The sequence below is a fragment of the Rhinolophus hipposideros genome (genome assembly GCF_964194185.1).
Source record: "Rhinolophus hipposideros genome assembly, chromosome: 19".
In the NCBI taxonomy this organism is placed as follows: domain Eukaryota; kingdom Metazoa; phylum Chordata; class Mammalia; order Chiroptera; family Rhinolophidae; genus Rhinolophus; species Rhinolophus hipposideros.
In genome coordinates, this window is record NC_138065.1 from 27,751,739 (window position 1) to 27,803,726 (window position 51,988).

Sequence of the window (51,988 nt, forward strand, 5' to 3'; positions counted from 1 at the left end):
GAATAGACTGATTACCACCAGGGAAATTGAATTAGTAATCAACAATCTCCCAACAAACAAAAGCCTTGGACCAGATGGCTTTACAGGTGAATTCTACAAAACGTTCAAAAAAGAATTATCACCTATTCTCAAGCTCTTCCAAAAAATCCAGAAGGAGGGAAGACTCCCAAACACTTTTTTACAAAGCCACTATCACCCTGATCCCAAAATCAGACAAAAACACCACACAAAAAAAGAAAACTACAGGCCGATATCGCTAATGAACATAGATGCAAAAATCCTCAACAAAATATTAGCGAACAGAATTCAGCAATACATAAAAAAGGTCATACACCATGCTCAAGTGGGATTCATCCCTGGTATGCAAGGGTGGTTCAACATCCGCAAATCAATTAATGTGATACACCACATTAACAAAATGAAAAATAAAAATCACATGATCATATCAATAGATGCAGAAAAAGCATTTGATAAAATCCAACAGCCATTTATGATGAAAACCCTTAAGAAAGTGGGAATAGAGGGATCATACCTCAACATAATAAAGGCCATATATGATAAACCCACAGCTAACATCATACTCAATGGGGAAAAGCTAAAACCATTCCCCCTAACATCAGGTCCAAAGCAAGGTTGCCCACTTTCTCCACTTCTAGTCAACATAGTGCTGGAAGTTCTAGCCACAGCAATCAGACAAAGAAATAAAAGGCATCCAAATTGGTAAGGAGGAAGTAAAATTGTCATTACATGCAGATGATATGATACTATATAGAGAGAACCCTAAAGATTCCACCAAGAAACTATTAGAGCTGATAGATAAATTTAGTAAAGTAGCAGGATACAAAATTAATATTCAGAAATCAGTTGCATTTGTATGTACCAATACTAAAACATCAGAAAGAGAAATTAAAAAAAGCAATCCCATTTACAATTGCTCCAAAGACTATAAAATACCTGGGAATAAAATTAACCAAAGAAGTAAAAGATCTATACACAGAAAATTATACGACACTGAAGAAAGAAATGAAAGAAGATACAAATAGATGGACACACATACCATGTTCATGGATAGGAAGAATTAATATAGTTAAAATGTCCATACTGCCTCAGGCAATATACATATTCAACGCAATTCCTATCAAACTACCAACGATGTTTTTCACAGGAATAGAACATATAATCCTAAAATTTATATGGGAGCATAAAAGACCCCAGATAGCCTCAGCAATCTTGAGAAATAAGAACAAAGTGGGAGGTATAATGATACCTGACATCAAATTATACTACAAGGCTACAGTAATCAAAACAGCATGGTACTGGCATAAAAACAGACACATAGATCAAGGGAACAGAATAGAGAAGCCAGAAATAAATCCATGCCTATATGGCCATTTAATCTACTACAATGGAAGCAAGAATGTACGGTGGGGTAATGACAGTCTATTCAATAAATGGTGCTGGGAAACCTGGACAGACACATACAAAAAAAAAATGAAGCTGGACCACCTCCTTACACCATATACAAAAATAAATTCAAAATGGCTTAAAGACTTAAATGTAAGATCTGAAACCATAAAATATCTAGAAGAAAATATAGGAAGAAACTTCACAGACATTACCCGGAGTAAGATTTTTACTGATATATCCAATTGCACGAGAGAAGAGAAAAAGTAAACATGTGGGATTGCATCAAACTAAAAAGTTTTTTTCACAGGAAAGGAAACCATCGATAAAACAAAAAGGGATCCTACTGAATGGGAAAAGATATTTGCCCATGATATATCTGATAAGGGGTTAATATCACAAATTTATTAAAAAAAAAACTCACTCAACTCCAAAAAAACAAACAACCCAATTAAAAAATGGGCAGAGGACATGAAGAGACATTTTTCTAAAAAGGACATACAGATGGCAAACAGACATATGAAGAAATGCTCAACCTCACTAACCATCAGAGAAATGCAAATAAAAACCACAATGAGATACCACCTCACCCCAGTCAAAATGGCTATCATCAATAAATCAACAAACAAGTGCTGGCACGGATGTAGAGAAAAGGGATCGTTTGTGCACTGTTGGTGGGATTGCAGGTTGGTGCAGCCACTATGGAAAACAGTGTGGAGGTGTCTCAAAAATCTGAAAATGGAACTGCCTTATTATCCAGCAATTCCACTCCTAGGTATCTATCTGGAGAAATCCAAAACTCCAATTCAAAAATCTGTATGCACTCCTATGTTTATTGCAGCACTATACACAATAGCCAAGACATGGAAACAACCGAAATGCCCATCGGTAGATGACTGGATTAAGAAGCTGTGGTACATTTATACAATGGAGTATTACGCAACCATAAAGAAGAAATCTTACCATTTGCAACAACATGGATGGACCTAGAGAACATTATGTTAAGTGAAATAAGTCAGACAAAGACAAGTACCATATGATCTCACTTATATGTGGAATCTAAAGAAAAGAATAAGTGAATGAAGTAATCAGAAATAGTTTTGGAGACAAAGAGGAAAAACCGATGGTTGCTAGATGGGTGGGGGGGTGGGGATGAGGGGGAAGGTGAGGGGATTAGAAAACAGTCGGTAACCACAAGATGGCCACAGGATTTTGAAAACTAATTTGGAGAATGTAATCAATAATGTTGTAAAGATTTTGTAGGGTATCCGATGGACACATGTCCCATTTGGGAGACCACCTCAGGGCTGATGTAGATGCGTGATCACTGCACTGTACACCTGAAGCTGAACAATAATGAATGCCAACTATAATTTTACATATATATGTGTATATATATATATATATATATATATATATATATATATATGTATGTATATAGTTACGAGAAGCAGAGTACAGCATTAGGAATAGAGACAGTGGAAATGTAATGGCTCTGTGCGATGTCAGAGGGATAGTGGATGGAGGGAGGGGGGTTCACACAGTGAGAGGGATATAAATGATAAATGTCTAAGTATTACTTTGTCTTGTGCACCTGAAATTAATAAATAAAAAATTTAAAAAAGAATGATGGTCCACACAAAAGCAACGAATAATTGTAGGCACCAAACTTCAGAAAACGTTTCTTTATTTCACACAAGTGCATTAAGTCCGTCTGTTACAACACACTATGTATTGAATTATGAAGATTCATATTAGACACAACCACATCTGTTTGCTATCAAGTGCGCACGTTATTCGTGTGTTGTGTCTGTACTCTGATTGGTCATTCGGCAATAAGTCTCAAGTTCATCTGTTTACATAGGCATTTACCTCTCGTCCAAAGAGGTTACCTCTTGTCCAATGACAAATAATTATCATTTATATTATTTATTTTAAGTATTAATGTCAGTATTATTTATATTTAATTATATATTAATATTATTTTATAATTCAATATGTCCGTCATGTGTTGCAAAGGACGTACTAAATGCATCTGTCTGGCTGACAATCTTAACTGGAGCTTATTTTGGGGATAGGGCTTATATTACAAGCATCCTGAAAAATCATGGTAGGGTTTATTTTCCGGTTAGGTTTTTTTTGTGGAAATACAATACTATATAACAGGTGTTTACATACATTGCATTATATCATTTTATCCTTACAACCACTCTAAAAATCAGGTATTTTTTATTTATTATAAATAAAGGAACTGAGGTTTAGAAAGATGGCTAACTTGACCAATGCCTCACACTTATATGAAGGACCTGGGATCAAACCCAGGTGGTAACTCCACACTTACACTCCTTCGACCAGACATCCTGCATGCCAAGACCTGCCCCTGATTCCAGTTACATGGTGGAGTCTGTCTTCTTGATCAAAGCTTAACCTCAAGGGCCATCTCATCAACACAGCCTCTGATATCCACTCTCTTCATCCTCTCAGGAGGCCAGAGAATATCTGACACTGAAGCCAACAGCACCTGAGTTATGGGCTGTTGAGTTATGCTGAGTTATGTTGTTCCAAATGCAGCCTAAGAACTTAGTCCAAAATAGTAAAGCTGACTCATCAGGCCACTTCTGTCACAGCCCCTATTATAATATCTAACTCAGAGCATGTGGATGTCATCACCCAGCATGACAGTCTTGAGACATGTGACTAGCATCGAGCCTTCAAAAATGTCTTTTCATGTCTGATGATTTATTAAAACCCTAATATCCTTGCTGGTTTTGTTGTTATTTGAGCCCATAATGTATGGCACTATGCCAAGTGCTTTGTAGATGTTATCTCATTAGTCTTCAAAAGAACCCTATGATCAAGGTCTAATTATAATGACCAGATAAGTAAACTGAGGCCCAGAGGGTTTAAGTAACATGCCCAGAGGGTTTAAGTAACATGCCTAGAGTCACATAGCTCGAACAGGATTCAAACTTGGGTTTGTCTAGCTATAAATTAAACTGCCTTCCCTCTTGGGAGCAGAGAGAAGAGACTTTGTTGTAGTTAGAAAATCTATAACAGCATCTTGTGCTCCCCAGAATCGCAGCACTGGACTCACGGGCCATCAGTGAGCCCTGTGATTGCATGGCTTCCCCAGGCTGCTGCTCCAGGCTTTGGCAACACTACCCTGACTGGGCAGTGCTGGACTGTAGCACAGTCATAAAACCTAACAGGCTTCTGCCTCCAGCTTCCTGCACGTCAAAAAACACAGTCCCCTGTTGATTTAGAAATGAGTTACATAAGCACTTCTTCCATTACTTTAATTTTTTTTCTCTGACAATTGTGGATTCAAGACATACTCTTGAGAAGGCAGAATGCTTGTCCAAACAAGCAGAAATTTGAGAAACACTTTGATGCACATCCGTGCCTGAAGTTTATGACTTATTTGCAACCTTGATAATGTAGTCCTTTGTGCCAATAAATTGCTTCAACCACTCACTCGCCCTACTTTTTCCTTCACTTATTCTGTTGTTACGGATATGTGATTATGAAACAAATCAGTGATATCACCTCTGAGTTTTCAATATGTGTGGTTCAGTATGGCAAACAGTTCTGGGATTTTCCCCCTAGCTTTTATAATAAACACACCCCTGTTTCTTTACCAACATGTACTGAGTAGCAAGTCTGTTCCAAACCCAAAGTAGGCCACATGGGAAGTAACTGGTGTAGATGTCCCCCCAGGTAACACTGCTCACCTGTTTCAGTAGGTTTTATGTGCCCCTTGGCCTCCCCCAACTCCATGCAAATTCAGTGATTTGCATGTTTTCTGTAGGTACATTTTGTGAGATCTAGTCAGGGCCAGATGCAGCCTAGGGCCATGGAATAGAATTAAATAATCACACTAAAATCAAGCCCGCAGGCAGAACTATGCCATTCTTGACCATGATTTATAAAATCCTGAGGAATCCAATCCCTTCCTCTATCTCCTCCCTCACTTCATACTCTCCCCTCCCCTATAGTCCTTGTTCTCTCTTCTCTACTTGTGTTGGGGTCCCCAAGACCATCAGGTTTGATGAATTGCTAGAACTCACAGAAAAGCTGTTATACTCTCAGTTATGGTTTATTGCAGTGAAAGGATACATATTAAAATCAGCAAAAAAGAAAGGCATATATGGCAGAATCCAGGAGAAATCAGGTGAGCTTCCAGTGCTGCTCTCCCAAAGGAACTTCAGTCTCCAACCACCCCACATATACTGCCACATATCCTAAAGCATCTTGTCATTCTTTGCAGCACTTTGCTCATCTATGATTCATTTAGGTGTTTAATATCTCTCTTTCCTACTACAGTCTAAGGACCATGCCACTGCAGGTGACACCCAGCACAATGCATAGCCCATGGCGGCTCGATAACCATGTGGCAACTGACACATGACATGTTGTCACCTACCTGGGTATCTGCATATAGATGCAGAAATGGGTAGAAAAGAATAAATCTAGGAGATGCCTAATCTAGAGGGGGAGACTGACACATGTACACTGCTAAGTATACATGCAAATGGGTACATACAATTAGAAATGATGCGATACATAAATACTTAAGCAATGCTGGAGTGATTAGAAATAAGAGGAATGTGTCTTGTAAAATTAAAAAAGATTGTATTACAATGAAATGTGGAGGGTGTAGTCAGATAGCTGAAAGGGATATACAAATGTTGGATGTTATTAACAATACTAATTTATGTGTCGGGTGCAGGGCCCACATAGGGAGGCTTGGAAAGAGATGAACAAGGTAGATGGGTGGCAGTGAGGGGAAGGGAAAGATAGAGTCAAGTGGTATGGATGAGTGGTATAGAAAATGTCATCCAGTGGGAAGCAGAAAACACATGATTAGATTAAGGTGTTAAAAGGGAAAGCAGAAACTCATGCCATAGGTTTAGGATCATATTTGATCAACAGTGTGGAATCACCACAGGCTTCTGAGTAGACAACATGCCACGAGGTTCATTTTTCTTAAGTTACACTCTAACAGAATAGCCCCATTACTTAGCAATATGGTGCTTTATGATTTAACACTGCCCAAAAAGACAAGGTCTCAATGCTGCTGATTTTTAAGACTTTACAGAAGATAACAGTTACATAACCTGCTTTCCCTGCTTGCCGAAATTTAATGACTTCAATGCTTTGCAAAAGTAAAGCATTGTTAAGTCAGACTGCTTACCCTCTGGGCTTGTAGGTGATGATGACTTTTTGATGCTTTTCAAATGGGAAAAGATCTCAAGTGAGATCAAGTCATCCCGATGTGCTACATAGAAATGTGTGTCATTCCTATGGCAGTTGGCTCCCACACACCTACTGCTCTGGCTGATTCACTGGCATCACGTTTTTAATCTTGGGTCTCTTGCCATATCACAGTTGACCTGGTTCAAAGGTCCACAGGACAGTGAGCCCTAGTGCTGCATTCAGTCCAGTGCCCTGGTGTTTCTCCCTATTGTCCCAAGGCCAAGCGGTACCCTGTGAATTCAAGCTTTGTACCTCAATTGCACCTCCACTCCCCACCCCTCTCTCCTATTATGTCTGTTCCCTTACCCTCAAACTTGTCTTCTTTTCTCCAAATAGTTATTGATTTGTCAAGTACAGACCAGATGGTATGTTCTTCTGTAAGTGGAGGGCATGGTGTGTGCCAAAGAGGGTCAGTGCTGAGGGCTCCAAAGACAGCTTCCACTATGGGAACACACATGGTCCTCAGAGGAGTCAAGACTGAGCCCCAGGTCTCTCCTGACTGGCACTCTTCACCTGGAGACCATACCAGCATGGGCACCCAGACAGCCCTCTCCTGCCTCTCATAGCGGCCTTCAGAGCTCAAAGTGGGGCTGGGCAGGGAGGGTAACCTTGGGTCTCCACACTTCACTCTTCAGTCCTAAGGGTATTGGATCTGGCCTGGCACTTCTGCTCAAAACCCTCCAGGAAGGGAAGGAGGCCAAGAATACATGGAGAGCTCCAGGCCCACGCAGGCTTCACCCTTGAGAGCTTGACAGTGACTCTCAACCCACCCAACCCCCTTCTGCTCATTTGATTATACAGAACCCACATACCACAAAGGAAGTCAACTGGGGGGGTGGGGTCAGAAAGGAATTAGGGACATGCAAAGTAAAACAATAATAAGATATAAATTTATATACATCAGGTTGGAGTCTCTCTGTCTCTCTCTCAAAATACCAAAGTTGGCAAGGCTAAGGGGAAACAGGAACTCTCAAATTGCTGGGGGATATGCAAATAAGTACAGTAGCTTTGGAGAATAATATGGTGAGCTCACCCAAAAAGTCCAGCCACTTCACTTCTGTGTGTATATTTTGGACAAACTATGCATGGAAGAAACCTATAAACACATATGAGGCTGTTCATTTATTTATTATTAGGTTGTTCAAAGGTAATTGCAGTTTTTGCAATTATTTTTAACCTTTTAAACTGCAACTATTTTTGCACCAACCTAATAACTCAATACAAATTTATTAAGTACCTACTATGTGTCAGGCACACTTCTAGGGGCTTAAAATTGAACGTGAACAAATCACAAAAATCTGTACCCTTGTGGAGTGTATATGTAGCATTGTTTAAGTAGTCAAAAACTAAAAACAATCTAAGAATGTGTTGTTAGGAGAATGGATAAACCCTAAACTAGATACAAGGTGTGATCAAAAAACACGGTGAAAGCTACTTCCGTTGGAGTACCATCCAACAGAAAGGCAGGGATCTTCGAAACGGGAAGTGGAGAGTCAAACCTTAGTAACAGTGTGTGACAAGTTTCAACTTGTTCGGTGCAGTCAGTTTGGTGTGAGCCACGGTTGAGAGAAGGTGTGTTTTAAAGTGTGCCATAAATCATGGATCACGAACAATGCATTAACACGAAATGGGCAAACAGTTTCATTCTCCATCATGACAACGCTCTGTGTCACACATCGCTTCTGGTATGGCAATTTCTGTCAAATAAAACATTATGGTGTGTCCTCATCCACCTTATTCACCAGATCTGGCACTGTGTGACTTCTGGCTTTTTCCCAAAGTCAAAATGACCATGAAAGGTAAACGTTTTGAATCAGTTCTGGATATTGAGGCAGCCCTGACAGCACAACCAAAGACACTCGCGAAAGAGGACTTGCAGAACTGCTTCAGAAAGTGGCAAGAATGATAAGTGTGTGCAAAGTGAGGGGGAGTGTTTTGATGGGGGTTAATGGCAATGTGTCTTTTACTGTAATAAAATTTTTTAAAACATTCACCGTAGTTTTTGATCACACCTCGTATATAGGAATCACCATAGATATATTTTAGAAACACTATTTGGTGTGTAGGGAAGAAACTTGCAGAATAGTAGGTACAAAACACCATTTGTGTAAATAAATACTATAAATTGTTTATGGATACATACATGTGTTATAAAAATAAATGGTTTGGATACCCACCAAGCTCAGGGTCTTAACTGCATCCTAGAAGGGAAGTTGGTGAAAAAATAGGGAGAACTTCCAGCATAATTGGAATTTTTTATTTCTTAAAAAGGAAATATCTGAAGCAAATATGCATATTCTGGATGTTAAGCATATAAATGTTTGTTTAAACAACCTGGGTTCTTTTTAGTTTTAGTTCAAATGGGGAAGTTTTTGTTTTGCATTGCTTTCAAATTTTAGGAAAGAGTTGGGTGAGAAGAGGGTTAAGAGCACATATCCCAGGAACCAGTGGCTGGAACCTGCCCTAAATGTGTCTCTGGGATCCCATTCCCAACAAGGCCTATCGGCCAGCTCTCGCTGCATCCTAGATCACGGTGCTCTATATGACATCCCCTGTAGACCAGACCAAGCTGGGCAGCTCTGTAGGTGATTGCATATGAGTACTGCAGTACTAGTGGAAACGGTTCCACCTCTTTGAGAGCAATCTAGTACTATTTTGTAAAATTGAAGAGGAACGTACTCTATTCAGAAATCCTGCTTTTAAGGTTTTACCCTAGAGAAGGTCTCAAATATGTGCCCAAGGTCCTGAGTACAAATGTTCTTTGCAGCAGTGTTTATAATGGCCAAAAATTCAAAATGTGCCCATCATACTGTACATTACTAGGAAAATATAGTTAGTTATCTGTATCCAGTGAAGTACTATGCCACCGTGGAAATGACAGCCAGAGCTACATGTGTCAGCATGGATTCATCTCACAAACTATGCTGAGGAGCAGGGTGAGTTGCAGAATCCTCCCATAATATAATACAATTTACATAAAATTTAAATATGCCAAGCAATACTATATATTGTTGATGGATACACACATATGTAATGAAAATATAAAACCAGGCATGGGACTGATAAATCCCAAATTCAAAGATTACTTCTAGGAGGGGAGAGAGAATAAAATTGAGGAAATGTGGGGAGGGGTGCTTCAGCTGATTGTTTGCTACTTGGTATCTTTCAGAAAAACAAAAATCCGAATTATACATGACATTTTAGAATTGAATAGAACTGGGCATTAGGTACCCAGATGTTTCTTATGTTATCTGTTATATTTTTCTGAATGTTTAATATCATTTTACACACAAACACACGGTGGCGGGCTAGTTGGTGGACACGGGCAAAGTCTTGGAGACAAAGGCAAGAGCACATGACTCTGGTGACCACTAAACTGTTGTCTGTGTCTATAAGTTCCTTTATTTGTTTGTCTTGTTCCTTTGTTGCCTTCAGTTTCATATCCCACATTTAAGTGAAATCATATGGTTCTCGAGTTTTTCTGTCTGACTTATTTCACTTAGCATAATAATCTCAAGATCCATCCATGTTGTCACAAATGGCAGTATTTCATCTTTTCTTATGGCAGAGTAGCATTGTATTGTGTATATTTTTATATACCACATGTTCTTTATCCAATCATCTATCGAAGGACACTTTGCTTTTTTCTTGACTACAGTAAGAAATGCTGCAATGAACACCATAGTACATACGTATGTTTTTACAAATAAGTATTTCCAGATTTTTGGATATTTACCCAAAAGAGGGATTGCTAGGTCATGTGATAATTCTATTCTTAATTTTTTGAGAACTCCATACAGTTTTCCATAGCAGCTGTACCAATTTACATTTCCACCAACAGTGTATGACGGTTCGTTTACCTCCATAGCCTCTCCAACACTTGTTATTATTTGTCTTGTTGATGATAGCCATTCTGACAGGTGTGAGGTGATATCCCATTGTGGTTTTGATTCACATTTTCCTAATAGCTGGTGAAGTTGAACGTTTTTTCATATATCTGTTGACTATTTGTATGTCTTGTTGGGAGAAGTTTCTGTTCATGTCCTCTGCCCTTTTTTTAATTGGATTGTTTGTCTTTTGGTTGTTGAGTTGTATGAGTTCCTTATATATTTTGGACGTTAGTCCCTTCTTGGAGGCATTATTTGCAAATATCTTCTCCCATTTGGTTGGCCGCTTCTTTGTTTTGTTGATGGTTTCTTTTGCTGTGCAGAAGCTTTTTAATTTGATATAGTCCCATTTATTTATTTTAGCTTTTACTTCCCTTGCCTTTGAGGTCAAATTCAAAATATCCTCTTTGAACCCAAGGTCCATAAGTTTAGTACCTATGCTTTCTCCAATGCATTTTATTGTTTCAGGTCTTATGTTTAGGTCTTTGATTCATTTTGAGATAATTTTGGTACATGGTGACAGATAATCTAGTTTTATTCTTTTGCATATGGCTTTCCAATTCTCCTAGCACCATTTAGTGAAGAGGCGTTCTTTTCTCCATTGTATGTTTTTGGCTCTTTTGTTGAGAATTATCTGTCCATATTTATGTGGGTTTATTTCTGAGTTTTCAATTCTATTCCATTGGTCTGTGTGTCTGTTTGCTGCCAATACCATACTGTTTTTAGTATTGTTGCCCTGTAGTACAACCTGAAGTCAGGGAGTGTGGTACCTCCAAGTCTTATTCTTTTTTCTGAGGATAAGAAAAAATATCTTAGCCAAATAGCTTTGGCTATTTGGGGTCTTTTATGGTTCCATACAAATCTGATGATTTTTTGCTCTATTTCTTTAAAAAATGCCACTGGAGGGGCGGCAGGTTGGCTCAGTTGGTTAGAGCGCAGTGCTCTTAACACCAACGTTGTCAGTTCAATTCCTACATGGGCCAGTGAGCTGCACCCTACACAACTAGATTGAAAACAATGATTTGGCTTGGAGCTGATGAGTCCTGGAAAGACACACTCTTCTCCAATATTCCCAAATTAAAAAAAATAATTAAAAATAAATAAATAAAATGCCACTGAAATTTTGATGGGGATTGCATTAATTCTGTATATTGCTTTGGGTAGTATGGCCATTTTAACTATGTTGAGTGTTCTAATCCATGAACATGGACTGTCTTTCCATTTCTTTGTGTCTTCTTCAATTTCTTTAAAAAATGTCTTATAGTTTTCAGTGTATAGTCCTTCACATCCTTTCTTAAGTTTATTCCTAGGTATTTTATTCTTTTAGTGCAATTGCAAAATTGTTTTTTCATTTCTTTTTCTGAAATTTCATTGTTAGTATATAGTCATACAATGGATTTTTATGCATTGATTTTTGTAGCCAGCAACTTTACTGCATTCGTTTATTGTTTCTAATAGTTTTTTGGTGGAGTCTTTAGAGTTTTCTATATATAGCATCATGTCATCTGCAAAGAGTGACAATTTAACTTCTTCATTCCCAATTTGGAAGCCTTTTATTTCTTTCTCTTGCCTAATTACTCAGACTAGGACTACCAATACTATGTTGAATAACAGTGGTGATAGGGGACAACCCTGTCTTGTTCCTGAATGTAGAGCAAAAGGCTTCAGTTTTTCACCATTACCTATGATATTAGCTAAGGGCTGCCATATGTGGCCTTTATTATGTTAAGGTATTTTCCACCTATACCCATTTTATTAAGTGTTTTAATCATAAATGGATGTTGTATCTTGTCAAATACTTTTTCTGCATCTATTGATATAATCATATGATTTTTCTCCTTTATTTTGTTTATTACATTGTATTGTAATTATGTATTACATTGTAATTACATTGTAATTGATGTATTACATTGATGAATTTGCGTTTGTTGAACCATCCTTGTGCCCCTGGGATGATACCCACTTGATCGTAATGTATAATATTTTTAATGCATTGTTGTATTTGATTTACTAGAATTTTGTTTAGGATTTTTGCATCTGTGTTCATCTGAAATATTGGTCTATAATTTTCTTTTTTGTGTGTTATCCAGGTTTTGGTATCAGGGTAATTTTGGCCTTATAAAATGAGTTAGAATGTATCGCCTCTTCTTTAATTATTTTTGGAAGAGTTTGAGTAGGAGAGTTATTAGATCCTCTTTGAATGTTTGGCAGTATTCACTAGTAAAGCCATCTTGTTCTAGACTTTTGCTTTTGGGAAGGTTTCAGAGGACTGATTCAATTTCTTTACTGTTGATCAGTCTATTTAGATATTCCAGTTCCTCACGATTCAGCCTAGGAAGGCTACATGTCTCTAAGAACGTGTCCATTTCTTCTATTATTATTCTATTATTGAATTTGGTGGCATATCATTCTTCAGAGTATTCCTGGATGATCCTTTGTATTTCTGTGTCATCTGTGGTAACTTCCCCTCTTTCATTTTTGATTTTCTTTGTTTGTGTCTTTTCCATTTTTATCTTAGTGAGTCCAGCCAAGGGTTTGTCAATTTTATTAATCTTTTCAAAGAAGCAGCTTTTTGTTGCATTATTTTTTTCTATTGTCTTTTTGTTCCCTATTTTATTTAATTCTGCTCTGATTTTTATTATTTCCTTCCTTCTGTTGACTTTGGGTTTCATTTGTTGTTTTTTTTCTAGTTCTTTAGGATGTAATGTTAGGTTGTTTATCTGGGATTTTTCTTCTTTCTTGAGATAGACCTGTAATGATATAAAATTTTCCTCTTATTACTTCTTTTGCTGCATCCCAATAATTTTGATAGGATATATTTTCATTCTCATTTGTTTTTATGCATCTTTGATCTCCCCTTATTTATTCTTTGACCCAGTCATTCTTTAAAAGCATGTTGTTTAATCTCCATGTATTTGTGGTTTTTCCTGCTTTCTTTTTGTAGTTGATACCCAATTTCAAAGCCTTGCCATCAGAGAATATACTTGGTATGATTTCAATCTTCTTAAATTTGCTGAGGGTAGTTTTATGTCCCAGTGTATGGTCTATTTTTGAGAATGTTCCATGTACACTAGAAAAGAATGTACTAATATAGTCTGATGTTCTAGGATGAAGTGCTCTATAATTGGTCTAATGTGTCACTGAGGGCTTATATTTCCCTATTTATTTTCTGCTTGAGTGATCTATCCATAGTTGTCAATGATGTATTTAACTCCCCTACTATAATTGTATTTTGATCATTTTTTTCCCTTTAATTCTCTTAGTAGTTGCTTTGTATATTTTGGTGCTCCCTGATTGGGAGCATATATATTGATGAGTATATGTCTTCTTGTTTTGTTATCCCCTTTTTTATTATGAAATGTCCATCTTTGTCTGTTGTTACCTTTTTTATCCTGGAGTCCATCTCATCTGATATAAGTATAGCTACATTTGCTTTTTTCTGGATACCATTTGCTTGAAGTATCAATTTCCATCCTTTCACTTTGAGTCTACACTTGTCTTTGTAGTTAAGATGCGTCTCTTGGAGGCAGCATGTTTGGGTTTTAGTTTCTGATCCAATATGCTATCCTGTGCCTTTTTATTGGTGAGTTCAATCCACTTACATTTAGGGTGATTATTGATATGTGAGGATTTCCTATCACTCTATCTTTTCTTCTCTGGTGACTCAGTGTCTTCATTGTTTCTTTGCCTTTTTGTTGCTGTTTGTTATTTCAGTGTTGTATGATTTTTCCCTCTGTTTCTTTTTTTTTTTTTATGTTACATATCTCAGTTCTGGATTTTTTTTTTTTTGAGTGGTTACCATTAAGTTTATATAAAAGAAAGTTTCTATGTACCATAGTCCTTTTTCTTCAGCATGCTTCTTATCTCCATTCCCCTTTGCAGGTTCAGGCCTTTACTCTCTCCCCTTTTATGTTTTTGTTTTTACAAGTTATCCCTACTTCAGCTGTGAATTGATTTCTGAGTTGTAGTAGCAAGTTGTCTTTTTCTTATTTTTCCTCTTTTTTTAATGTTTTTTTTCTTCTTTACACTTTATGTAATTTTAACTGTATAGTACCCTATTTTGTGTAGGGGTTGCCATTTCCTGTTTCTGTCTGTTCTGTTCGTAATACTGCTCATGGTTTTGTATTTGTTTGATTTTTTATTTCAGGTCAAATAGCCTCCTTCAGTATTTCTTGTAATGCAGGTCTTGTGTTAGAAAATTCCCTCAGCTTCTATATGTCTGGAAAGGTCTTTATTCCTCCTTCATATCTAAAGGAGATCTTTGCTGGATATATTATTCTTGGCTCTTAATTTCCCTCTTTCAATAGTTTAAATATTTGATTCCACTCCCTCCTGGTGTGTAGAGTTTCTGCTGAAAAATCTGATGATAATCTAGTGGGCTTTCCTTTGTAAGTTACCATCTTCTTTTTCCTGGCTGCCTTGAGAATTCTTTCTTTGTCATTAATTTTTGACAGCTCATTACAATATGCCTTGGAGAAGACCTGTTGAAATTGAGGTAATTAGGTGTTCTATTTGCTTCTTGGATTAGAGGATCTAGTTCTTTTCACAAATTTGGGAAATTCCCATCGACTATTTGTTAAATACACTCTCTGTTCCCTTCTCCCTCTCTTTTCCTTCTGGTATACCCATTATTCTTATGTTGCTCTTTCTGATGTAGTCAGAAATTTCTTGTAGAGTTCTGTCATTTCTTTTAACTCTCAAGTCTCTTTCTTCTTCCATCTATGTCCTTGTCAGATTTCTATTTTCAATATCATTATTTTTTTTCTCCATCTGGTCAGCTCTATTACCTAAGCTGGCTATTTCATTTTTCATTTCTTTTATTGAGTTCTTAATCTCCAGAATTCTTTTTAAAATTTAATCTCGGACCAGCCCGGTGACTCAGGTGGTTGGAGCACCATGCTCCTAAAGCTGAGACGCTGAGGTCCCTTGTTCAATTCCCACATGGGCCAGTGTGCTGTGCCCTCTACAGCTAAGATTCTGAGCAGCGGCTCTCCCTGGAGCTGGACTGCCATGAGCAGCCGGAGGTTGGCATGAGCTGCTGTGGGCTGCTGTGTGCTGCCATGAGTGGCCAGCAACCAGCGAGAGCTGCCATGAGCTGCTGTGAGCAGCCTGGCGACTGACTGACTGCCTGAGGGGGAGGGGGAGCACAAGGCTCATAATAGCAGCATGGGCCAGGAAGCTGTGTCCTACACAACTAGAATGAAAAACAATGGCTTGAACCGGAGTTGGGGGGTAGAAAAAAGGGGGGGAAATTTTTCTAATCTTTGGTAAAATGTTCATTTTGTTTTTTGATTGTGTTTCTGAGTTCATTAAACTGCCCATCCACCGGTGTTTTCTTGCACCTTGTTGAGTTTTTTCAGAACTGCAATCTTGAATTCTCTGTCACTTAAGTCACATATTTCTATGTCTTTAAGTTCATTTTCTGGAGTATTTTCATTTTCTTTCTGAGCTGCTTTTTTGCCTTGGTTATTCACAGCAGTTAATGAATTATTACTTTTTTTCCTGGGCATCTACAGGAATGGGTTCTGCAGCAGTTTGATATGAAGAGGTCTTTCTTTTGCTTTCCTGTGGTGTTGCTAGAATGTTTTATTTTCTCTCCCACTGCAGCATTTTATTTTCTCTTACACTCTTCCAATTTCTCACATGATGGGGGGTTTCCTGGAAGGTGACTTCTCCCCTGTGAGCAGGTTGCCTGAAGTGGTGCTCAGGGCACCACTTCTGTGGGAGGATGTGGAGGGCTAGCGTTCTGAGCTCCTGAAATCCTAATGCTGCCCCTGCAGCCCGATTCAGAGCCTGTGTGTCTCAGTTGCTCTGGTTACCCTCACAGGGATCCATCCAGAAAGGTGGGGGCAAATGGGCTGTGAGAGGTAGCTCTGAACAACGGTGACTACCAACCCACTGCTGTCTTGTCCCTACCATTTCTTCCCTTTCACAGGAATTTGTTGCACTGTGAGTCTGTGGCTGCAGGACTGCAGCTGCAATTCTCAGGGCTGTAGATATTCCGTTCTTTAATCTGACACCATTTCTTCCGGAACCTCCTTCTAACACTGGGGGAGGGGGGGTGGAACAAACTCTAGGAGGGTGGTGAGGGGGGAGGCAGCCAGCCTCCATGTCTATGTTTTCTGTTTTCTGCCTGGCAGTGAGGTCTTAAACCACTATTCTCACCCTTCTGTATTTAGTCTTTGTTCCAAGGTCTTTGCTGCCAGCACTGGGTCAGCCGTATTATATGCTGATCCCTCAGGCAGGACTGTGGGCCACAGAGGGTGTGCCTGGAGCCTGAATTCTTCCCTCTCCCATGATTGCAGTGAGCTCTGGACTACAGTGAGCTCTGATCTGCAGCCTGCTTCTCTGCACTTCTCCCTTCCCTACTTTCCAGCTCACCTAATTTGCCCACCTTCAGGTGATTCAATGTGCAGGTCTCAGACATACCTGTGTGTCGTACAGGACATCCTTTGTTGAATTATTCCTGTTCAATTTGTTGTAACTTCCAGGGAAGATTTCAAGAAGCACTCCTTATGCCTCCATTTCTGTGACATGACTCCGACACGGAGTTCTTAGGTGAGCAGTTTCATATCAGAAACACTGCGTATGGCCTGCACTAGAAAGACAGATTTGGGACAAGCTACATTAGAGGTGATCATTTAAACCACTGGCACACATGAGAATATTCAGTAAGAAAATATACCATGAAAAGAGAAAAGGGCCTGGGGCCAGGGTCTGAATAACTTCTTCAAAGCCACTAGAGGAGGGCAACTGAGCCTGCAGAGAGAGTGGAAAGGAACAGCCAGAGAGTGGGGAGGAGATCCAGGAGATGTGTCCTGGTGTCCAGGTGTTTAAGGAAGGAGGGAATAATCAAAAGTAACAATATGAGCATCACTCAAACAGAATGAGGACCAAACCTGTTTTTTGGGTGGATATGCTGGAGATGTAAGTGAAGGAGGCTAAAGCCAAATTGGAGTGTGTTGAGGAATGGGTGAGAGGGGGCAAATGCAGACAAGGAGGCGGAAAATACATGCCAGTGCTTCCCAAACCCTTTTGCTTTGTGGCACATATAGAAAATTATATTTAAATGGAACATTGGGTAATTGAGCAAGGCTGCTTCCAGCTGGAGGTGTGGCCCCACCCAGATGCCCTGAAAGTAGAGCAGATCAATATCTTATAGAACCTACAACCATTTGAGGCATACCAGTGTGTTTCAGAACACCAACTGGTGAGGGCAGCCATAGACCACTTTCAAGTAGATTGTCTGTGAATGGAGGCTTGCAGTGAGTATGGAGTTAAGAGAAAGTTTGATTTGGTTTTAAGATGAAAGATACTAGAGCATCTTTCAGAAGCACCTATGAGAAAGATCCAGTTGAAACTGAATTCACAGTAGAGAAAGGTCAGTATAGCACTGGTAGTACAAGTTTCCTAAGAAGACATAAGGTTAGAATCCAATTTCAGGTAGAGGGACAAGTGTACACGATATTATGTGTGCAAAAGTATAATCCTCTCCACAATACTAGAAATTGGATATCATTATTACCATGTTACAAAGTTAAAACACAAGGCTAGTGAAATTAAGCCACTGCCCCAGGTCCTCCACCCTGTAAGCAGCAGGGCTTGGATTAGAATCCAGATTTTTCTGACTCCAGAAATCCCAACATTATACTTGAATGAATCTTGGAGCTCATGTAGTGCTAGGCCTGGAGACACAAAGATGAATTAGAGTTGGCCCTTGCCTTTGAGGAGATCACAAACTTGAAGTAGAGAAAAACAATAAAACACATACAATACAGTGTGATAAAATAGAATAACGGAGGCACGAAAAATGTTTTAAAAAGTGCAAAGGCTATATGCCTGTCTCTTCCTGAGCTCCCAGAAGCAGGGATGAACTGAGCATTGAGAGAAGAGCTAAAAAATAATAATTAAAAAAATAAAATTTAAAAAAAGCTTGACGTATGGGTGGGTGGGTAGAGAATGACATTTAAGGACATTTTAAGTCCCTCCTTAGGGTTATTGTTGCCCATTAGCCACAAGAGGTCGCTGCAGTCCTAACACAAACTTTTTCTGCTGGCCCTTCCAAAATTCTCTCCAGTTGTTTCCCACAAGGAAGTTAGGGAAGAAGAGGGAAAGAGGTGGTGACTAGATGTCTCATAGCATTTCCTGTCCTCTGCAAACCAGGCCCAGAGCTTTTTTCCCAGCCTGGCTGCATCTTCACTGACTCCTGGTCTTTTCAGCTTCTGTCCTAAATTCTAGACTTTTGGTATGTTTCCTAGTTTGTTCTTTCTTTTGGACCTAACTCAGAGAATGGCCTCAGGTCTTTCCTTGGGCCTCCAGTTCTGGCTAAGGATGTGGCTCCAATCCTAGGAGGCTTTTTGGTTGAGAACCTTTGCACAGATCACTTCACCTCTCTGGCAATTACTAGTAAAAGCTAAGGTTGTAAGGAAGACTCTGGTGGTTTAAGGCCTCTTGACTTTCTCAAAAACCACAGTTACTTCCTACCTGCCAGGCATTGTTCAAAGCCTGCAATATCCAATCAGCTACTTAAAGTAAGTAAAATTAACAACGATTAAAATTTTAGTTCCTCTCTCATACACTGTTGGTGGGAATGCAGACTGGTGCAGCCGCTATGGAAGGCAGTGTGGAGGTTCCTCAAGAAATTACGAATAGAATTACCATATGACCCAGCAATCGCTCTCCTGGGTATCTACCCCAAAAATATAAAAGCATTTCTCTATAGAGACACGTGTACGCCAATGTTCATTGCAGCTTTGTTTACGGTGGCCAAGACATGGAAACAACCAAAATGTCCTTCGATAGATGAATGGATAAAGAAGTTGTGGTACATATACACAATGGAATACTATTCGGCGTTAAGGAAAGATGATATAGGAGCATTTGTGACAACATGGATGGATCTCGAGAGAATAATGCTAAGTGAAACAAGTCAGACAGAAAAAGCAGAGAACCCTATGATTTCACTGATATGTGGTATATAAACCAAAAAGAACAAGACAAACAAATGAGAAACAAAAACTCATAGACACAGACAATAATTTAGTGGTTACCAGAGGGTAAGGGGGTGGGGGGTGGGTGATGAGGGTAAAGGGGATCAAATATATGGTGATGGAAGGAGAACTGACTCTGGGTGGTGAACACACAATGGGATTTATAGACGATGTAATACAGAATTGTACACCTGAAATCTATGTAAATTTACTAACAATTGTCACCCCAATAAAATTAATTAAAAAAAAAAATTTTAGTTCCTCAGTCTCACTAGCTAATTCAAGTACTCGATAGCTACATGTGGCTAGTAGCTACAGGACAGTCCAGAGAACATTTCAACATCACAGAAAGTTCTATTAGATAGCATGTTTTTATCTCATTTAACTTCCATAACAACCCTCTGATGCAGGGGTAATCATATATCCATGTTAGAGATAAGGACCCTGAGGTGCAGAGAGGGTAGGAAATTAGCTTAGCTCTCAGCAGATTAGAGTCCAGAGCGAGGTTTTAAGCTCAAGTCGGTGGTTCTGGAGCCTACCATGTTGTCTCTATACCCAGAGTTGTCCCCAATCCCAGCTACTCTGCTCTCCCTTCTTACGTTCTAAGAATGGAAGGTAATGGACTCTTCCCATCCCAACACCTATTGTCCCTGATAGCTACTCTCCTGCCAATTGACCCTGAGTAATGAGGGCACCTGGGCTTTAAGCCCCTTCCGGATGGAAATCCCCACTTTATTATCCTCCCTACCTCCTTTTAGCCCTTTGTTTCCCTTAGAGTATTAGTATTATGGATTTTGATCCCTCTCCTAACCTATCCCAGTCTTGGTTCAAGGTCAACCTGGGTCCTGGAAAATTCCCAACCTGGCAGTTGCCCCACTCCACTAGTGTCACCTTCATCCCCAGGGGAAGAGTATGCAGCTGGTTCAGCTCAGACAGCCAATCTCATTAATACCTCTGAAGGTGCAGCAACATCTCACTGTGCAGGGATAGAGTGATAAGTCAAAAAGAGTTCACAAACTCAAGCTGCTTTAATCCAGTATATGCAGAAGTAGCCAGGGCAGAGGCTTCAAGTGTTCTGTGTGCAAAGCACCACAAGCTCTTGCAAGCTAGACCATCTACAGTTGCCCCTGTCTCCTACCTCAGCTGCAGCTCTGCAGGGCTACCACCCCACCCTCTGAACCTACAGTTGAACAAAGTTGGAGACAATTCAACTCTGGAGGTCTGTTGGAAAGAGAATAGAGGAAAATATAAATATTGACATGTTCAGGTAAGTGGACAAGATATCCAATTCCTACCTTATGTCCTCACTATTTTACCTCTCTCCCAGTCAACTGAGTCACAAAAGAAGGGCCTGGAAGTGTCTGACTGGTTTCCTTCTTCCAGTGAATCAGAATCTAGGGCAAGAAAATAAAAAAATTCACCCTCTCCTGTTCTGCCTTAGGCAATAAGCACATCGAATTATTTCCAGACTGTGTGGAACTTCTCACCTAAAGACTTCCAAGGCAAACATTACTGTTAGAAAGAGCTTGCTGGCATTTTACCCAGCTCCCCATGCTTCACCTTTAACTCACATGTTCTGTCCTCAAAAAAGATGGGGGGTATGGCTTCCTTCTCAGTTGGGGGATCATAACAAGCAATGGTGTTGGGAACATTCTTGGATATCTTTTGGTGCCCACACATAGGCATTTCTGTTCAACTTCAACCCAGGACTGAAAATGCTGGGTCATCAGGTATCCACATATTTAGTTTTAGTAGCTTCTGCCATGTAGTTTTCCAAAGTGGCTGCACCAATTCATGCTCCCACTGGAGGTATACAAGGGCTCTGGCTGCTTTGCATCCTCACTCTGAATTGTCCATCTTTACAGTTTTGGTGATTCTTATGGCAGGTGTAGTGGTATCGCATTGTAGTTTAAAGTTGCATTTCCACAGTGATTTATGAAGTCAAGTTCCTTTTCCTATGTTTACTTGGCACTTGGACACCTGCTTTTGTAAAGTACCTACTCAATTATTTTGCCATTTTTCTAGTGTGTTATCTGTCTTTTTCTTACTGACTTGTAGAAATTCTTATATTTTGGCTATGTGTCCTTTGTCAGCCATATGTACTGAAAATATCTCATCACCCTGTGGCTTGCCTACTCACTTTCTTAATGGTGTCTTTTAATAAACAGTTCTTCTCAAAATAATAACTTAACATTCTTAAAGTCTCAGAGTCAGAACTTCTAGCCCCATTCTACTCCAACCTCATCAATCCCTTATTCTCTCCTGAACTGATACTCCTGGGACCATTTTCAGTATTCCACTTCTCCACCGCATTACAGTGAACAGACACACTTTTCCTTGGAGGGCAGGGAAAATTTGATAACTGGAGGTCACTCAGGGTTGGGAAATAGATGATCTTATTGTTTCCAGTGCTGTGGTACCTGATGCTAAAACTAAGAAAATTCTGGCAGTCTCTGGATCTTTCCATAGCCATGTCCCTCTCAGGTTTCTAGAATGAGCTTTTCGAAGCTTACTAGTGATTTACCTGACTCCTTCATGCTTCATGGTCAAGAAAATTCATTTAAGTAATAATACTCTTTCGACCAAAGAGGAAATACCAATTTGAGCTTTTAAAGTTTCTTCCCCACTTCCTCTATTTATACTCTCAAGCAGTAACACTGCCCACATCAGAAGGATCACCCATGCCCCATGGTCCTGTGGCCTAGATGCTCTCCCCCAACTTTGCCTCTGGTTACATTCAGTCTGACCTGCTCTGTGCTCCGTGCCAAGCCAGGCCCCATGCTGCTCTGGATGGCTGTGCTGCTCTTTGGTAAGTCATTGACCATCAGTATCTCCTCCTGGCACCAAAAATTGTAAGTCATTCCTGAGATACAAAGTTTCTGATTTCACCTTTCTCAGTTCATATGAGTTTATGGCTGGAGCTTGGGACAAGTGTGTGCTTGTGGACAAGCTTGAGAGAAATGGCGATGGGGATGTGGGAGACTCCCAGTTGTTTCCTGTCCATTTTCCTGGGTCCTTGGAAGGGCAACCCTTTGGTGTATCGAGCTAAATTAGGGAGGCTGAAAATCACATCCTGAGGCCCCAAAACATGTTTACCCTGTGACATCACGTTAAAATACCTATCAGGTGGTTGCTAGAAGGGAGGTGGGTGGGGATGAGGGAGAAGGGGAAGGGATTAGACAGTTTAAATTGGTAACTACAATATTGCCATGGAGATGTGAAAGACAGTTTAGGGAATATAATCAATAACGTTGTAAAGATTTTGTAGGATGTCAGATGAGCAAATGTCTTATTAGGAAGACCACTTCATGGACGGTGTAGATGCTTGACCACTGCGCTGTACACCTGAAGCTGAAGCTGAATAATATTATATGTCAACTATAATTTAATATATATATATATACATATATATATGTATATATATATATATATATATTCACAGGATATGGAGTATAGCATAGGGAATAGAGTCAATGGGATTGTAATAGATATATACGATGTCAGAGGGGCAATAGATTGGGGGAGGAGCGTTATCAGTTTGTGAGGGGTGAAATGTCTAACTACCGTGTTTCCCCGAAAATAAGACCTAGCTGCACAATCAGTTCAGACTGGGTCAGACAGGGTCTTATATTAATTTTTGCTCCAAAAGACGCATTAGAGCTGATTGTCCGGGTAGGTCTTATTTTTGGGGAAACATGGTATTGCATTGTTTTGTACACCTGAGACTAAAAAAATAATAAAGTACCTATCAGGGCTGTCTCAAAAGGAAAGAAAGGAAAGCAAGGTTATAGAAGAAAGGGAGGCTACTGCTGGAGAGGGGAAAAAGATCAGGGAAGTGGGGAAAAGCAATTCCATGCATTTGCTCAATAGTGGGAGGTGTGGTTTTATAAGGATACATATTCTCATGAAGCCTCAGCATTTTCTTAGAATCAGTCAGCCATGACTGGGCTTCTCACCTGCTCAAGAGGTTTATGTTCTGAGTGTCCAAAGTCTTTTTCAAATTGACCGTTTCTTTTCTACCTACATCATGTGGAGGGTGGGCGGGGGTGGGGAGGTTCTGTTCCTAGTCTGACTTGTCCTTGGGTCTGGTTTGAAAGTTCGAATCCATTCTCCCTGATCCATATATCTCTTCTTGACCCACTTACCCTGGAGTCAGTCACCCAGTCCAGTGACTGAAGGGACTGGTCTATGGGTAGAGCATTGTGGGCAGGGAGGATCCTTGGACTCTCCCAGACTCAGCTCAGTCTCAGCTACTGTCATCCTGCTACACTTAAAAGGAACAAGTCTGGGCGTATATTTCACTTTGCTTTACAGTTTCTGAGTTGACTTACTTTTTGTTTTAAACTTGGTCCTAGTAGTCTGTTTGTTTTCCTTGAACCAGAAAAGCAAAACCATTCCTAAACACAATCTCTTTCTGAACAGAGTTTGTGGGAATTTGACCCCTGTGAGGAAAATACCTGTTCCACTCAGTGCTTTTTCTTCCCCAACATCACTGTGTTACCCTGTGTGCTCTACGAAAGGCCATTTGGACAAGCAAGAAAATTTATGCTCACAGTTAAGGACAGAGACAGAATTGCCCAGTGCCTGTATATACTCCAGATGAAAGTTTCCCAAGGGCAAATTGCTACCTTGTAACAGGAACAGCCCTTGGACTTGACTAGATATAGTTCAAGAGCTTACCAGCTTGGAACCAAGCATCTGGGTGGGAGAGAGCAAAGGAAGAGAAGAAAGAGAGAATCAGTGACTGGCTGAATAGTGGACAGTGTAATGGAGAACCCAGGCATGACTGGGTTATACCTCACGCTCAGGACCCCAGAAAACCAGCCTAAGATATAGACCCCATAGCTGGTTGTGTACGAACAGAGTGACTGTAAGTGCAGAGCTGCGATTTCCTCTTGAATGTGGACAGAAAGACAGAAAAACAACAGCAACAACCATGAAAAAAAAAACACCACTGAATACCTACTTTGTAGTGTGTACATTATCTTATCCAACCTTCAGAGACTTAGACTACAGGGTTTTTTGTGTGTTTGTTTTTTATCCCTTTCAAACAGTTGAGAAAACTGAGGTTTAAAAAGGTTAAAAACTTGCCTAAGAGGACATGAACAGAAACTTCTATCAACAAGACATACAAATAGCCAACAGACATAAGAAAAAAATGTTCAATTTCACTAGCTATTAGGGAAATGCAAATCAAAACCACAATGAGATATCATCTCATACCTGTTAGAATGGCTATGATAAACAAGACAAATAATAACAAGTGTTGGAGAAGCCTTGTTATTGGAGAAAAAGGAACCCTCATATACTGTTGGTGGAAATGTAGATTGGTACAACTGCTATGGAAAACAGTATAGAGATTCCTCAAAAAATAAAGAATAGAATTACCATATGACCGAGCAATCCCTCTCCTGGGTATCTACCAAAAAAATTTGAAAACATTTATCTGTAAAGACATATGCACTCCGATGTTCATTGCAGTATTATTTACAGTGACCAAGACATGGAAACAATCAAAGTGTCCTTTGATAGATGATTGGATAAAGAACATGTGGTATATATGCACAATGGAATACTCTGCCATAAGAAAAGATGAAATACTGCCATTTGCAACAACATGCATGGATCTTGAGACAATTATTCTAAGTGAAATAAGTCAGACAGAAAAAGTCGAGAACCATATGACTTCACTCATATATGGGATATGAAACTGAAGGCAACAAAGGAACAAGACAAACAAATAAAGGAACTCATAGACACAGACAACAGTTTAGTGGTCACCAGAGGGTAAGGGGGTAGGGTAGATGGTAGAAGAGGGTAAAGGGGGTCAAATATATGGTGATGGAAGGAGAACTGACTCTGGGTGGTTAACACATAATGCAATCTATAGATGATATATTATAGAATTGTACACTTGAAACCTATGTAGTTTTGTTGACCATTGTCACCAAAAAAAATTTTAACAAAAAAATGACACACAAATAACTTGAAATAGATCATTAAAAACCTTGCCTAGAATTACGCTTCTAAGAAGAGCAAAACAGAGATGCAAACTCAAGTTCACTTGATGTGAAACCCCATACTTTCTCTTTTGTACTTCACTACCCCTAATCTGGATGTAGTTGTTTCTAATCAGGTGAAACTGGAAAATAAAATTCATTTATTTAAAGTGCCTGGTAGGACATGGTCACACAATAAATGGTGCCTATTACTATTATTGGCTATCAGGGATTCAGGAAGCTAGGGTCCCTGACATTGAACGTGCTGGCATATGGCTGGATGTACACTAAAAATGTATTTAAAGTTTAGGAGATGAATCTTAATTTTACTCTGAGCCCTGCATTAGCTAAGTTCAGTCCTAGTACTGGAACCCACCCCCCATATACACGGCATCCATGACAGATGTCACAGGACTTCCACATAACCATTCACCTCCCAGCAACATGACAGCCACCGCTTGGCAAGAAGCATATTGCTATGTGGTGTAGTTCAATTATGAGATAGTTTTTAATGTTGAGCTGAAACCTGGCTCCCTGACTCTCTAATTTCCATGAATTAGTCTCTCTTCTCTCCTATGACGTAACAGAATAAGTCTCTCCTTTCTTTTAAGCTTCATCCATGATGTATTTGAAGACTATTCTGTATCCTGATTCTGTCTCATCTTTCTCAAATAAATATCCCCCAATCCATAATAGGAAATTGTTCCTGGACCCCTGTTCATTGTCCTTGTCTCCTCGGTCTTGATGAATTTTGTCAATGGGTGAGGAGATGGACCTTCTCCCCCCTCCTGCAATTGGTCTTACTAACACAGAGTTCATAGCAACTGCTGCCTCCATTGTCTGTGACTCTGTTGTATAACTTAGTTTGACAATAACTCTGGGCTACCTCATCATACTGTCACCTCATCTTATATACTGTCACCTCATCTTGTCAACCTATAGCTACCATGTTTCCCAGAAAATTAAGACCTAGCCGGACCATCTGGCTAGGTCTTATTTTCGGGGAAACAGTAACTGTGGCCTCCGGGTCTTCTTTATAGGAACTGCTGTGAGGAGCTGTCGCCTACTCTGTATGTCCCAGTTGGCTGCTGTCTTGATTGCCGATAGTGGTTCTGCAGTCACTACTCCAAGGTCTTCCAGTGCCTGGACAGCAAGTTGCTGGGGTCTGTGGACACAAGCTCATTTGAAGTGTCTCTGTGCTCTCTGGATGCCTTCTTTCTTGTTATGGGCTTCAGTACCCTCAACCCTGTTTGTTCACCACTTTGTAGCTGCAAAATTGTGTCCCGTGGAGAGGGAAAAGGAAGGGAGGCATCACTACACAGTAAGGTCTTAGTTATTCTGAGATCAGGCCTTATTTGTGCATGCAGGTAATGTAGTAACCATTTCAGGTAGTGGGTTAATATAATCTACACAACTATTCTGTAAGGAGGAAATGACTATTATCATTTCCATTGCACAGTCAGAACCAGAATTTAAACAACTCAGAATTTAAACAATTTGTTCATGCTCACACAGAAAGAGATGGATTCATGAGTACAGTCCAGGTCATCTAATTCTAAACCCTGAATGCTATCCACTATGCCAAACTCGTAGATGTGTTTAGATGGGAACCAGGGGGAGATGGAGGGATGAAGAGAGATGGTAAGAAAGATGTGTTTAGATGGGAACCGGGGGGAGATGGAGGGATGGAGAGAGATGGTAAGAAAGAGACTCATAATTCTGCATCCACTGTGGACCTGTGGCTGAGCTAACCCTGAGCTGAGTAAAGAATAAAGCTGAAAAGTCTTCATCTATATCTTTCACATTCCAGGCAGTGTGTCCACCATAAAAGTTGAGTGGCTAGGTGGCTAAGTGTCTGATGGCTTGGTGTTTAGGTGACTGGGTCACTGGGTGATGAGGTGACTGGAAGGTTGGGTGGTTGGGTGGTTGGGCAGTTAGGTGGCTGGGTGGCTAAGTGGCTGGGTAGCTGGGTAGCTGGGTGGCTGGGTGGTTGGGTGGCTGGATGGTTAAGTGGCTGGGTTGCTGAGCGGTTAGGTGATTGAGTGGCGGGAATGTTGGGTGGTTGGATGATTAGATGGCTGGCAGGTTGCTTGATTGAATGAATGTTAGCTCCTATTCCTGAGGTGACAAGCCTCCTTGTCAGAAAGTTCTTTCTGCTATTTAACCTAATTCTGTCACTTTGTTCTCTTGCAGATCCCTGTGTTGGGAAAACTGGTGAGTCTTTTCTATGCCTCTTCTATCTCCAAGTGTGTTTCTGGGCTAAAAGTTAATGGATGGGGATAAAATGACAATTAGGTCTCACAGAAACAGCTTTAGAGCAGTATCAGTCTAAGCCCCTTCTCTGGGAGTTTTAGCTAATGCCAGGAAGAGGAGAAAGCCAGGACTCCACTGGTCTCAGGCTGAAGGAAATTCTAGGGTAACTCAAGTCCTAGTAGAGTGGCTCTGGGTCTCCATCCTACTTCCTTATAAGTACTGTGTTTCCCCAAAAATAAGACCTAGCCAGACAATCAGCTCTAATGTGTCTTTTGGAGCAAAAATTAGTATAAGACCCGGTCTTATTTTACTATAAGACCCGGTCTTACATAAGACCGGGTATAATATGATATGATATGATATGATATGATATGATATGATATGATATGATATGATATGATATATGATATGATATGATATGATATGATATGATATGATATGATAAATATAATATAATATAATTTTATATATATATAAAATATAATAACATTAGAGTTGATTATCTGGCTAGGTCTTATTTTCAGGGAAACACAGTAGCACTGACCTCTGACTCCTCCTTTCCATGGCTCTGGAGCTGCTGTATTCTACACTCATCAAAGCCCTGGACTCCTTTCCCTACCTTTTATGGTCAGAGAAGCAGGCATGTTGTCTATAGATTAGTCTTCTTTATCCCTCAGCTCTCTACCCTCCACCCATCCTGTCCCACTGACATCCATCAAGCATTCTGTCAAGTAGGAGAAGATTCTAATCTATGATCATCTTAACCTCCAAGCGCATGTTCTGTGATGCCAGGGAGGAACAATGCAAACCAACACTTGGTGCTGCTAGAAAGAGCAGCCATGGAAGCAAGACTCATAATTCAGTTACCCTGTGAGCATCACTAATTCCAGGGTAAGGGAAGTGGGTCATAAGGATCCAAGGAGATCCAGGCAAAGGCAGGATATGCAGAGGCTCCCCTACGAGCCTTGATGACAGGGCTCTCTACGTGATTAGTCATCATTATGCTCCGGCCATCCGTCCTGGCCCTGAGGCCATCTGGGACTAAGGTCTGCCCTGTCAAAGAAGTATGGTTGGGGACAGAACATCCTGGGAAAGAAATGATACATGCCTCCCCATGACTGTGGTGGAAATGAAACCCCTCTCAGAGGATGGAGATGGAGGCTGGGCAAGTAAGCCCAGGCTGTGGCACTTCCAGCACCTTTCGGGAAGCTGCACAAGGAGTTGCAATGGGGCAGCCAGGGCCTGAGAAGCCAATCTAGGGGAGCGAGAATTGGGGCAGCAGGAATGAGGCAGAGCAATGGTTGGAAAGAATCCAACTTGAACCCAAGCTTGGTCAGGTAGTGGAGAAAACTACAATATAAAAGGAGACAAGAAGGGTGGGAGAGAAGGCCAGAGAGAAGGTGCAGGGAGAGAAGAGAAAGGGAGGGGAAGGAGAGGAATAAAGAGAAGAACGGAAGAGAAAGAAGAGGAAAAGGAAGGAGAGGGAGTGAAGGAAGTTGAGGTCCGGCTTTGTCCTAGCCGGGCATGAAGAACTGAGGGACAGCAACAGATGTGAAGTGCCATCCAGGAACCTCCATCCCCAGTGGAAGGCTCTGGGCTGGGACAAAGGGAGAAAATTGACTGAGGGGACCTGCTTCATGGTGACCCTGTTCCCATGTCTCACAGTCTGGCTGTTGCTCCAAGCCTGGCCAGACCCTGTGTTTGAAGGCGACATCCTAACTCTGCGGCTCCCCGGAAAGAAGAATGTAACCCTGTCCTACATGAAGTTCTATAAAGATGGGAAAGTCCTGCATTTCTCTAAGGACAACCAGCCTCTGTTTGTGGGGACAGCAACCATGAGGAGCAGTGGCCAGTACAGCTGCACTGGGGAGGTCATGTACTTCCCACAAATGGACAGACAAGCCTCAGGAATGGCCATGGTTCAAGTCCAAGGTTAGTAACCAGCTGAGGGTATTGCGGGGAGGAAGGATCTGGGATCTGGTCTGTAGAGGTCAGAAACTCTCTGGGCAGCACCCCTCCCTCTGGCTGCCCCTGATGGTGGGCCAATCCACAGGACCCTGACATGTCCATGATGCTGCCTACATGCCCTGTCCCTATGGGGCTTATATGGAGCCAGGGTACATCTGGAGAAGAGGGAAGAGGCCTGAATCAGCCCTGCTGCTCACCATACCCCTCCCATGGAGACCCTGGGCCAGACCCCTCCCCTCTGGGGATTAGATGACATCTATGGCCCTCTGGCTCTGGCCTTCTGGGATTCCGGAGACTGGGGTTGTGTGGGAATCATCTCAGAGCCAGTGGGTAGGATGAAAGACCAATTCCTGGGGGACAAAGCAGTGTCTCCCTCAGCCTCCTGGGGCCTCACTATCCAGGACTTCCCTCCTGAACCCTGGGCCTGCCTCTCCCCAGAGCTGTTCCTGCCTCCTGTGCTGAGTGCTGTCCCCTATCTCAAGCCCCATGAGGGGAGCCCGCTAACCCTGAGATGCCAGACAAAGCTGCACGCCCAGAGGTCGACCTTACGGCTCCTCTTCTCCTTCTACAAGGAGGGCCGCATCTTGCAGGACAGGGATGTCCACCCAGAGCTGTGCATCCCAGCAGCCAGAGAGAGAGACTCTGGGCTTTACTGGTGTGAGGTGATCCCTGAGGATGGCAGGGTCCAGAAACAGAGCCACCAGCTGGAGATCAGAGTGTGGGGTAAGTGGGGGAGGGAGACACTCCCCAGTGGTCTATGTGGTCTGGGCATTGGGCAGTGGGGCCCTCTAGGAGTATAAGTAGGAGCCCTTAAGGGAGGAGCCAGGAGCCTGGGTGCCCCAGCTGACCTTTCAGCCTGGGTGCTTCCCCAGGTCCTGTGTCCCATCCTCTGCTCACTCTGAGCCCCAGGCATCCCAGCCTCACTATAAGAGACATGGTGGAGCTCCTTTATGAGTCCCAGAGGGGCTCCCCTCCTATTCTGTACAATTCTACCTTGATGGGGAGATCACTCGGTTCCCTGTGGTGGAGCGGCCTCTCTCATCTTCCTGGTGACATCAGAGAAGGATGCTGGAAACTATATCTGTGAGGCTGAAAACAGTATCTCCAGAAAGAGAATCCAGGCTGAGATACTCTTCCTGGATGGTACGTCTTGGACTCCAGCCAGCTCTGAGCCCCACATGCTGTCTAGGCTCAGACCTCACTTCTCTATGTACCTCCCACCACATGGGCACAATGCTGGGCCCGTAGTAGGCACTGCATGGCTGAGCATGGACCCTGTTTGGAGTATCTGTCCACTGAATCTGGTGGGGAAACAATAAGGTCCATGGAGAATAGCGTAGGGGCTATTCTACGCTATTCTACGCTATAACAATATTCTACGCTATATTCTACGCTATAACAATAGCGTAGGGGCAATGTGGTCCTCCATGATATTGCCCTTCCATGTTGGCATCCTATGAGTCATCCCTAATTCCCATCTACAAGGTTTGTCCAGGCCACTTGGTTCCCCCTAATGCCAGCCATTTTGCCTCTTGTATGCCTGTTTGAATTTCATCCCCAACATTCATGGTCACCCCTACTTACCTCCCAGGACCTCAGGTCTTGTCCTCCCCCACCAGCAGCAACTGGCTGGTTCCTTGGCTGCCTGTAAGTTTGCTTGTTGTGATGGTCACTGCTGCTACACTTATGAGTTATTTCAGACGCTGGAGAAAAACCAGTCAGTAATTCTTTTTTGCTTTCTTGGTTGCTGAGTCCCTATGCCAGTCCATGTCATACAACAGGGCCCATGGAGGGACACTTACAGCTTTCAAAACAGTCACACAGAGATGCACACAGACACATCACTGCACACTGAGGCACAAATTGAGGCACAAACAAGACCATACTTCAGACAGCACAACTGAAAAAACCCAAGGTCTTCAACTCTCTCTGTAATTAAACTCAGTAGAACTCATCTGCTTAATAGAGGAGAAAGAAGTAATGAGAACTCCAGTGTGCATGTGCATGCTCGCACACACATTCTTTTGCAGTGCTGTGCCCTAGGTGAGTGTTCAGTGGATTTTAACTCATCAGAAGGAAACATGGTGGAGAGGACTGAGCAATGGCTTGATCCCAACAGTGCTATTTACTAATGCTGTGACCTTGAGCCAGTCCACTCTAAGATTCACTAAATATTGCCTTCCCAGGGTTATTGTGAGGGTTTAAGTTGATGAGATAACATTTATCTAATATCTAATTATTAGATTGGGGGCTCAGTAGGTTTTCATTGCAGTCTAAGCAAGTCACCAGGCAGGTTCCCCAGGCTGCCTTTTCATCTCTTATTCATTCCCTAATTCCTCCAATCAGAGACACTGAAAATAAAAATTTATTTAAAATTTGGATGTAGAGGATTCTTTAGAGAAAAAGAGGGGAAGTAATCAGATAAATGGCATTTCAAGGAAATCTATTGATTTTGATATTCTAGATTTCTTCTTCTTCCTGTCTTGGGCATGACATAGTAATTAAGCATGAAAGTTGACTTTCAAAGAAATCACATTGGGTGGCTACATGTTTATTACAACTCTAACCCTTGTTCACCTCAGGGTACACATAAGAGAATGGCTACCAGTGTCAAAGCTATTTGGTGTCAGCTTATTCCTAGGCCCTCAAAACCATCTACAAAGGTTCAAATCTACCCACTTCCTCCTCCCAGAGGCAACATTCTTATTTTCCACTTGTCAAGGGCAAAAGTAATTGCTCTCATAGACCGCAGACCTAGATTTACCTATTCAAGCTCCCTCTGTTAAGGAATTTGTGGTGAGTTTTCCAGGATCTGGGCCAGACTACTCTTGAGGAAGACCACTCAGTCATGCAATCCAAGTATTCCTTCCTGCCCATCAGCCAGAATACCTGAAAGGGTCTCTCTCCAGCCCTAGACCAGTCCCCCGTCTCACCAGGCATCCCAATTAGGACTTGGGCTAGCCTCCAACTTTCTCTCCTCTTTTTAATTTAGTACTATTTGTCCATCCAACCTCCCATCCCCACTACCCTTCCCTCTAGTCTTGAATCTAGATTTCCTGACTCTAAAATGGGAAAGAAGCAGGATATAGGACCATAAACTAAAGATCTGTGAGTTCTACCATCCCTGCACTGTAATAAAGCCTCCTTCCAATGGCCAACCTGGCCTAGTATTTCTGTCCACCCAACCCTGGGTCAGAGCATTAAAGGCAAAACACCACAGCACAGCCAGCTCCTTCCCAGCCCCAGACAAGATGGTGAAGGACCAGTCACTGGTGAAAGATCCTCCAGAGGAAGATGCCTTTCACAGGGAATAAAGAACATCCCTCTTCATGAGGAGATTCTGCCGCCCCACCCCCACCCCCTTGCCCAATTCCACCCACCACCACAGGGAACATCTAGTCTCCATTTTATTTAGGAACCTATCTCTCATGAAAACAAGGCTCCTGGCGGTGATCCTCTTATCTCAGAATCTCAGGATCACATAGCAGCTCTTAGATTGTCACTCAGAAAAACACCCTCAGGCCTAATCCCTTAGCTGCACGGGCACACACACACCCACAGTCAGATTAACAGCTTCGTTCTTTTTTTTTTTTTAATTAATTTATTTATTTATTAGTTTCAGGTGTACAAAACAAGGTAATACTTAGACGTTCATCATTTATATCCCTCATACTGTGAACCCCCCTCCCCCCATCCACTATCCCTCCGACCTCACACTGAACCATCACATTATATATATAAAATTATAGTTGGCATTCATTAATGTTTAGCTTCTGGTGTACAATGCCATGATCAGGTATCCACAGTATCCCTGAGGTGGTCTCCCAAATAGGACGCATGTCCATCGGATACCCAACAAAATCTTTACAGCATTATAGAATACCTTCCCCAAATTAATTTTCAAAAAACCCTGAGGCCATCTTGTGGTTACCAGCTGCTTCCAAATCCCTTCACCTTTCCCCTTATCCCCAACCCCTTCCCACACACCCATCTAAACACTCTCGGTTTTTTCTGTGCGTCCCCAAAACTGTCTCTGATTAGTTCATTCACATAGTCTTTTCTTTAGATTCCATATATAAGTGAGATCATATGGTACTTGTCTTTCTCTTTCTGACTTATTTCACTTAACATAATGTTCTCTAGATCCATCCATGTTGCTGCAAATGATAAGATTTCTTTCTTCTTTATGGCTGCGTAATACTCCATTGTATAAATGTACCACAGCTTCTTAATCCAGTCATCTACCGATGGGCATTTTGGTTGTTTCCATATCTTGGCTATTGTGTAAAGTGCTGCAATAAACATAGGAGTGCATACAGATTTTTGAATTGGAGTTTTGGAATTCTCTGGGTAGATGCCTAGGAGTGGAATTACTGGATCATAGGGTAGTTCCATTTTCAGATTCCTGAGATACCTCCATATTGTTTTCCATAGTGGCTGCACTAATCTGCAGTCCCACCAACAGTGCACTAGCGTTCCCTTTTCTCCACATCCGCGCCAGCATTTGTTGTTTGTTGATTTATTGATAATAGCCCTTTTGACTGGAGTGAGGTGGTATCTCATTGTGGTTTTTATTTGCATTTCTCTGATGGTTAGTGAGGTTGAGCATTTCTTCATATGTCTTCTTGCCTTCTGTATGTCCTTTTTAGAGAAATGTCTCCCCAAGTCCTCTGCCCATTTTTTAATTGGGTTGTTTGTTTTTTTGGAGTTGAGTTGAGTAAGTTTTTTATAGATTTGTGATATTAATCCCTTATCAGATATATCATTGGCAAATATCTTTTCCCATACAGTAGGATCCCTTTTTGTTTTATTGATGGTTTCCTTTGCTGTGAAGAAACTTTTTAGTTTGATGTAATCCCACATGTTTATTTTTTCTTTTACTTCGCTCGCGCGAGGGGATATATCAGTGAAAATCTTACTCCGGGTAATGTCCATGAAGTTTCTTCCTATATTTTCTTCTAGATATTTTATGGTTTCAGATCTTACATTTAAGTCTTTAAGCCATTTTGAATTTGTTTTTGTATATGGTGTAAGGAGGTGGTCCAGCTTCATTTTCTTGCATGTGTCTGTCCATGTTTCCCAACACCACTTATTGAACAGACTGTCTTTACCCCATCGTACATTCTTGCTTCCATTGTCGTAGAACAGCTTCGTTCTTGATACCTAGCTCTGAAAGACCCATAACCATTTCTAGATGTCATATCCATTCCTCAACAAATAAAAATATGCCAACACTGAAGATATTCAACAGACTGTATATCTGAAGGCACTTTTCAAAACATGACCAATGATGGTGTCATCAGGATGTAGTCATGTAAGGCGTCTATTTCAGAGTAGCACTTACCTAGGTATACAAGTTCTGGTTTCTTTGTTTAAAAGGGTTCATTTTACTACCTGTTGTTATACCTCCCACAAAACAGACTTCCATTGAATTCACAGAGCTCTTTGAATAGAGACTCAGAAACAGAACAGAAAAATTAGCATTAGGAATGTTTAATAATCAGGGACCTCTCTGAGTCTCCATAAATGCCCTCTTGGTTCTCCAGGAGGAGCCATTTCCACAGATTCTACCCAGTGATTTTGATGCTTTCATGCAGTTAGAGCTAATGAATGTTTCTTGGGCATTGGGCATGGACCAGGTGCTCTAAAATCCACATGTGACCCAATTCTTGTCCTGGGAGCTAATATTTAAAGTGCTAGAATCATCTGCTATCACAGGGACACCATGCTAGTAGAGAAAAAGCATACAAATTCTACATTATAATTCTGTCCCCACCATTTACTCTGTGACCTGGGAGAATTCACCTCCACGAGCCTCAGTCACTTCATCTATAAAATGAAGATACTAGTACCAGCCTTTGCAAGATGGTTGTGAAGAATAATAGATATCAAAGAATTAGAAGGAGAGGCTTTTTAGACATCCAGGCATGTGCTGGTCACTGGGTTGGGAGCTTTGCTATGAATTTGAACTCCCCAGCCCAGCATCTGGCACATAATGTACAGTCAAAGTTATTAGTTTTTCCTTCTTCTGAAAAGCAGCCTGACTGGTGGGCCTGGGCCCTCTCCATGAAGGGTGTGCCCCATCATTTCTCATCCTGCTTCTTCCCAGTTTGTGATTCCCTTGGAGCCATTCTACCCTCTAGGGTATTTTTCAAAGGAAACATCACATAAAAATTAACTAAGTCCAGACCTGCGAATTAACCCTCATAAACCAGCCTTAGCCCTCCAGCAGCCTACACTGACATTCTTTCTCTCAGCCTCTCTGTCCCCACCATCTAGTCTTGTCTGGAAAGTGCTCAGTGAATTGTGCCTTTGTATTTCCTAAGGCCCTTTTCACTCCTGAATCCATCCCTTGCCCAAGGTGGAGAGCAGCACCCACTGTATGCCAATGGTAAGGACTTCCAGCACGACCATGATCTTCCCATGATAGCAGGGAAGGGCCTCTTAAAAGGAGGAAGGAGAAGGAAAGTGTGTGAGCCAGAGTGTCAGGAATCAGTCATTGGAGAAGGAAGCAGGTGGCTTCTGGGAAGGGTTTGAGGAGTTGTGGTGGGAAAGGGAAGCAGGAAGGGAGCTGGCCTCCAGGAGAGAGGCTTGGGGGAGGGAAGGGAGTTAAACTAAGGGTTGGCAAACTATGGCTATGGGCAAAGCCCAATACGCATTTTTGTAAAGAAAGTTGTTTATGTTATTATGTGTCTGGGTGGTTTCACACTACAGAGCCAGGTGGTTGCAAAAGAGACTATGCCTTACAAGCCTAAAATGTTAACTATCCCTTTTACAGAAAATGTTTGCCAGCCTCTAGTGTAAATAGTGTCAGGCTTGAGAAGCTATTAGAATTTGCTAGAGAGGCCAGGCATCTCCTGCCAAGGTGGATATCCCAAACTAATCATCACCTCCCACTGCCAGTTATTACCAATTATTACTGTTACAGAGCCCCTGACTAGCTTCCCTCCATAAGTGGCTCTGGGATACTTATATCTTGAGGTGGGACAGTCATGCAAGTCCATTTCAATCTCATCCCCTCTTTCAGTTCATTACCACAATGAGAAAGATGAAGGTGTCATCTACTCTGTGGTGCATACAACTCCAAAGAAGAGAGAAGGTGAGTGATCGCATGTGAAACTTGATATCTTTGCTAATGTAAAGGGGAAGTTTGGGGCCTGGGCTGAGGTGTCACTACCACTACCATCATTGTTACCATTTACCATGACCATAATTACCATCATCATCACCACCACCACCACCACCACCACCACCTCCTCCTTCACTGCCACCATCACCATAAACACCATTATGACTACCATAATCACACTTCAATATTGTCTCCACCACCACCGTTATCATTCTAACTAGGGATTGTTTGCCCTTTTCTGAGCACTGTCAGGGAACAAAGGAGAGAAAAGAATGATGCAATTTACCTTTGCCCCAGAGTCTAAGCCAGGACATTCTCTGCTATAAGAGGAAGTCAAGAAGACCACAAGCTCCAGCCATACACATAGAGTTAGGATGACAGGGATAGGGGAATGACTAGTCCTCTCTCTAGCAGAGATAGGGACGACTATGGGTTTCTGAATCAGTCAGAACTGAGTTCAAAACCTGACTCGGTGTACTAACTGTGTGACTGGACAAGTTATTTAACTTTCCTGATCTATAAAGTGGAGATAATGCTTACTTTGCAAGACTATTATAAATTAATAGGAATAGAACCAGGGTTCTAGAAATCTTAAAGATCATCTGGTATGTAATAAGTGTTCAACAGCAGTTGTCATGTCTCACCTGCTCTGAGATTTCCATTCCTGGTCTGTAAAATGGGTTTGAATCAGCCTAGGGTTTCTGCTCCCTCCTATAAAAGTGGACAGCCAAGATGTGTTTTGATTCAGGAGCGGTTTCCCTAGGACATGACCAGTTACTGCCCAAAGTAGTGGCAGGGCAGATGGGAAAGAACACATGAACCCAGTTTCTCCCTGAGAAGAATTACAACAAGGACTTAAACATAAGAAAGGGAAAAAGAAACCAACCTCAGAATATATGGTTTTCAATGGCAAAATAAGGAAACATACTGTTTTACTACTAGCAGGGCAGCAAAGGTGAAGGCATGATTTGGGGGTGATCTATTCCAACTCACGCCTTCAGCTGCTTTTCCTGATGTGTGGCTGAAGGGACCTGAAACCCAGAGTAAGGAGAGTCATTGTGTTTCAAACTGCATAGGAACGGGGCACTGGATCTTTTATCGTTGGGCGAATGTTCCGCATCTGCAAAAATTCAGTATTTTTCTATGGTTCCACTTCTTATGGAAGTGACTGTAGAGTTAATAACTTTGCCAAGCCTCAGTTTTCTCATCCCCATGTGAGGAGGAACTGATAGCCCCTACTTTGCAAAACTGATGAGATTAATATAGTAAATACAATCCTCACACCTAAAAGAGTGCCTGGTACACAGTAAGTAGATATTTAATGTAGTTATTTTTAAAGTGTCTTTGACAAGTTCATAGCTCTCCATTCTCACTACAGAGGGTGCCAAAAAACACACATATTAAGAAAGAAAAAAACTATTAAAATTGTAATACTCAATATATACCGGTAACAAAAGATGAATACAAGTCACATTTGACTTCTGCAATTACAAGAGGTGCTCAAAGTGGTTCCCATCAGTGTAATTTTAATACAGTTTTTTCCTTTCTTAAAATGTGTATGCTTTTTTTTGGCATCTTCTGTATAATCCTTGTGAGGTAGTCTCTGTTACCACCACTACCACCTTTTTGGTTGAGGAAGCTGTGATTGAGAAGCCAAGTAACTGGCCTAAGGTCACACAGAAGCTGTGTGGTTGAACCCATGTCTCCTGATTCCTAGGCCCTTCTGTTGGAGATTAAGGGTTGGGGATCCTGCAGAGTAAAAGGGGGGACAGTGATCCTTGGGCTGGTCCATGCTCTCTGGAGGAAGACAGTGGCGAGAAGGTGGGAGGAGATGTGCCAGTGCACCAGTGTCCTGACTTGAGTGTGTTTCTCCCTCCCCACAGCCAGGCCTACGGAATCAACCTAGGGGGAAATGGTGAGTGGGACCCCTGCTGTTTACTCATCCTCTGGTTTACATCTGCTTCCTCATCCCAACCCAACTCTCCCACAGGACATTTCTGTCATCTGCGCTAAAGTGAAATGCCCACAGTTTGGTGTGGTTCCAGCCAAGGGCCTGAATATAAGAAACAGGACCCACAAAAAATCCCCTTGGTTACTGCAACGAAGTCCTCTGCTAGTGATGGCATCCCGTCAGCACACATACTCATCCACAGCCTCCAGTGCTCCTCAGGAGGCCAACGGAATCCCAGCCCATTCCGTGGGTCCTTCAGTTCCCAAGCCTAGCAGTCGGGGAGCCCCTGAGCCCTTCATCCTGGTCAGGGTTCTGAGAAGACTCACGGAGTACCTGAATGAACTCTGAGTCCCACTTTTAGCAGAAGACCAGGCAAAGGTGTGGAATGGGAGATCCCCATATACACACCAGATTCAAGCAGTGAACTGGACACAGCAGCCATAGATGTGTTCTTGCCACACAAATACAGTGTCAGATTCCCTTTCTATTATGGTCCTCGGTCCCTTTGGATGTGCTTGGCTTGACCCTGAAAGGAAAGATCATCAATCTGCATATCCTGGAGGGCAGACTATGGGCCGCTCCTCTAAAGCATTTTCAATTTTCAAGCTGCTGCTAAGGTCAGGGCTGAGGGGACTCTCAGAGGTTGGGTGAGACCAAAGTTAGCAGTGAGAATGCTGCCTTCACATGCAACCCCATTTCTGTTCAGACCCCTTCCAGGTTTTCAGAGTTGATGGAACTGAAGCTTGCCCAAAACCCCCATTTGAGGAGTACATCAGAAAACTCAGTTATCCCTTACATATTTAAAAAGATATATGATTTTAGAATCTATTTTGTTAATAGAGGTATGTTGAGAGATATATTGATTTGTTTCATATTTTGATCAATGGTAATCATTTGCAGTGCCTGATAGTTTGGTTTGGTTTGTTCATGGCATCCATATTTGATGTCTGAAAGTGGTCAATGAAGGATTACTTATACTTGTCAGAAAGGCCCTGGCTCCAGCCTTTCAGGCCCCTGCTCAGGAATCAGAGAGTGAGTCTGAGTTGCCAACGCTGGACTGCACCAGACCCACGCAACTCTCCTGGGAAGAAGTCAGCACTTTCAGAGAACTCCTGGCGAAAAAGGAGCTGCAAACATCTAGGATTTTTCCTTGAAATTATTAAAATGCAGACACTCAGACCCAATCCTAGTCCTGCTGATTCAGAATCCACATTTCAATAAGACCTCCAGATTTGTATGCACATTAAAGTTTTAAAAGTCTGGTCTACCTCCAAAGTACATACTTCATCGAAGTGAAGTACGAAGTACATTCATCTACTTCCCTTTGGAAACTTAACTGCCTGTGGTTCTGCTCTGAGTATATAACAGAGTGAAATGCTTGGTCTCTCTGACTCCATCTTGTTCAAACATGCTTTTTTCCCCAGGGCCTTCAGGCTAATAGCTTCTGCTTAGTCTTTCATATAGACATGCTAATCATTAGAAGAATTCTGCTTGCAGCTTGAGTTTTATGTATTGTTTATCAACGATTTGTAGGAACTTCATGGATGGATTCATATTAACTAGCACAATCTTCTTCAGACCCCTGCTGGCACCCAGGTGTCTGTGGTGATCAATCACCTCTTGCCCTTCCCATTTCCCCTTCCCTTGACATGAAAGAAGCCTAAACTCTGTACTGTCTTAAGGTGGAGGTGCTAAGATTGAGAAGGTGCTAACCATCTTTTTGGTTAGCACCTTCTCAATCAATAAACATTTCCTTACTCTATCTGATGTTTTGAGTTTTGGTCTTTTGAAGCATCAGACACATGGACAAGTAAAGACAGAGGATAAGACAGAGAGGCCTAGAGAACTAGTAAGACAACCCATTCTAGCATTTTTTTCTCATTTCTCTTTTACTCCCTTATTTTTCTTCCCTTCTCTCACCCTAACAATTCCCCAACCCCTTCCTCTTTCTCCCCATCTCTCTCATCACCAGTCTAGTCCATGTCCAGAATACACCAGAGCCCCAAACCCTTTGCCTCTTTGACTCTGCTAGGATGCCAGTTCATCTAGAAGTGTAGGGTCCTCACTGTCAACCAAGAAGCAGCCCTGAGATTCCAGTGGTAAATTCTCTTGGCTCTGAACCTGCCTCCTTCAGTTAAGGTTCAGAGCTTTCATCCTTGTCACCTCTGACACCAGTTTTTGCAATGGGGTGCTCTCTAAGTCTGTTACATCCCATTCTGGAATGCCAGCTGAATTTATGATCCTTCCTCTGATAAATATTTGTCTCAATGGACTTCTGATAAGAAAGACAATTTGAGATACAGTGGCCACTTTGGGGTTCTTTCAAGATTTCAAAATTAGCATACTGGGGGTTCCAAAAAATGTATACACATGACTTGTATTCATCTTTTGTTATCAGTATATGAGGTCTGACAATTAAGTTCTTGAACTCATCCTTGAAAAAGTGATACATACCTCATTGCTGAATACACTACAGTCACTTTTGAAGTACTTCCCTTGGGAAGCTATGCACCAATGCCAGTGCCTCGTCCACCCTTCAAAGTAATTTTAGAACTGTTTTTCTGGAATGGTCATCAGAGCCGTCGTCGTATTACACTTGATGTCCTGAATGTCATTAAAATGTCTTCCTTTCACTATTTTCTTTATCTTTGGGTAAAGAAAGAAGTCATTGAGGGCCAGATCAGGTGAGTAGGGAGGGTGTTCCAATACAGTTATTTATTTACTGGCCCAAAACTCCCTTTGGGAGTTGCACCTTTGGGCCATTTTTGCACACACCTTTCTCATGCCAAGATTTTCAGTTGAGATTTTCCTGTTTCTCTACTGATATTTACTTGGTCTGCTGTGCTTCTCACAGTCAGCTGACAATTTTGACCCACAATACAATGAATATTTGCAAAACTTTCATCAGTTCTGCTTGTTACTGGCTACCCTGACCTCTCCTCATCAGTGACTTTTTCTCTCCCCTCAGAAAAACGTTTAATCCATTTGTACACTGCCATTTTCTTCATGGCATTATCGCCATAAACTTGAACTAACAGGTCCCTGATTTCACTTCCACTCTTGCCAAGTTTAACAAGAAATTCAATGTTTCTTCGTTGCTCTAATTCAAGCTCAGACATCTTTGCGATGGCACACAAAAACAAATAATAATAATGAACTCCACTTAGCAAAGACACTGCCGCATGTTGACACAAACACAGCTGTAAGACACTGCTATACCAAGGTTATGAAACAAAACCAAGCTGTTTTTACAGTGCTGCCAATGTAAGCGCACGGTGGTAAGATCACAAACTTAATTATCAGAACTTCATATATTAAGTATTACAATTTTAATACAGTTTTTTCTTTCTTAAAATGTGTATACTTTTTTTTGCACCCTCTGTATTTAAGTGCAAAATTAAAAAATTTTAGAAATGTTAAACAAGCTAAATAGGAGGCATTTTGCAATTGGTATTTAGAGAACGCTAAGAAATTAAATGATTCAAAAACAGCCTTAATATCTCTTTTCTCTTTTTATCTGGCCTCAATAGTTTTCAGGGGAGTTTACCTTTAATATAGGACCCTGTAAAGGTTCCCCAGAATTTCCCTTCTCATGAACTCTAGCTATATATGCACACACACACATACACACACAAACATTTTGGTCCTTTCTCTTGTCTTTTTTTTTTTTTTAATAAAATGGACCAATTAGCCAAAATAATTTAAAACTCTAAAAGTCCACCTCAAGGGCTTTTCCTTAAAGAGAGAATTCCAAACCTCTCTAGGACAATGGAATGCATTCTTTGATTGACATGCAAAAGCTGCTAAAAGGCAAATTGCCTTTTAAAAAAAAATTGTATATTGAAGGCACTGCAGCGTGCAAAGGTGGTGTCACCTTATTTAACTCCCTATAGTCCACAGTCATTCGCCAGGTCCCCTCTGGCTTCCTGACAGGCCATACTGGGGAGTTAAAGGGACTGTGTGTTGGCCTCACAATATGTGCCTTCTCCAATTCCAATATTGTACGACCAATCCCCTCCTGCCCTCCTGGCAGGCGGTACTGTCACACTGTAACCAAGCGCCAGGGCTGTGGCAACACTTGAGGAGGGTGGTAAGCATGCCTGTGTGTCACCACTTTCACCACCCGGATCCGGAGATGGAACTCTCCTACCAACGTCTGTAAGCTGAGGCCATGTAGCATGTCCACCCCTAGAATATACTCCAGAACGGGGGAGACATACATCTTGTAGGTACGAGGGGGAAGCCTTCCTATACCCAGTGGTAAGGAAACAGCTTTCACAGTCAGTCTTTCCCCCATAGCCATCAATGCAGATTGCTGGTCCGGGGAACAGTTCTGGGTTCCCATAAACAAGATTGCAGTCTGCGCCAGTGTCCACTAGGGCCAAAACCCTCTGCACATTAGAAGGGGACCAATGTATGAACAGTTCAACGTGGGGCCTCCGGTCCCTGCTCGTCCTCTCTGACCGGGTACCTTGGCCCCGCCGCTAATCAAGCTGAAAGGAGTCGGCCTCAGGTGGCTGCATGAAGTCCTGGAGGGACACGGGTCGCACCTTCCCAGACTTCTCCTTTAGGCTTCTCCGGAATTCCTGTTCCGGACACAACTCTTTCCAAAGTTCCAACATGTGGGGAGCCATGATTTCTTGTTTCTCAGAAACCTTGTGAGCTGACTAGTGTATAGTTAACTTGTTTCAGCTTCTAAGGCACTAACCTTGAATGTTTGCAAGTTACTAAGGAATGAGGCGGGAGTGGCCGGTTTCCCAGACACAGATAACTGGTGGCTATCAGGACAAATGGTAGTCTCTTTGGGGAGTTTTGTAGTGACTCTGTAGTTTCTTTGAAGTTAGAAATTTACTCTCTGTAAGATAACATAAGCCAGTGAATGTTAAACTGCATGTACCCAAAGGATATAAATTGGTGAAGAAAATTAAATCATCGCTCCAGCACCACTGGAGACCTGCAGCATCTTAATTTGTGTGTGCCTCTTTTTTCATTCCCGCTCCCCCTTCCAGGTACCGTTCGTCTCGTCGGCAGGCTCCGACAAGTGGCGCCCGAACAGGGACACTGGACACGGGGGTAACAGCGAGGAACACCGTGTGGTCAGGGCCTGGCTCACAAAGAGGAGCTTATTTCATTGGATGCACGGTGAGTGAGGCACGGTCCCCCTCGGTCAAATGAGTGTGTGAGTGATTGTTTTCATTGTGTGAAAGAAGGGCCGAGGTTAGGGAAAAGAGATGGGTCACGCTAGCAGCAAGGACCTTTATGTTAGAGGACTTAAGAAATTACTCGCCGCCGTGGCAGCAGGGTGAGCAGAGAACAGTTAGATAAATTTTTAGAGTTTGTAAAAGAAGTTTGCCCTTGGTTTCCAGATGAAGGTACCGTCAGCCTGGAAACTTGGGAAAAGGTTGGAGAGAGAGTGCAGGATTATTATACTGCCCACGGACCTCAACTGGTCCCAGTAGAGACATTTGGGCTATGGACTTTAATTAGAGACTGCTTAGATCTTAGACATGAGGGCTGTAGGCTGGAAAAGGTAAAACAGGCAGAAAATGTGGAGCTTCCCGTTTCTGCCTCTGCTCCGGAGGAAGGAGAGGAGGGGGAGGGAGCTCCGATATACAATAATGAACCTACTTATCAGGAAGTGCCGGATGAGCTATGGGAAGAATTAGATCTGAAAGATCAAGAAGGTTTGGAAGAAACTGCAGCTAAGTATGATAGGGAGAAATATCCCCCTGTAGTGGCTGCAGCTCAAGAAAGTAGACAGCCCACTGATCCAATTTATACACTTTCTCAGCAAATGAAAATTCTTCAGGGACAGCTAGTGAAACTTAAGGTTGCTCGGAAGGGAAAAGATTGCCTCGGACCTCCCCAAGTGCCTTATACTGGGAAAAGCGTTTCCAGACCTCCCCTGATTGCTTACACCGGTCCATGGAATCCCAGGGGTAGGGATCCCCCTGTAAATAATTTCACTGCTCCGCCTCCTGAGGAGCCTCGCATATGGGATCCCCGATTCACCTACAGCGGTGATAATTCAACAAACTGACTTGGTAGAGTGGCTGTTTCTACCTAATAATTTTGTCAAATCACTCCCAACTTATTTGGAATTAATTTCAGAGCTTGTTTTATGAGCTCACACTTAAGTTCTTTATTTAAACGGAATCTAAGCTGATAAAATAGTAGTCCCGTTTAAAAAACAACAAATTAGGATTCGGGAGCTGCGGACTCCACTTCCCCACCCTGGCCAACCTCATCGAGCACATCGAGGACAACCACATCGAAAAGTTAGTCAAGACGAAAAAAAATGGCGGCGTGAGGTGAGGCTCTGTAACGCTCCCCTGGAATTTACAACGAATCGGACAACAATAACTCCACAAAGGACTCCTTGCACAGCAGACAGGCAAGACGAAGAGGCCGACTACTGAATTCACCTCCAGGTGGGTGAATCGCGCGAGCGGGGGAGGAGGGAGAGGAGAAGTGCGGAGACGGAGCCGCGCGGGCGCAGGACACAGACCTAGCTCAGTGCTCGGAGCCCGCTGCGCCCGGATCTTCCGCAACTGCGGGAGAGGGAAGGACTCGGACTGCTAGGGCTCCGCTTACGGCCCACAGGGCTGAGGGGGCAGCATACAAAACGGCTGAACCCAACGCTCGCTCACAGCAGACCTCGGAGCAAAGACTGAGGGAAGAGGGCTGAAATCGGTGGTTTAAGCTCTCACTGCCGAGCGGAGAACGGAAGCCTTAGGCACCGAGACTAGCCGCCCCCTCCCTACCCTCCCAGAGCTCGCCCCGCCCCCACCTGCCCGGTGCTAGAAGCGATAAAGTAGCAGTGTCGGATCAAAGGACAGAATATTTGCTGCTCTGAGAACTGTGGACCGCAGACACAGATTCGCAGCTCAACTAGTTCCGGCAAAGGGGAGGGAGCTGTGGAAGCAGGACTGGCTGTGGTGGTGGTCGCCGCCATTGCTCTGGGCCACCTCTCACAACTCACCCCGCCCCTGGCCCCACCTATCTGGGCGGATCCCTGCAGGAGTAAACAGAACTGCTGAAACAAACGGGCTCTGAATCTGGTGCAGAAAGAGCTTTGGAACTCCAAAAGCTCTTCGCATACCTATCAACCTGTTGCAGAAGACACTCCTGTAGATGTCTAGGAAGAGAAATAGTAAATCAGTGATTGCCATGAATAACCAAGGCAACAAGATAGCTCAGAAAGAAAGTGAAAAGTCTCCAGAAAAGGAACTTAGAGATATGGACCTTTGTGATTTAAATGACAGAGAATTCAAGATCGCAATTCTGAAAAAACTGAACGAGATGCAAGAAAACACAGAAAGGCAGTTTAATGAACTCAGAAACACAATCAAAGAACACCATGAGCATTTTACAAAAGAGATTGAAATCTTGAAAAAGAACCAAATAGAATTTCTGGAGATTAAGAACTCAACAGAAGAAATTAACAATAAAATATCCAGCTTAGGTAGTAGAGTTGACCAGATGGAGGAAAGAATCAGTGACATCGAAGATAGGAACCTGGAATTTACACAGAGGGAAGAAGAAAGAGACTTGAGACTTAAAAGAAATGAAAGAACTCTACAAGAACTTTCTGACTCCATCAGAAAGAGCAATATAAGAATAATGGGCATACCAGAAGGAGAAGAAAGAGGGAAGGGAACAGAGAATATATTCAAACAAATCGTCGATGAGAACTTCCCAAACTTGTGGACAGAACTGGATCCTCGAATCCAAGAAGCAAATAGAACACCTAATTACCTCAATCCCAACAGGCCTTCACCAAGGCACATTGTATTGAAGCTGTCTAAAATCAATGATAAAGAAAGAATCCTCAAGGCAGCCAGGGAAAAGAAGACGGTAACTTACAAAGGAAAGCCCATTAGATTATCATCAGATTTTTCAGCAGAAACTCTACAAGCTAGGAGGGAATGGAACCAAATATTCAAACTATTGAAAGAGAGAAATCATGAGCCAAGAATAATATATCCAGCAAAGATCTCCTTTAGATATGAAGGAGGAATAAAGACCTTTCCAGACATCCAGAAGCTGAGGGAATTTTCTAATACACGACCTGCACTACAAGAAATACTAAAGGAGGCTATTAGACCACCATAAACAGGGACAACTTGTGGCAACCGAAACATAAAAAGGGGGAGCGTAAAGGCCTGAACTGGAATATGGGAATAGAGAAAGTAAGCGGACTGAAGAAACTGGAATACTCTAAATATCAAACTTTTTTTTACATAAACTCAAGGGTAACCACTCAAAAAACATCCAAATCTGAAATATATACTGTAATAAAAGAAGAAACAGAGGGAAACATCATAGAATACTACCACACAGAAATAACAGACAACAACAAAAAGGCAAAGAAACAATGGAGACACAGCCTTACCAGAAAACTAAAGACAGAATGACAGGAAATCCTCACATATCAATAATCACCCTGAATGTAAATGGACTGAACTCACCAATAAAGAGACACAGAGTAGCAGATTGGATCAAAAAACTAAACCCAACCATATGCTGCCTACAAGAAACACATCTCAGCTACAAGGACAAGCATAGACTCAAAGTGAAAGGGTGGAAATTGACACTTCAAGCAAATGGTACCCAGAAAAAATCAGGTGTAGCCATAATGATTTCCGATGAAACAGACTTCAGGGTGAAAAAGATAACAAGAGACAAAGATGGATATTTCATAATGGTAAAGGGGACTATACAACAAGAAGACATAACAGTCATCAATATTTATGCCCCCAATCAGGGAGCACCGAAATATACCAAGCAACTACTAACAGAACTAAAGGGAGAAATTGACCAAAACACAATTATACTAGGGGACTTAAATACATCATTGACAGCTATGGATAGATCATCCAAACAGAAGATAAATAACGAAATCGCAGCCCTAAATGACACATTAGATGAATTGGACATAATTGACATATATAGAGCACTTCATCCTAAAACATCAGACTATACATTCTTTTCTAGTGTACATGGAACCTTCTCAAGGATAGACCATATATTGGGACACAAAATCAGCCTCAGCAAATTTAAGAAGATTGAAATCATACCAAGCATATTCTCTGATCACAAAGCTTTGAAATTGGATATCAACTGCAAAAAGAAAGCAGGAAAAAACACAAATACATGGAGATTAAACAACATACTTTTAAAGAACGACTGGGTCAAAGAAGAAATTAGAGGAGAGCTCAAAAGATACATAGAAACAAATGACAATGAAAATACATCCTACCAAAATTTTTGGGATGCCGCGAAAGCAGTTTTAAGAGGGAAATTTATATCATTACAGGCCTATCTCAAGAAACAAGAAAAATCCCAAATAAATAACCTCATGTTACACCTTAAAAAACTAGAAAAAGAAGAACAAGCGAAACCCAAGGTCAGCAGAAGAAAGGAAATAACAAAAATCAGAGCAGAACTAAATGAAATAGAGAACAAAAAGACAATAGAAAAAATTAATGTGACAAAAAGCTGGTTCTTTGAAAAGATTAACAAAATCGACAAACCCTTGGCTAGACTCACTAAGATAAAAAGAGAGAAGACACTAATTAACAAAATCAGAAATGAAAAAGGGGAAGTTATCACGGACACCACAGAAATACAAAGGATTATCCAAGAATACTATGAAGGACTATATGCCACCAAATTTAATAACTTAGAAGAAATGGACAAGTTCTTAGAAACATATAGCCTTCCAAGGCTGAATCATGAAGAACTGGAAAATCTTAACAGGCCGATCACCAGGAACGAAATTGAATCAGTCATCAAAAACCTTCCCAAAATCAAAAGTCCTGGACCAGATGGCTTCACCAGTGAATTCTACCAAACCTTCAAAGAGGATCTAATACCAATCCTGCTCAAACTCTTCCAAAAAATTGAAGAAGAGTCAGTACTCCCTAACTCATTTTATGAGGCCAACATTACCCTGATACCAAAACCTGGTAAGGACAACACAAAAAAAGAAAACTACAGACCTATATCTCTGATGAATACAGATGCTAAAATCCTAAACAAAATTCTAGCAAATCGAATACAACAATGCATTAAAAAGATTATTCATCACGACCAAGTGGGGTTCATCCCCGGGGCACAAGGATGGTTCAACATTCGCAAATCCATCAATGTGATACATCACATAAACAAAATAAAGGACAAAATTCATATGATTCTATCAATTGATGCAGAAAAAGCATTTGATAAGATACAACATCCATTTATGATTAAAACACTTACTAAAATTGGTATAGAAGGAAAATACCTCAACATAATAAAGGCCATATACGACAAGCCCTCAGCTAACCTCATAATTAATGGTGAAAAGCTGAAGCCCTTTGCTCTACGTTCAGGAACACGACAAGGTTGTCCCCTATCACCTCTGCTTTTCAACATAGTGTTGGAAGTCCTCGCCAGAGCTATCAGGCAAGAGAAAGAAATAAAAGGCATCCAAATTGGGAATGAAGAAGTTAAATTGTCACTCTTTGCAGATGACATGATGCTATACATAGAAAACCCTAAAGACTCCACCAAAAAGCTATTAGAAACAATCAATGAATATAGTAAAGTTGCTGGCTACAAAATCAACGTACAAAAGTCCATTGCTTTCCTATATACCAACAATGAAATCTCAGAAAAAGAGATAGAAAAAACAATTACTTTTGCAATTGCAGCAAAAAGAATAAAATACCTAGGAATAAACTTAACCAAGGATGTGAAGGATTTATATGCTGAAAACTATAAGACATTTTTGAAAGAAATTGAAGAAGACACAAAGAAATGGAAAGACATTCCGTGCTCATGGATTGGAAGAATCAACATAGTTAAAATGGCCATACTACCCAAAGCCATATACAGATTTAATGCAATCCCCATTAAAATCCCAATGGCATTTTTTAAAGAAATAGAACAAAAAATCATCAGATTTGTTTGGAACCACAAAAGACCCCGAATAGCCAAAGCAATATTAAAAAAAAAGAACAATACTGGAGGTATCACACTCCCTGATTTTTCCTTGTACTACAGGGCTACAATAATCAAAACAGCTTGGTATTGGCGGAAAAACAGACACATAGACCAATGGAATAGAATTGAGAACCCAGAAATAAAACCACATAAATATGGACAGATAATTTTTGACAAAGAAGCTAAAAACATACAATGGACGAAAGACAGCCTCTTCAATAAATGGTGCTGGCAGAATTGGATAGCTACGTGCAAAAGAATGAAACTGGACTGCTATCTGTCACCATGTACCAAAATTAATTCAAAATGGATCAAAGACTTAAGCATAAGACCTGACACAATAAACTGCATTGAAGAAAACATAGGTACTAAACTTATGGACCTTGGGTTCAAAGAGCATTTTATGAATTTGACTCCAAAGGCAATGGAAGTAAAAACTAAAATAAACAAATGGGATTATATGAAACTGAAAAGCTTCTGCACAGCAAAAGAAACTATTGACAAAATAATGAGGCAACCAACTGAATGGGAGAAGATTTTCGCAAACAGTTCCTCTGATAAGGGGCTAATATCCAAAATATACAAGGAACTCATGAAACTCAACAACAAAAAAACAAACAACCCAATTGAAAAATGGACAGAGGACCTGAAGAGACATTTCTCCAAAGAGGATATACAAATGGCAAATAGACATATGAAAAAATGCTCAACATCGCTAATCATCAGAGAAATGCAAATGAAAACCACAATGAGATATCACCTCACCCCAGTCAGAATGGCTTTCATCAACAAAACAAATAGTAACAAGTGTTGGAGAGGCTGTGGAGAAAAAGGAACTCTCATACACTGTTGGTGGGAATGCAGACTGGTGCAGCCGCTATGGAAGGCAGTGTGGAGGTTCCTCAAGAAATTACGAATAGAATTACCATATGACCCAGCAATCGCTCTCCTGGGTATCTACCCCAAAAATATAAAAGCATTTCTCTATAGAGACACGTGTACGCCAATGTTCATTGCAGCTTTGTTTACGGTGGCCAAGACATGGAAACAACCAAAATGTCCTTCGATAGATGAATGGATAAAGAAGTTGTGGTACATATACACAATGGAATACTATTCGGCGTTAAGGAAAGATGATATAGGAACATTTGTGACAACATGGATGGATCTCGAGAGAATAATGCTAAGTGAAACAAGTCAGACAGAAAAAGCAGAGAACCCTATGATTTCACTGATATGTGGTATATAAACCAAAAAGAACAAGACAAACAAATGAGAAACAAAAACTCATAGACACAGACAATAATTTAGTGGTTACCAGAGGGTAAGGGGGTGGGGGTTGGGTGATGAGGGTAAAGGGGATCAAATATATGGTGATGGAAGGAGAACTGACTCTGAGTGGTGAACACACAATGGGATTTATAGACGATGTAATACAGAATTGTACACCTGAAATCTATGTAAATTTACTAACAATTGTCACCCCAATAAAATTAATTAAAAAAAAAAAAAACAAATTATATACTTAAATACCCATTCTAAAATCTGGCAAGTTGCTATTTGTGGATATTTTAAAATTATTAATAATCACTATCCAAAAAATAAATTGTTTCAATTCCTTCTAAAGACCAGTTGGATTCTCCCTAAGAGATTAAGTCCAGCTCCAATTTCAAAAGCTGTAACAGTTTTTACTGATGGGTCTAGTAACGACAGGGCAGCGATAATAAGTGAAATAAATCAACAAGTCATTCAAACTAATTGCACCTCTGCACAGAGAGCAGAGTTACTTGCTGTATTAACTGCCTTATAGGATTATACTAAACCTTTAAATATTGTCTCTGATTCAGCTTATGTAGTTCACACAGTAAAAAACATTGAGATGGCGTTACTGTCTAATAACTCAAGCCCGTCTCTCCAGTTTCTTTTTAATCAGCTTCAACAGGTGGTTAGAAACCGACAACATCCATTCTTCATTACTCATATACGTGCCCACACCTCCCTACCGGGACAACTGATGCGTGGCAATGCTGTTGCTGATTCATTGATTGCTAATGTTCTAATTACTGAGGCAACTGAGTTTCATTCTTTAACCCATACAAATGCTGCTGGCCTTCAAGCTCATTTTCCTATTACTTACAAATAGGCCAGACATATAGTTCAAA

At 41.4% G+C, this 51,988-nt stretch overlaps 1 protein-coding gene across 1 annotated transcript; it reads left to right on the plus strand.

Annotated features, from left to right (window-relative positions):
- Positions 1–22,315: 22,315 nt before the first annotated feature.
- On the plus strand, positions 22,316–48,210 carry FCRL6 (Fc receptor like 6; the record flags this gene model as incomplete). Its single annotated transcript, XM_081026351.1, has 6 exons — positions 22,316–22,346; positions 27,730–27,750; positions 29,455–29,721; positions 30,196–30,480; positions 36,785–36,856; positions 43,847–48,210. The coding sequence occupies 6 exons, from the start codon at positions 22,316–22,318 to the stop codon at positions 43,912–43,914; spliced, it is 744 nt and encodes a 247-aa protein (XP_080882477.1). The 3' UTR covers positions 43,915–48,210.
- Positions 48,211–51,988: the final 3,778 nt, after the last annotated feature.